The 72,089-nt window shown below is 35.8% G+C and overlaps 3 protein-coding genes across 3 annotated transcripts; 2 read left to right on the top strand and 1 right to left on the bottom strand.

The window, feature by feature from the left end:
- Positions 1 to 21,891: 21,891 nt before the first annotated feature.
- Positions 21,892 to 56,705, bottom strand: LOC131980118 (FYVE and coiled-coil domain-containing protein 1-like). Its single transcript, XM_059344295.1, has 18 exons — positions 56,622 to 56,705; positions 53,316 to 53,407; positions 51,587 to 51,693; positions 47,887 to 48,012; positions 44,874 to 44,980; positions 42,326 to 42,469; positions 39,910 to 40,006; positions 36,293 to 38,713; positions 35,137 to 35,229; positions 34,090 to 34,208; positions 33,667 to 33,834; positions 32,741 to 32,881; positions 29,863 to 30,071; positions 28,450 to 28,591; positions 26,318 to 26,422; positions 24,559 to 24,769; positions 23,351 to 23,460; positions 21,892 to 22,533 (listed from the first exon to the last, which is right to left on the bottom strand). The coding sequence occupies exons 2-18, from the start codon at positions 53,374 to 53,376 to the stop codon at positions 22,458 to 22,460; spliced, it is 4,437 nt and encodes a 1,478-aa protein (XP_059200278.1). The 5' UTR covers positions 53,377 to 53,407; positions 56,622 to 56,705; the 3' UTR covers positions 21,892 to 22,457.
- Positions 56,706 to 58,842: 2,137 nt separating this feature from the next.
- On the top strand, positions 58,843 to 61,305 carry LOC131981017 (chemokine XC receptor 1-like). The gene has a single exon (XM_059345310.1). It carries the CDS (start codon positions 58,843 to 58,845, stop codon positions 59,875 to 59,877), a length of 1,035 nt encoding a protein of 344 aa, XP_059201293.1. The 3' UTR covers positions 59,878 to 61,305.
- A 1,559-nt stretch (positions 61,306 to 62,864) lies between these two features.
- On the top strand, positions 62,865 to 65,009 carry LOC131981015 (chemokine XC receptor 1-like). The gene has a single exon (XM_059345309.1). It carries the CDS (start codon positions 62,865 to 62,867, stop codon positions 63,894 to 63,896), a length of 1,032 nt encoding a protein of 343 aa, XP_059201292.1. The 3' UTR covers positions 63,897 to 65,009.
- Positions 65,010 to 72,089: the final 7,080 nt, after the last annotated feature.

The following is a 72,089-nucleotide window of genomic DNA, read 5'->3' as shown; positions in this document are numbered from 1 at the left end:
CCGGGCAGCATCTCTAAATTAAATCTCTAACTCCATAGCGATGCGGCTGAGTGATGCACCTGTTCACGGTAATTACAGATGCAGCCTGGGAGTGTGCTTGTAATGAGTTGGGAGAGTCAAGGTTGAATCACTTTAAAGGCACATCCCACCACTTTGCCAGTAATGTTTTTTGTCTGTCTACGTGGAAATTGGAGTCACCTACTGGGAAATGAAGCCTGGAACAAAGCTACTGGATGCTTTGAAAAGCTAGATGAATGACAACAATCGTAAAGCTGCAGAATGATCCTGCAGACTGGTGGCGTGGCTTTATAGTCCACTTTGGTCCAGACTCAAATATTTCAGCAACTTTTAAACATTAAAATATGTTAGACAATCCTGGTCTCCATAGGATGAAGCCTTAACATTTAATTTAGCTCCACCAGCAAAACGACCAAAACATTTACTAGAATCTGGTTCCCATATTATGTTTCCTTGCAACATTGGAGATCCTATACCCGGCTGGTGCTAGTCGAGGTTCGCAGTTGGTTTAACTTGCGAAACAGCTCTGAACTGTTTGCTTTTCCACAGACTCTAGAGTCTCGTCATTGCGTCACTGCTAACGTCTGTCTTCGCCCTCTCTGCAAATATAATAACAATGGCAGACTACATCTTCTCTACAACACATCTGTGCTGCTCATTTTAATCACTATGGACGTCAAATGCATTGTTAATAACACTGAAAGTAAGATGTTAATGTTGGACTTTGTTGTAAGCTAGCACTAGCTCGCGCTAGCCCACTAGTGTTAGCCCGCTAGCCTGTATCGATCACATTGCAGTTACACAAATCAAATAAGTTGGTCTTGGTCTTGCTGGCCTGCTAACGCTAGCACGCTATCGATCGTCGGCTAAGGTTAGCACGCTATTGATTGCCCGATAACGTTGGCACGATAGCTCGCCTGTATAGATCACATTGCAGTTAAACAAATCAAGTAAATGAATGATACACATTTTATTTCTCTCTCAACGGCTGAGTTGGTCTTGTTGGTCAGATAGCCCCGCCCCCAGCCCCTGACGTAGCGGTTCTCGGTTCAAGACCAAGAAAGAGTAGGTGCCGCTGTGGAACCCAATTGCAAACGGTTCTTTGGTTTCCACCGGCCTGGCACCAGCCGGGAACTGCCTCCGGTCAAAAAAGGGTATCTTTGGCTGTGAGTGAAACATCTTGTGACAACTGATGGAGCATTAACAAATAGCTGCGAAACTGTTGTGTTTAGTTCCATTAATATTAGCATGCTAACAAGCTACTAAGAAGCTGAACATGAAATATATAAGTGGACCTTTTGGCATGCTGATGTGGCATGGAGACTGTGTTTCCGCTGCATGGTTTGGCACGGCTCTACTCTTTTTTTTTTTAAGATTTCCATTAGCAAAAGTTGTAGATTGTACCTGGTACTTTTCTGGAACCACCTCGGTTAGATTTTAGTCAGCTGAGCTAGATATTAGAAGATGGAGTTTAAAAAAAACTTTGTTTGGAGTATCATCACTAGTACAACAGCAGACATCCAACACAAACCTGCATTTTTTAAACAAGCCTTCAAAAGCAGCCCCCCCCCCCCCCCCAAAATATGCCGTACAATATACAAAATGCAGAAACCCTTCTGTTTGGTTGCCGATGAAAGGATTCAGCAAGTGCTAGTTGAAGATGATCTTGCAACAGTTTTTACATGATGGCACTTGCTGAGAAAGCCGCAGGTATATTCAGTGGAAATCTAAAGGTACCAAAAGTGAGTCATACAGAGCCTTACACTGTAACAGATTGCTGTAAGAAAACAGCCAAATTGTGACAGTAACATACTGTTTTCCATTAAAAAGGTATCATACTGTAGAAAACAATGCATTCTGGGCAAAATATGGAGGTAGCTTGCCGTTTCCCATAAAATATATGATATGTATATGATATTTTCTAAGTCTATTCTTGTCCACATTTTAATGGCTGTATTTTACTTAACTAACTCATTCAGTATATGGTATATTAAAATTACTGAGGTTACAGTGAAGACAGCGCTTAATTCATAGTGATTGGCTTTCAGACAGTAATATGCTCTAATTACAAAAAATGACTGCATTGTATACTGCAACAATATTGCAACTAGCTTCAGCACTATACTGTGTTTTAGTCTACTGTAAAAATCAACGAAATGCAGGATTTTACTGTAATTCAGTATGTGGTTTTATCACAGTAATATACTGTAAAGTAGATAACAGTAAGGGAACTTTAAAATGAACAGTAGAATACTGGCAACCCTGCTGCCAGTATTCTACTGTTAATTTACAAGATAATTGTTTACAGTGCATGCAGCGATAACACAGCTTCATTGTTGGTTACTATTGGGGCCACAGCTACTACTGTAAGAGGAAATTTGTACATTTAAAATGTGCTTTATTAGATCGAAGAATCAACATAAAGAACAAAAGACCCTGCCTGCAATTCATGAGAGCTTATGTACAGAAAAAAACAGGCATACTGTACTGTGTCTATATTATGCAGAAAGGTTAGGGCAAAACAGTTCAGACTCAGCACTGTTTCTTTGGCAACAGGAGAGATGGATAAGTGGTCTTGAAATAAGAAAAGTGGAGGGAAAATGGGGGACAAAGGTACAAGCTCATCTGTGATAGAGCACTTATGAGATATGAGAAGCCACTTGAAATGAAAGGCAAAATTTTTTTCATAAACAGACTTTATGTGAATTGATAGTCTGTGTGTATTTGTGCCATATTGTAAATAGGAAATATAAAAGCAAACCACCATAACAAAATATGTCAGAAACAAGAAAGGATGAAGTAGGTCATTGAGTCCCTGTGAAACCAAAGTAATTCCAAGAACAACATCGGATCAGTTTGAAACAAAATAAATTGTATAGTACTCACCTTCTTCAGACTTCAGAAGTTTTTCTTTCCCAGAAAGATTTTCCGCTGACTTTTATTCAGCCTCTGTCGAGGTCTTGTTGCACTGATTCTTCTTTTATTTTTTTGGGACCAGTTAGCTGAGGGATGAGATCTTTATACAAGTTTTTTTATTTTTGGGTGAACGTTTCCAATAATGCTTCTTTTATGTTGCAGTTTTGGCAACGATATGTCGTAAAAAAAAAGGTAAAAGGACACATACAACATACAACATTGTCATTTGTCCAATTTTAGGATCAGTAACTTCCTCACTTATTAAAAGACGGAAATTAAATAGCTTAGGTATGATTAATAACATTACTTGTTCCACCTGATACAATGTTTGAGATCACATTTTGTCTAAATAGAAGGGCACTCAAAGGGTGCAGACAAACTAATAAAAATGAAAAATAATTAATTTATCCGCCCCGTCACTTGGATCTGTCCTACCTTGGCCAATGTTTAACCTTTCCACCAAGTTTCATGATAATCGGGCCAGCAGTTTTCCCAAAATCCTGCTGACAAACACACATTTTACTTACAAACTGAAAACATTATTGTCATAAAATTGTTGTAAACAGTAAAAACATTCTTGCCTATTGTATATATAAAAAACACAACATGATCTCACAGAAATCCGTGAAATAGCCACGGATTTCGCTTAACTCAAAATCCGTGGAATAGCCACGGAATCGCTCAAATTTCCGTGAAACTGACACGGATTTCGCTACAATGCAAGTTAATGACAGTCATATCCCGTGGCTATTCCAACATACAAAGTGATTATGTACATTCACTGAGTGAATATTTAGAAAATAAAACATATATTTCTCGCTAGAAATGTGATCAAAATCCATTTTTATGCAGAAACTAAGTAAAAATATTGATTTTTCACTAAAAATGAGAGAACTGTCCGCCATGTTTTTTGTTCTGACCGCCGGGACCTTGAAAGTCACGTGACTTGGAACAAACCAATAGCCATGGGATATGACTGTCATTAACTTGTAACGAAATCCGTGTCAGTTTCACGGAAATTTGAGCGATTCCGTGGCTATTCCACGGATTTTGAGTTAAGCGAAATCCGTGGCTATTTCACGGATTTCTGTGAGACCAGGTTGAAAAAACATTAGGTTATTAATTGGCCTTAACGGCACATGCAGGAAAAACATAATTCGATCAGGCAATCAGACACACATAATAAATTAGAATAGCATGAAATCTGGTGACAAACGGAGGACGTGTGCTGTGATACCAGCTGAACTAAATGTTCCTACCAGAGCACAATTCTAAAAAAAGTCCTATTTGTGTCTGTAATTGTGTCCTGAAAGAAGGACTTGTTTCTGCATTTGGCAGCAGAGACGTGAAATTCAGAACGAAGGCTTTGACAGATTATCAGCTGCAGTAACAAGAATCTACACAGTGTTCTTGTTGTAAGTCGTGATCTAAGGGACACGTGACGTGCCTGGACAGTTTTTATTGTTGTAGCTCCGCAGCGAGTCTTGCCATGAAGGGGTCTCAATTTAATTTAAATGTCACTTGTTGTGTTTTGACAATCTCCCAGTATTTAAATGAATGCCATTACACCATAAAGCCTCTCTGCAACTCTGAAGTCCTCTCCGCCGCATCCCGCGCTCTCACATCTCCTCAGACAATTTTCTCCAACCCCTTTGAGCTGGCTCTCTGTGTAAGTATGTGCTTAGGCAAGATGGCCTTCTGCACTAATTGAAGTCAATGACACAAGCTGCAGGGGCGCGTGAACAAACTGCGTCTCCATGGAAACACATGCTGGCGAGTGTGTCCACGGAGGAGCCTGCAGCGCTACATTGGAATTGCTGTGTACACCAATCTGAATCAGAGGAGGAGGGGGAGGAAACCAGCCAGACTCTTATTGTCTCAGTCCTGCTTCACCTCAGTGTACGTGGCACAACACACCATGGCATCTCAATATGTGAGGGATCCATGTCAAATAAGGCACGTGTAGGAGGAAGAGGGAAACTCTGAATAGAAAAGCCAGAAAACTAGCAGAGTGGCAGATTTTGTAGCATGTTAGCAGCAAAAACTGGGATGATGGGTTTATGAAGAGAAAACATGTTCCTTAAACTGAATCTGTGAGCTCATGTTTTTTTGCTCTTGCAGGTTGGAACTGGTCCCTCTTCCAGCTAATCAAGATTGTTTTTAGGGCGTCTGTCAGATGACTGACAGTAAGGCAAGGCAAGGCAAGGCACGGCAAGTTTATTTGTATAGCACAATTCAACACAAGGTAATTCAAAGTGCTTTACATACACATTAAAAACAGCAAGACACAATTGAAAGCAGTAAAAACAGTCAATTAAAACAGGGAAATAGAAATAAAAATAGAAATAGGATAAAATAAGATACAGCAGGATAGAAAAAGAGATAAAATAATAAAAAGCACAAGTCAAACATTGTGTAGTTAAAAAGTAAGGGCAGTAGAGTAGAGCAGATAAGTGTTAAAGTTAAGAGTACGCTGCAGTAAACAATAGTGTTTTTAGTCCTGATTTAAAGGAGCTGACCTCAGATCTACAGGTAGTTTGTTCCACAGGTGAGGAGCAGAATAACTGAAAGCTGACTCACCCCGCTTAGTTCTTGTTTTTGGAACACGCAACAAGCCAGCTCCAGATGACCTAAGGGGTCTGGATGCTTCATAGAGAGGGAGCAGATCAAGCATGTAATTTGGTCCGAGACCATTCAGAGCTTTGTAGACCAGCAGCAAGATTTTAAAATCTATCCTCTGACTCACAGGAAGCCAGTGTAGTGATTTAAGGACCGGTGGAGGTTTACTGCTATATTGACGTTCTGAGAGTTGTGCACAGAACCTTTAAACTCTTCTTTTTTTTTGTTGTTGGTCGCTGTCCTTTGTCTATTGGACAGAAGAAAGAGTTGCCACTTTTTCGAGGCAAGTTGCAGACTTTGATGTTTGGCCGGAGGAAGTTTTTACAACTTTTATGTGGTATTGACCTGCTGTGTGATTTACTCCATGAGCCACTGTTCTGTGGCTCATGGAGTAAATCGCAAGATTTTCTTGTTTTTGTGTGTAGCCACAAGCGACTGTGTTATGTGATCGTCTGACCATACAGTATATCGATGAGGTCCTTTATTCCATCATCTGTCCACCAGACATTTGTAAATCCTGCTACTACCTTGTCTGGTGTTGATTCTCAAATGTACGCACAAATTCAACCCAGAATGTGTTTTGGTTCACTTCCTTCCTTTGGTTTGGATTGCTGGATTCTGAACTCTGGTACACTTGGAAGCGAACCAAGACCCCCGTTTATGAGAGTTCGGTTCTTTGGTCCGCACCAGCAGAAACCAGACTGAATATCCAACAAACTGCCTCAGAGTTTGTTTCAAGCAAATCAAACAGCTTAGGTGTGAGTGCCCCCTTAAAGTTCATGCTGAGGTTTTTTTTTGTTTTTGGTGTTATGTATTGCGTTTTTTATATCCCTTTACCTTCTTACAGTACATTTAGTCTGGGGTTGGTTTGACCCATCCACCTCTCCTCCCTTTGACCCAGAGCAGACCTTTGCGCTAGTTGTATCACATAATTTACCCGTGTAATACTGCAGATAATTAGTTTACCTGAAAGTCAATGGAAAGCCTGATGTGTTTCATTAACACAATTAAGGGTGCCTCGTGAGTCGGTATCACACGCTTTTGTTTTTATTCAAGCAAATATAATGTTTTGCAACTAAGAAGCCTGTAAAAAATACAAACATGGTGGCTGAGAAATGTTACAAAAAAATACATCTTTGGGTGAGTAAAAGTTATTCTTTCCAGACAGAAATGCAACCAAAGGAGTTTTTTGTTAGTTCCAATGAAAATTTTATATACAGCATTTAAATAAACAAATTAATTAACAGCAACAATGAGATCATAAAGGTTTGCTGAATTTCAGCATGGACACACGGAAATAGATTTTTGAAATCCACACATTAAATTATACGACCGTTCATTGATGAACCTGCTGCATCAACGTCTGAATCGTCTCCTACTTTCCTTATTCCTAACTTGACAGCCACTAATGAGAAACAAGTTGAACTCCAACAGACTCAAACTTTTACTAACACAGTTATCACTTTGTGCCCACTTGAGGTCGCCAAGTGCCAAGTCATTTAGAATATCTGATACCATGCCAATGTCATGAAGGAGACTGTTTTTTAGAGTTTTTAAGCTGAAAAAAAGTGTGTCAAAGCAGTTAAATATTCACATGTTTCTTGTTCTCTCAGAATAACGTCACTGCAGATAGTGAGCGTCCATGTTTCCAGCTTCCCACACACACACACACACACACACACACAGGTGCTGCGGCCTCTGCACTGCACTTCATCCCAAAAATAAGTATGCACTGCACTGTTTGTACAAATGCATTTGTCCAAACAGTGCAAATGCATTTGTCTGTTTCTGATTCTGTATGAGAATTCATGATTTCTTTCCCCCCCATGCACATGTAAGGTTTGGACACCATCTCGTCTTATGTTACTTTAAAAATAACATCTCTGATCTTTTGAGATGTTGTGGGCGGAGGTTGCTCTAACAGAGTTGCCATGGAAACAGTGGCCATCAAGCTACCATTTCACTATCTACCTCCAGATAGAAGAAAAGGCTGTAATGAACAACTATGCCCTCCCTCTCCTCTCCTCTCCTCTCCTCTCCTTCCCCCTCTGCTCTTTTCCATCTATGTGTGATTTAAGATGGTGGGGATCTGTAGGTGGATCAATGCATGGTTGAAAAAAAAAATGCATAAATATAACTCAGCTGCATATACAGTACGTCACTCACACAAATACAAAAAATCTTTCCTGCCACATGTCATCACACTGTACAATAACAGAAAATAGTCTGGTTCATTACATACTGTCTATGCACTTTATGTGTTTTTTATGCACACTGTTCATTGCACCTTATTTGTTTCATAGCACCAACATTTTTATACAGTATATTAATATTTATTCTGCACTGGAATACTGGATTTCTACTCCTTCTTTAGACACTTTATTTTTTATTGTATTTTATTGTATTCTTATATTTTATTGCTTGAATCTATCTATCTATCTATCTATCTATCTATCTATCTATCTAAATAAATACTGTATATAACATACATTATGTGGATTACTCTTCCTGTATGATCATGAATCTGCTTCAGTTAATGATCACATCCTCGGCCTTCTGTAACTCTTCCACATTCATCGTAACACCTCAGACGAAGCCGCCTGAGAGGCTGCAGGGTCGTAACTGCAGAAACAAAACTCCAGACACGATGGATCATAAAAAGCCAGCGGGTGGATAAAAACATCACTACTTCACCTGATACATGCGGCAAAGGAATACAAATTTAGATGTAGCTAGTAGAAGCTGGTCACACTGCTCTGAAAATACTGCAGTAATGATATTTCAGTCGGTGATCGCTGCAGGAGAAATGTAGAGAGATGAGGTCACCGTCAGTGACTCACATCTCTCATCAGTGGTGGAAATTACATGCTCAAGTACTGAACAACAGCTTTAAAATACTGATACTTGGGTGTTTTCATTTTATATTGCTTTATATTTTCATTCCATTATATTTTAGAGACAAATATTGCAACTTTTACTACATATATTTCATATTAAAAAATGATAAAATCATGATAATCTTATTAAATACACTGTGTAGCTTAAGATTCAACCAGTGGTTTCCAGGTATTGATGTACAGGAGTTGTACTTCATTGTTGAGCTGTCTGTAACTTCACTTATAGATTTATATACCAGTCTAATAGTGGCGTTTTTAGCTGCAGCAGGCAACTGGGTTCAATGAAAAATCTCTAAAAACACTTTACTCTCCCTGATCAGCACCAAACAGCAGACTGACATAGTTAGCAACTACACTGCAAAAAAAGCCAACTTGTATTTTTTGGCCTAAAACAGTGATTTAAATTGGTAAAACTTGGAAATATAAATTATTGACATTTAGGGCAATAATGTAAGTTAGCACAACAAAGGAAGCCAGTTGTCTGCTCAAAAACAAGTTGGTGAGTTGTTGTTACTTATATCTTTAAGTTGGGGTTCACAACAAGGGACAATAGTTCTGATAACTCTTATTTCTTTGTTGTGAAATTCTGTCATTAGCGAAAGCTAGCGGCTAACTGATGCTAGCGGCTAACTGATGCTATCGGCTAACTGATGCTAGCGGCTAACTGATGCTAGCGGCACTGCTTGTTACAGCTACAAGAGTAGCTATTAGCGTATCAATGCTAACTCAAAATGTGGTCGCAACATTAGCTGACATTTCATAGCGGCGTTACAATAGTGCCAATTCAGCACATTGCAGAAGTTAGCAGAAGTAAGGATTAAAAGTTATTACAATGTAAAAGTTCAAAAATCTGAATTCAGAGTTGAGCAAACTCAAAAACAAAACTTAAAATATTTAGTTTAATTGTCCAACTTCAAATTTTATCGAAGTTTGTTGCCTTGAAACTTTGAGTTCACCCAACTTTTCTTTTTTTGGAGTGTAGCTGGTGGAAATAGTGGAGCATTTATGAGCTAAAGAAATTTTGGTTGAGGTCAATGAGAAGGAGTACTGTACTTGCATTCATCAGGTGGCAGAAACAGTAAGAGATGTATAGATGTATAAATATGCAGTAATATGACTTAAAGATCAATGTCAAAGTTATGTTTACATCTTGTTCCTGTTGCCCTGAAGTGGCCATAAGAATCAGTTATTTAGTTATATCACTTTTTTTTCACCCCAAAATCAAAAAAAATATTGTGCCTTTATTATTTTCATAGCTGTTTTTTAAAAAAATGCTCTGCTGTTTTGTTGTTTTTTCGACTTTGATAAAGAATTATTTGTTGTTGTTGATTGTTTCGGTTTGAATTGCTGAAGTAGAAATCATGACCCACAGACCTTGTTTTGAGCAGTTTCATAGGAACTATTTTCTTTCTCGTATACATGAAACTGCTCACAACAAGCTCTGTATCATAAATTCCCATTATATTTGAGAAAAGGAAACATATTGACAGCAAGGGATATTCTAGGGAATAGTGTCCCCTTGTAACCCTTTTCCCCTTTATTTTAACTCTTGCTGGCTGATGTCTTTTACCCCTTTTGTTTCTTTTACCTTTGTAAATCCTGTATTTTATTGCACTTTATGCACTTTTATGTGAAGCACTTTGGTGCGGCTCAGCCGTCTGTAAATGTGCTATAGAAATAAAATTGACTTGACTTGTGAACATCCAGCAACTCACACAAAAAAATTATGTTATGAGTTTATTAAATAGCACAACGGATAAAAGGAAAAATAGGTATTGTTGATTTAACAATGAAATGTCTCTTTAAGTACAGTAAATTATCTGAATAGATCATACATAGATAGATTAGATAGATAGATAGATAGATAGATAGATAGATAGATAGATAGATAGATAGATAGATAGATTAGAATAGAACAAGAACAAGGACACTTAAGAAGTTAAAAAGAAGAACATCAGTTGGTAGGACGGTTGGCAGATGATGGTAATAATTAAACTGGTGATATGATGGCAACAATGCTGTAGTGACTAGACGGTATATAATAATAATAATAATAATAATAATAATAATAATAATAATAATAGTACAGTATATAATATATATAATATAATATGTAATAATAGATAACAATATAAAAATAAAATTAAAAATATAAATAAAGTAATAATAAGTACAATAATATGATATATAATAATAATAGTAATAATAATAATAATAATAATAATAATAATAAATAAATAAGGCTATATATTACAGTATATAGTAATAATAGTAATGGCAGTAACAGTATATATCTGAGCTTTAGATTGTCTGAATAAAAGACTTTAAAAGACAAAAAACAAGATAAAAGAAGAGGAAGAGAAGATGGGAATCCGGAGAAAATGGATGGAGTAAAAAGTAAAAAAAATAAAATAAAATAAAGGAAGTGGAGTCCAGTGGAGAAAACAAGAAGTGGCGCTGTGTGGGGAGAGTCTGTGACGGGCCTGCAGCTTGTTGTGATGGAGGGTCCCCTCAAAGCGTCAGGGTGAAACTATGTTTGGCAGGAGCAAACGCTCTAAAAGGGGCCAACACGACCTGCCATTACTGCTACAGGAGGGAGAGCAGAGCCTGAGAAGAGAGATCGTAGAGTGGAAACACACACACACACACACACACACGTCTTTGTGTAGTTGTGAGGACCACCACTTCCCCTAGCCCAACACACACATTTCAGGGTTTACCATCTCTGTTAGGACCTTCCCTGAAATTCATACAGATGATTAATTAAGGCCTTTAGAGGCTATCCTAGCATTTTCTTTGTGAGGACTGAAAAAAAAAAATGTCCTCACAACTACAAATGTCCTCACAATGTTGGTATTCTGCCATGGGTTGGTTCTCACAACTATATGAAAACAAACACACACATACACATACATACATGTCTTTAATAGTTGTGAGGACCACCACTTCCCCTAGCCCAACACACACATTTCAGGGTTTACCATCTCTGTTAGGACCTTCCCTGAAATTCATACAGATGATTAATTAAGGCCTTTAGAGGCTATCCTAGCATTTTCTTTGTGAGGACTGAAAAAAAAATGTCCTCACAACTACAAATGTCCTCACAATGTTGGTATTCTGCCATGGGTTGGTCCTCACAACTATATAAAAACAAACACACACATACACATACATACATGTCTTTGTGTAGTTGTGAGGACCACCACTTCCCCTAGCCCAACACACACATTTCAGGGTTTACCATCTCTGTTAGGACCTTCCCTGAAATTCATACAGATGATTAATTAAGGCCTTTAGAGGCTATCCTAGCATTTTCTTTGTGAGGACTGGAAAAAATGTCCTCACAATGTTGGTATTCTGCCAAGGGTTGGTCCTCACAACTATATAAAAACAAACACACACATACACATACATACATGTCTTTAATAGTTGTGAGGACCACCACTTCCCCTAGCCCAACACACACATTTCACGGTTTACCATCTCTGTTAGGACCTTGTTAGAGGCTATCCTAGCATTTTCTTTGTGAGGACTGAAAAAAAAAAATGTCCTCACAACTACAAGTGTCCTCACAATGTTGGTATTCTGCCATGGGTTGGTCCTCACAACTATATGAAGACAAACACACACACACACACACACACAGCGAGAGGACAGATGGAGGTGCACACCCGCCTGCCTGCGCCTGTGTGTATACTGACACACACATTCATGCATACATTGGAGGGACACAGTGGCAAGTTGATATCAGTGCTGCTGTGCCCTCTGCACACAGAGAGGCTGCCAGCTCACTCTGACCATCTTTATTCAGTTATGATAATGCAGTGTCACGCAGGTACAGATTATGTTAAGGTGTCTGAGGGGAAAGCTTAAAGAGGATGAGAGCTCTCAAACTGGGAGTGTTACTGTGGAGAACGTGCAACTGCTGTGATTTAGAGATATTTAGATATTAACGTTATTTGTAAGAATCACATAGAAGTGCAAGAAATTATGTTATCTTGTTTGGTTTTCTTCTGCCTATAATAAAGGGGACGAGACAATTTAGCTGCAATGGGCTCCATGTTTTTCTCTCTCACTCAAATAATGTTTCGTTTATGTCCATTGCTGCAGCTTTTTCTCTTTACTAATTGTATATGATAACTGATATATAGTATCAGTCAAATGTTTGGCCACAACTTCTCATTAAATGTTTTTTTTATTATTATTATATTTTCTACATTGTAGATTAATATTAAAGACATCAAAACTACGATAGGACACATGAATAATTATGCAGAAAATTAAAAAAATTTACACAAAACAGAATATGTCTTATTTGGTTTGTTTGATACTTTTTGTTTACTACATAATCCAATGTGTTCTTTCATAGTTAGTATTTAGTCTTTAGTATTAATCTACAACATGGAAAATAATAAAAATAAAGAAAAACCATTGAATGAGAAGGTGTGTCCAAACTTTTGACTGATACTGTTTATATACGTCTTTTGTGACTAAAATTTACCTTGTCCACTATGATTTTATTGGAGGATATAAACTGACATAAGTAGCATATCCTTTAAGTCAGATATCCACACTGTAACAGTCGCTTTTCTGTATTTTTCGTTTCATTAATATTGTCAGTTTTACTGCCAGGAAAGCCGCTGTGTGGCACAGCGTTATTGTACTCTGCCTTTGCGTTTCATTTTAGATTCTCCAGGAAAACATAGAGTTTAGCTGGGCAGTAACGTCTCTGCACATTCACCATTAACAACAGGTGATCAGTTGCAAAGCCAGAACACATGCATGAGTCGACTAACCTCACCAGAGCCACTGCAGTAGCCTCAACAGTAATGAATTTCATTGAAGTGGCATGAGATCACTTTTAGCTACAGCTGGGTAAGGCCAGATTAATTAACTGCCCCAAAAGTGTAGGGTCCCAAAAAGCTTCAGGCTTAATGGGAGTCAAATTTAGGAATATGCTAAACTAAAGCAGGGTGAACAGGGTCCCTGTATCAAAAGCTAGCTCTCAAGTCATTTTCAATTTTCCTTAATATTCCTAAATTATTCAAATAATGAAAATTAAACACCGCCTTACTTACTTACTACTTGCACCTTACTCCATAAATATTCTCAGGGAATTTATTTTAGCATTGTCTACCGTTTATTTCATTATCGCTGCATTTATCATTACTACCTGTATTTATATCTACACTACTTGTATTTATTTTGTAGAGTGTTGATTTTATGTTGATTTTATGATTTTTTGTTTTTATTGTATTCATGCATATTTTATTTTGTGCGGGCAGTACATTCTACATTTTATTTTATTTATTTTTATCCCATTTTTAATTTATTTTATCTTACTGTTCTATTGTTTACTACATCTCTTTGTATTGTGTTATGAATTATTATTTGTGCAGCACTTTGGAAACCTTGTGTTTGCTAAAATTGTGCTATATAAATAAAGTGGATTGGATTGGCTTGGATATGTTTTTCTTTCTTTAAATAGTGCACTACATGTTTGTACCTGGTCTTATATCTTGTTCTATGTTCATCTTTTTGTATTTCCCCGCATTCCTCTATGTACTGTACTGCACTGTATACAGAAGGATGACAATACATTCTTGTTTATCTCTTTATATTTTCTTATTCGATAAAAAATAAAGAACACACAAAAAAGGGGAAGTATTACTCCATAAACCTCAAGGCGTAATGCTTCCGTAAAAGTACAACATTTATCAAACAATCACATGAGTCAACTAAATACAAGCTTCAATTACACAAACTCCACTCAGCTCTTTAGTAAATAAAAGCATTGTTGCATCAAAAGAAAACATGGATACAAACCGATAATTACAGTGCGTTCATTAATTAATTTATTAATTGATTTATACATATTGATTTCCTCCCGGAGCAGCAGGCAGCAAGGCCTGTGTACTGTTACATCGCTGTCAGATTCAAGAATCACTGGTAACACTTTACAATAACCATCATTTATAAATGGTAAACAGATAGTTTATTAATGTTTAATCATCATTTATAAACTGTATATAGGCCATTTAGAATGGTGAACACATCATTTATTAATGTTTAACTAACTAAATCATTTATAAATGACAAATAGATGGTATATTAATGTAAGTTTATAGCTACTTTACCATTAAAATTATAATTAATAGTTTATTAATAGTTTTAGTTGCACTCATTTTAACATTTTTAACACCATATTAAGTATGTTAATGATTTTGAAATGATTCATATATCTTTGAGAAATTGGTTGAAAACATTTAAAGATTAAATATGTATATAGCACTTTGTAAATGGTTATTAATTGGTTTATAAACCATCGATAAATATCACTTAGTTGGTTATTGTAAAGTGTTACCGAATCGCTTTGTATAAATTACATTTTCCCCAACAGCTGATTTTTGCTCAGAATGTTTGCTCGACTGGCAGCTGGGGTTGCAAAACAGCTAAGCTGCACTAAAATATATTTCTAAAAACATTTGTGACAGAATCTTGATTAATATTTGATCAGTGCAGCCTTAGTTTGACAGTTTGACTGCATCGACATGACTGACATCCAGACGACTCAGCTCTGATTGGTTATTTATGTGCAGGCGCAGTTGATTCTTCTAAATTAGAAGCACGAGGAAGATCCAGAGGAACATCATTTCCTTCATAGATTATCCGTTCCATGTCCAGTCCTGTCATGTTCTGCTCAAATTGACCCATTTCAAACTGGCATACACTCTGTAACTGGACACTAATTCACTTGCTTTTATCACATTGTCTTGTTTTTACCATGTTGTGTTGTTTTTAAAGATGTTTATGATTTTAGACTTTGAAAGGTGACCTTGGGTGACATGAAAGGCACCTATAAATTAAATGTATTATTATTATTATTATTATTTCAAAGTTTAAAAAGAAAAAAAACATAGTTAAAGTATTTTTTTTGGGATGATTCTTCTTCGGTCAAAATAAATCGGTCATTTCACATATTTGCATGTTTATATTACATAGATACTGTTCAGAAGAGCTGACTCGTGTTAATTTATCAACATCACTCCATAAAGATTTAACAATGCAAAATAAAATTTTCAAAAACTCAATATCATGTAAAACTACTGTATTTTCGATGTAGGTCTTTCCAATGTTAATAAAAAAAAGTTTTAACATGCATTTTTGGTGAAAAATGAGTAAACTATCCTCATTGAACCTGATCTGTGAGAGGTGAAGAACACCATTGCACTGAATATTGATTGAAATGGTTAGTAATGGAGTTATTAAGGAAATATAAACAATGTTTATTGGGGTTTTTTTTTGGTTTCTGACAATTTTGGATAATTAAACATGGCCCGGGTCAAATTGACCCATGAACATAACAGGGGAGTTAATACTCAAACAGGGAACATAAACTCCTTCTGAATTTGATGGATTCTGGAAAAAAAAAAAATATATATAATATATACGTTACCAATTTTAGCTTTAAGTGTTAAAACTGTTCAATTAGTGGGTATGTGAAACAAAACCTGCTTTCATTTTCAACAGATTTTAACAGAGAACACAAAACAGTACAGGTTTACAAATATGTGGCTTTACTGAGCACTATTGGTTGTATGTGTGTTTACCATATTCATAAATGCAAAACTAACAAAAGATTAATCGTTGTTTGAATAAATGACTTTAACAATCAGTGGTGATTTGCTTTTTATGAAACGATTCAATCATTCACTTCATTTGTCCCCAAAGGGCCGCGGTGAAACACAAACAGGATTAAAAACACAATGCACACACAATGAACACATCTTAATAATGCCAATTAGTATGAGAATATCATGAATACAAATATACAACATTTAGGTATAGAAAAGGTATATTTGCTCATGTTCCCTTTACTGTTGTTGAGATCAGTGATGGGAAAAGTATTCAGATATCTTATTAAAGCAAAATACTAATAAAATTACTCCACTATAAGTAAAAGTCCTGCAGTACAAAAGTATCAGCATCAAAATGTTCGGTAACACTTTACAATAACCATCTAAGTAATGTTTATAGATGGTTTATAAACCAATAATTGACCATTTACAAAGTGCTATACATATTTAATCTTTAAATGGTTTCAACCAATTTCTTAAAGGTATATGAATCATTTCAAAATCATTAACATACTAAATATGGTGTTAAAAATGTAATAATGAGTGAAACTAAAACTATTAATTATAATTTAATTGTTTGTTAATGGTAAATGAATTATAAATATACATTAATATACCATCTATTAGCCATTTATACATAATTTAGTTAGTTAAACAGTAATAAATTATGTATTTACCATTCTAAATGGCCTATAAACTGTTTATAAATTATGATTAAACATTAATCTGTTTACCATTTATAAATGATGGTTATTGTAAAGTGTTACCAAATGTTGTTAAAGTATCAAAAGTAAAATAAATTATTATGCGGAATGAACCCATTTAGATTGTTTTATTGATTCTAAATATTATTTTATTATTATTATTATTATTAGAATATTTGTACTGATGCATTTATGTAAGCAGTGTTTTAGTTTTGTAACTTATTTTAACTACTTTATATAATGTTATGAGGTTTCATTAAAAAAAAAATAATAATTTGAAATTGATCATGTTTTTTGTGTTAAAGTGACCTGAAAAGCAACTAAAGCTGTTGGCTAAATGTAGTAGTAGTGGAATAAAAACTACAATATTTGTAGTGTAGTAGAAGTATAAAGCTACGTGAAAGTAAGTGAAAATACTCAAGTAAAGTAGCTCAAAATTATACTTACAGTACTTGAGGTAATTGTACTTGGTTACATTCCACCACTGGTTGAGATACGGCAGAGTATAAAGAGTTTTTGTATTTGTTAGTTTGCTGGTTTATGGAAGTAAAAAGGGAACCTACTTTTCTTGAAAATATGTCTTTTAGTGGCTGTAATTATTTCATTCCATCTCCTTCAACCACTGTCAGACATTTTTATCAGCTTGAGGGGTTAAACTGTGAAGAGCACATCGCTTCACGCAAGAGCACTTTAAAAAAGCCGATTTATGACACATTTCAGGTGAGGCAGACAAATGCAACACTCTTTGATTCTCTGTGGAAAAACATTGTGAAATGTCTAACATCCTTTGTTTGAACAGCGGGACACTTTGACAAGCTGCGAGGCGCCGATAATAAAACTGTTTCCCTTTTTTTTTTTCTATTAGAAAAAGGAAGTGCAACACTGACAAGTTGTATCGCAAAAAAAGGTTTTCAGAAGTGCCATAAATTTGTGTGTAACTGTCAGAGACACAATATCCAGAAGTGAGGAGGCGAGAGGTTAACGCGTGTTATCCATCATATTATATTACATTATAATGTGTGAGTGGGTGCACATGTGAATAAGAGAATCATGTGAAATGATACGACTCAAGGTGGAGAGTGCCGTATAAGAAATGTGCATTTTATTTATGCGTGTGCAAGAATGCATTTCCCCCTGCATACTTATGTGTGTGAACATCCCCATCTGTGAATTGATTACATGTATGTGTGTTGCATTAGCATTCAGCACAAACACACACACATTCACACACGTGCACAGCCACAGTGTGAATGACAGAGTCAGTGAAGGCAGCAGGCAGGAGGAGAGAAAGGAGGAGGAGGAGGAGGAGGAGGAGGAGGAGGAGGAGGAGGAGGAGGAGGAGGATGTGACATGATTTACAATGAGATCATTAACCTTGAGAAGCAGAATGGCCTTTGTGACATAAACACTATCTCTCACACAAACACCTTGCAGGAACAATAGCTTGTGCCCGTGTGTGTGAGAAAAACACAATAAGGTGAGCAGGCGTGAAAGTAAGCGTGCACACACATTCACACATGTGGTCCTTAAAAAATAATGAGTCATCAGCTTTAACCGTTTTAAAATACAGTTTGGAGTGTTGCAAGCAAGGTTATTATAGTTAACGAAAACTAACGAAATAACGACAACTAGAATTGAAAAAACATTTTCGTTAACTGAAATAAAAATAAAAACTAGAGTTTTTAAAAAAACGATAACTAGCTGAAACTGTATTGTGTGGTTACAAAACTAACTAAAACTAACTAAAATGAAAATGTCCTTAGTTTTCGTTTTTGTCAACTTTTTTCATTCATAATTCAGTGTTTCTATTTGAACATGCAACACATGGTGAATATGTTTACTGAGACTGGGATGTCTACACTCCAACCAAAATTCAAAACAGTTAATAACCTTATTGGGGCTGAGATGGATAAACCAAAGGAAATAAAGGCAAAATTTATTATGACCACTTTGAATCTCACACCCAACACATAGCCCATTACAAAAAAAGTAAAACTAACACTAAAACTAATAAAAAGTAAACTAAAACTAAGCGTTTTCAAAAAATAAAAACTAAACTAAAACTAGAAAACTCACTCTAAAAACGAACTAAAACTAATGAAAAATCCAAAACTATTATAACCTTGGTTGCAAGGTTGCAAGGTTATAATAGTAACTTACTGGCGAAACTGCTGCCAGTAATTTACTGTAATTTTACAGTAAAAAGTTTTACAGCGTATATGTATCAGCCTGTTGATAGTGAGGACAAACACACTAAAACATTTTGCAGATGCAGTAAAATTCACCAGCATTCATCGAGTTATCACACAATCCTTATTTATTTGTCCAAGATCTTTAAATCCATTCTATTATAAATCTTTAGTATGTAAATGATATCTCAATAAAACATTTGTCAACAATCATTTACAGGTTAAGTCAGAGAGTGAACGCTTCCCTCTGACAGATCCAGCAGTAAACGTCTACAATCACACACTCGCTACGTACAAATGAGAAGAAAAAAGACATTCATCAACTGGCACAAAGGCTCATGGGATACACACCGACATAAAGCCCTTTCAAAAGTGCGTTATACAGCAGTCATATTGCAATGCCTTTAAATACAAACTCCCATTCAACAACAATAAAATAGACAAATATGTTTCTCCAGTGTATTTGGCAATATATCAATAATCTTCTTCTTTTTTCAGATATGTGTATAAAAAGTGTCATATTTTTCCTCCTGTCATGTTCAAAATATACTTGACAAAATGGTTTTAAAATAGTGGAAGACATTTTGATATTTGTAAATTATCTGTTGAAAAGCAAAGCAATGTTTCAGTATCTTAAAGTCAGTATGATCAATAACCAGAGTGAAGACACAATTGAGAGACGAAAAGGTAAATTTCAGCATTAATGCCTTTAAATAAAAGGTCCATTAGACAAATATAAAAGTGATTTTTGGACTTTATCTGAAGGCGGTATGCTTAGATTGTAACATTTTTTTGTTTGACACACTGCAGAATTTATTTAGAACATCACACTGCAACAGTAAACAACTGTATTGAAGAACAAACATCTCTTTCTTTCTTTCTAGAAAAGCTCTATAAATAAAAAGTTTCCTTATAATAATTATGTTCCTTCATCTAAAGGCTTTATATATGTCATGAGAAAATGACATTTCAGCTCCTATCTTCACTAACTTAATGCAAAATAAAGTAATCAAGTAAAAACTAAAGGTTTAAAGCACTGAAACTTACATTTTAATATGTGCTCCATCTTTTAACCCACGGGGGTTCAGTCAGTCAGTCAGGGGAATATGTGCACATTCTTAGCGTTGGCATGCATAGAAATCTTCAATCGCAACCATTAGAAATTCAGAATAAAAGCCTGTTTCTTGAAGACAAATAAAACCGAATGAGGTTGTCCTGCGGCTTCTGCAGAAATCCTGCTTCTTGGTGTTCTGTTTCATCACAACAAACCCACTTCTTGTAACTTCTGACAGCTGAAAAGGCAACAATCTTAAAGATACTGTACTGTCTTTAAAATGAGCATATAACAGTGCATGCTATAGAGTTTCTCTATGCATGATTCTGCAACAGCATGATGCCATCACACCAGTTTAAAGACTCAGTTACATTTAATGCTAACAGTATAATAAAGTGTGTAAAACTAATTCAAAGTGACCTTTTTTTTTTTTAAACAAAAGTAATATTTTCAACATCAGTCTGTCTACTCCTTGTTTCTTGTCATTCCTCATTTATGGACATATTTACACTGACTACATTTACATGCACAAAACAAATCATTTTTACCCTTATTCTGAAATATACAATTTTCCTACTAAACTGTTTACCTGGCTAACGAAAATGAATACTCCAGTGTTTACGTGCAGCCATGCATGCTTGGATTAATGTAGCATTTTGTTAATCAAGTCAGAACATCAATATGTGGAACGGCTGGAGCTGCTTGTCCTATTTTAGTTTTTTTGCATCATTTTTTTTTAAAAGGTTTTCTGTCTGTGAACACAATCTCACTCTTTTTTTCCATCCCATACCTTCTTAAAAAGGTCCCCGTTGTGATGCTGTTGGCTAGTATTAGCTAGTTTGTTTGTGTACAGCATCTTCAGAATCACTGTATGAATATCTAAAGCAGGGGTGTCAAACTCTGGCCCGCGGGCCAAATTTGGCCCGCAGTGTAATTTTATTTGGGCCGCGAGGCAATACTAAATTATTATCTTATTATTGTACTATAAAAGCTGACCCGCCGGTATTATTCGGCGCATTTACCGCTAATACTACAAATCCCACAATGCCCTGCTGTTGTTTTGGCGCGTCAATCAGGACAGGACCCAGAAACGCTCCTCTGTGACAGTCGTCATGGCAACCTCAAGCTAGAGCTGTCTCCGAGCTACCCCTTCCCAAAAATGGAGAAAAGAAAGGCAGAATTTATTAACCTGTTGAAAAAGTTTATTTTGATATTTAAATCAGAAGGATGCAAATAGAAAAGAGGCATACGATTTTTATTTAATTTTTATTTAATAAATTAATGACATTGATGTGTTTTTTATTTGAAATTTGATTTTGCATGTCTGCACTATTTAGTTATATATTGTATGGTTATAAGCGTTGCTGGTTCCATATTTAATGTTAAAGCAAAACATGTTTGGTATATATTAAAAGGTTTATTTGTTCAATGTTGGCCTGCGATTTTATTCAAGTTTTAAATTTTGGCCCATTGTGTATTTGAGTTTGACACCCCTGATCTAAAGGATTCTCCTAAAACCCAGATAATACTGGCATATCCCACATCTTAATCGTAAAGCGTTACATTTGGAACAGGGCCTAATTCAGAATATGCTGTTTACATGAACTGTATCAATGTGGAATATTGCCATGTGCAGAATAAATTTAGAATATTAGTTTGCATGTAAATGTAGTCGGTGTTGAACAATATGATAATTTGATTTATAGTGTGCCCTCCCTGTAATGTCTCTTGGTGTTTTAGGCCACTGTGAATACAGTAATGTCGCAGGACATGATTTATGGCAATATTGTGTTTTCATATTGTTGTTTTTCGCATCAATGTGATGATTCGTCACGTGTTTATTTCACAGACAGTCCCAAACAGTCCCTTCTGACTGCTTTTCATTTGATCCATAAACATTTTCTCACTTCGTTTTCTGGGAAATGTACGAAACAATGATGCGTAATCCAACATGAGATTACACATAATAGACACAATAGATTAGTTTAACTGTAACTTCCATTGTTTTGTCACTATGTAGAGAGCAGGTTAATGCCATTTTAAAAGTCAGTAGCATTACTTCATGAGGTGAGGCAAATAACAGGAACAAAATAAGTTTTTCACATTCAAATAACCCTTCAGTCATGTCAGAGTTAAATTTGATACCTTAATGCTCTATTTAAACAACGTCAGGCTTTTATTAAAGGTAGTGCATGCCCACATTCAATAGTGTAACATTGTTTTCTCTTTTCATCAGAATTCATCTGATGTGTAACATCTCACCATCAAGTTGCCGGCTGAGAGAGACATTTTTTTTCAAAATGCCGTGACCTTTCCTCGAGGTTGGTGAACATCAGTTTCTTTGAAATTATGCGCATGAGTTTAAACACCCTGAAAGTTGCAAAAGACAGTTTCACACCTGTTTGTCCTCCTTCCTGTGGCGCTCAGAGGAGGTCAGTTCCATCGTAGACCACAGGCTTGTCTAGACTCAGATGATACAGCACTTTCTTTGAGATGAACCTGGTAAACAAGAAAGAAAAAGGGGAACGTTGGCTTTATGTTTTCTCCTTCCTCTTTAGTTTAGAGGTTCATCTCAGATGTATTATTCATCTGCAAAAAGACTTTATAACTCATCTACCTCTGCCAGAACCAACATTACTGAAATGCACTAAATCTATGCACTAAATCTACGCACGACACTTTGCTATGTTATTAATATTATTACTATTATTATTATTATATATACTGTTGCTGCCATTACTATTATTACTATATACTGTAATATACTACTATTATTATTATACCGGCCTTACTTATTATTATTATTACTATTATTGTTATATATTATATGTCATATTATTTTACTTATAATTATTACTTTATTTATATTTTTCATTTTCATTTTATTTCTATATTGTTTATTATCTATTATTACATATTATATTATATATATTATATACTGCACTATTATTATTATTATTATATACCGTCTAGTCACTATAGCATTGTTGCCATCATATCATCAGTATAATTACCATCATCTTGTCAACCTACCAACTGATCTTCTTTTTTAACTTCTTAAGTGTCCTTGTTCTATTCTGTGTTTTTTTTTTTTTGTTTTTATTTATGCTACGTCAGTATTTTATTCTATTGTATTTTATCGTACTTGAATACCAGACTGCTGTGACAACCGAATTTCCCTTCGGGATGAATAAAGTAATCAATCAATCAATCAATCAATCAATCTATCAATCTATCAATCTATCAATCTATCTATCTATCTATCTATCTATGCAGAAACAGTGCTCACTAAGAATAACAGCCCAGACTGACTGACCTGGAGAAAGAGTTGTCAAAGATGAGCGTGTATTCTCCAGCGTTTCTGACTTTCAGTTCGCCCTGGATCGTCTCTTTGTGAGAGTTACAGCGAGTCAGTGGGATCAGGACCTGTGGAGAGCAAAGGGTAGACATCTTGTTTGACATTTATAGCTACAGCGGAGCAATAGATTTCTGCATATATTAGATCCAGGTCTGAAAGAGATTGACACACGTTTTATCAAACCTATCAGAATCTGCTTATCGGACATTTGTTAGGTGGGGGCTGCTGGGCTTTCACCACATATTTAGTCATCCATTAACCCTGTCCTGACTTATACACTGCAAAAAAAGAAAAGTTGGGTGAACTCAAAATTTCAAGGCAATAAACTTCGATAAAATTTTAAGTTGGACAATTAAACTAAATATTTAAAGTTTTGTTTTTGAGTTTGCTCAACTCAGATTTTTGTCAACTCAACTGTAAGTTGTACTAACTTATAATTTTACATTGTAATAACTTTTAATCCTTACTTCTGCTAACTTCTGCAATGTGCTGAATTGGCACGATTGTAACGCCGCTATGAAATGTCAGCTAATGTTGCGACCACAAGTTTGAGTTAGCATTGATACACTAATGGCTACTCTTGTAGCTGTAACAAGCAGCGCCACTAGGAATCAGTTAGCCGCTAGCATCAGTTAGCTGCTAGCTTTCGCTAATGACCGAATTTCACCGCTTTCCTGCATTTCACAACAAAGAAATAAGAATTAGCAGAACTATTGTCCCTTGTTTTGAACCAATAATTTATATTTCCAAGTTTTACCAACATAAATCACTGTTTTAGGCCAAAAAATACAAGTTGGCTTTTTTGCAGTGTACTTGCTGTGAGGGAAATTTATGTTTTCTCCTCACCGGGGGGCTGCAAAAGTGAAAACAACACAGTGGAAATAATATGAATTGTTCAATAAATATCAACTAAATAAATCGGAAAATTTCCTCCATGTACAAGGCACTTTTTTGCCTGAAGATGAGCTCATTGTTGAGATGGAGCGCTCGTCATCCTCAGGTTATCAAACAAGACCTTACCTTAAAATAATGGAGGGTGGATAAATATTAGACTGCATTTCACAGTTGTTTGGTTGACTTTGGTGAAGCGTATCCACACTCTGACCTGGTTTAAAGAGGTTGCATTGTGTCTGCATGTTCCCTTTATTCATCTCCTGGTGTCCTACCTTGGCCTGCTCCAGCGGAGTGTCTGTGCTCTCCCTGTAGACCACGCTGAAGGAGATGCTCTTGGGCTCAGAGGTGAAGGTCCAGGAGACGGTGGGACCGGGACCGCTCATGCTGATGGGGATGGTGCTGTAGCAGCTGGACTTGATGAAGAGCTCTCTGGAGCTGTCCCCAAACGCTGAGATGTCATCCACCGTGAAGAGGACAGAAAGCCTACGGCACGGGGAGTAAAGGGAGTGAAACAGCATATAGAAAACATCACAATACTGTCATAAAGTGTCTGTATATTTGTACTAAAAACACCTATGATAAGGACCAATTCAAAGTATCACTGCATTACAAGTAAAGGCGTGAGAATATGGAATAACTGCAGCGATGAAATGAAATCATGCACAACAATTGTTAAGTTAAAAAGGCTTATTATGAAAAATAATATGCTAAAAAAGTACAGCTCGCAAGCTGGATGAGGACGTTCTTGTAACTGCCTTCAGTGTTTTGATTTGTTTGTTGTTGTTTTTTTGTTTGTTTGTTTTCTTTGCGGGAGTAATAGAAATTCTCAGATCTAAGTTGTTTGATATACTATGGTTGACTAATAAGAAAATAAGTAAATAAATAATGATAATAATAATAATAATAATACATATTCATTTAACATTAAGTGGCTATATAGAGAGATACAATTTCTTATTTTTGAAGTGTTGAGTATCAGGGGAGAGGCCTAGATAAGTATTTTATACTTCAGCCTACTCCATTTTTTTTCGAACCAAAATGATATAAGGAAATGCATATTGAATATTAAGTTAACTGGTTCTTATTTCTATCTTATTACTTAAACGGGGCAGATGCATGTATATGTATAGGGCTTTATATACTGTATGTGTGTAAATGTTTATATGTTTATGTACATCTGTTTAATGGTGTCTATGTGAGTATGTGTATGAATATGTATATGCATCTAGCCTACGCTTTTGTAGTTTATGTTGTTTATTTTTTTCGGTTCGAAAAGAAGAATTAATAAAATGAAATGAAAAAAAATGAAATATTATGTGCCAGAGATATTGTCTTTTTTAATTAATGCATTATTCTTTCTTGTCAAAACCTGGGGCCTAAATAACCTACAATGCAACTTGACCGCTAACAGTGATTAAGGTGTGTTATGCCTCCAGAGATACAGAATTCTCACTTCTTTCGCAGAGGCTCAACAAAAAAGTTCTTCACAAAAAAAAAAGATTACAAAACTTGTTTCCTTTTTCAAGCCACAGACGGCTTTAAACAACTTTTCCCACACATGTAGTAGTACTCTTAAACACCTTTAAACAAACTAACAGATTTTTTTTTTTTTTTTCATCTAGCTATGTAATTTAAGTAAAGTATAGTTACTTATAGGTTTAAGAGGGAGGGTCGCGTATAAGCCCTTTGGGCTTTTTTTATAACGATTGTTTGTTTTTTTAGGTGCAAACAACAATAAATAAATAAAATAAATAAGATTAAGAGTTGCAGTATATATTATTTTCGTGGCTAGGATTTAACTCCAAATTTCATTAGAAGTGAAACAGAGGTCGCACAACATGTACCAAGAAACAATAAAGGAAGTGGTCGATGCCACACATGAATTAGTTTCACGTTTCACTTCCCATTTTGGTATTGTGACAAGAAAAATACACATGAAACTTCCTCTGAAAGTTCCAACTGTAACCTTGTGACCACATCTACGAGCTCAGTTACACTGGAAAAGCTGCTTTCACTGGAAAACAAACTCACGTGAGTTCTCCAGACTTCAGCAGGCAGATCTCTGCGTCCTGAACTGTCGCACCGAGGTCATCTGTTTCTTCTGATGTCAGGTCTCCTGCACTGGCACTGTTGTTTCTAGGAGCAGTGGCAGATGTTTTACATTTACGTACATTTCTTTCAATTGATAGAGAATTACTTTCATGTACACTACCGGTCAAAAGTTGTAGAACACCCCAATTTTTCCAGTTTTTTATTGAAAATCAAGCAGTTCAAGTCAAATGAACAGCTTGAAAGGGTACAAAGGTAAGTGGTGAACTGCCAGAGGTAAATAAAAAAAGGTAAGCTTAACCAAAACTGGAAAATAATGTACATTTCAGAATTATACAAGTAGGCCTTTTTCAGGGAACAAGAAATGGGTTAACAACTTAACTCTATGGAGTCTTGGGCTATTTTGTCCATTTTTGAATTCTTTTCATGTCTTTGTAAGTCATTTTGTGTCTTTTTTTGGTCATTTTGTGTCTTTTTTTAGTCATTTTGTGTCTTTTGGTGTCTTTTTTGTCATTTTGTGTCTTTTTTTAGTCCTTTAGTCCAACATAAAATGTGATTTTGAATCTTTTTTTTACTTTCAAAACACTATCATGCTCAATAAAGAATTTTAAATGTTGCAAATGTGCATTAATTTCAGAGTACACTGAGACATTAAACTTAAAGAGTTAGCTCTTAAAGTTATGTACTTACTTGATTCCTGTGGTCTATGTCTAGTACCATCAGGTTGAATGCACTTATTGTAAGTCGCTTTGGACAAAAGCGTCTGCTAAATGACATGTAATGTAATGTAATGTAAACTGCATCATTTTCAATTAAATTCTGGAAAAGTTGGTGTGTTCTAAAACTTTTGACCAGTAGTGTACGTGCCAAAAGAGCTCTACTACAATTCCCAAAAAGTTAGGAAGTTGTCTTAAACGTTAAAAAAAACACAGAATGTGATCATTTGCCATTCCATATACGACAATATATGTTTCATGTTAAAACTGATTAGCTTTTTGTTTTGGTAAATATACACCGAATTCTACATTTGATGCATTTCATTTCCATTTATGTGTTTACACAGCGTCACAACTTTTTTTTGGAATTATTGGGGTTGTTAAAGTCTTACAGAATAAAATAAAATGTTCACAAAAATCCCCAAAAATCCAGAAATACGATATGATCCATATATTCAATTATAAAATGCACAAAGACAATATATTTTATGTTAAAACTGATTAACTTTTGTTTCGTAAATATACACTGAATTCTACATTTGTTACATTTTGTCTCCATTTATGCAGCGTCTCAACTTTTTTGAAATTGGAGTTGACCACTGTAACTAAAAGTTAACAACAAGTTGTCTGCAGAATTAAAAAATAAATCACAAACATCTTACAGAAGAAATAGAAATTAGTCTTCAACATGGCTCACACAGTACATATACAATAAAAACACATGCACGGCATGAAAATAATAAAATATACACATAGTACAGCATAAGACATGTATCATATTAATAAGTTATTATTTTAATTGGCAGTGAAAGAACACCTGAAGCTGAAACTAATTATGAGTTAAATAAATTTACAATGTTGAGCACTTTAAAACATTATTAAAAACCTATTTATTCTCCTTGGCGTTCAGTCCCAGCTAGGCTTTCTTTTTACCTTTTTACCCTTTTATTTGTCTTTTTTATCTCTAACTCTGTTTTGGATTGAGTTTTTATTACTATTTTATTTTATTGTTTTACTGTTTTTAGTATTTTATTCTTTTTATTCTTTTTATTTATACCCAGTTGTGTATGATTTATTCTATTTTAATAACTGTACAGCACCTTGGTCAACTGAGGTTGTTTTTTTAATGTGCTCTATAAATAAACTTTGACTTGACTTGACTTGACAATATTTTTTTAGATCATGCTCCAGAATTTCTTTTCACTGCTGCAGACCAGTTTTTCTGAGTCAGAAAAATTCTGACTACTATGTCATTCAAAGTTAAATTTAAAACAGACCGAACAAACTATTTTGAAGGCGACATGATCTGTTTCTGTGGTTAATATTAATATCTCCGGTCCTGGTTTAGTGACACAGTTGGAGTCAGTTTGAGTGAGTGAGTCGTTGTGAGATACTTACAGCTGTGCTGCCCCCTGCTGGCCGTGTCCAGGAGAGCAGGCGGTGGCAAAAGAGAGGGAGTCACTGTCATAGACCCCGCTCACCTCCTCTTCTGTGATGATGTCAAAAACACCATCATCTGCTTTGTCACCTTCCTCTGCTCCTAGAAAGTAAACGAGAAAGTAAAAAAGTGTTTTTTTATGCACACTGTTCATTGCACCTTATTTGTTTCATAGCACCAACATTTTTATACTGTATATTCATATTTATTCTGCACTGGAATTCTATTCTACTCCTTAATACATACTCCTTCTTTAGACACTTTATTTTTTCTTGTATTTTTATATTTTATTGCTTGAAGTATGCCTAGGTTGTTCTTTTTATTTAATTGTGTTGTTATTGTCTCTGTGTGTAATGCTGCTGCTACACTGTAATTTCCCAGCTTGGGATAAATAAAGTCTATCTATCTATCTATCTATCTATCTATCTATCTATCTATCTATCTATCTATCTATCTATCCATCTATCCATCTATCTATCTATCCATCTATCATCTATCCATAATCCATCTATCCATAATCCATCTATCTATCTATCTATCTATCTATCTATCTATCTATCTATCTATCTATCTATCTATCTATCTATCTATCTATCTATCTATCTATCTATCTATCTATCTATCCATAATCCATCTATCTATCTATCTATCTATCTATCTATCTATCTATCTATCTATCTATCTATCTATCCATAATCCATCTATCTATCTATCTATCTATCTATCTATCTATCCATCTATCTATCTATCCATCTATCATCTATCCATAATCCATCTATCTATCTATCTATCTATCTATCTATCTATCTATCTATCTATCTATCTATCCATAATCTATCTATCTATCTATCTATCTATCTATCTATCTATCTATCTATCTATCTCTCCAACTCTCTATCTATCTCTCTCTCTCTATCTATCTATCTCTCCAACTCTCTATCTATCTATCTATCTATCTATCTATCTATCTATCTATCTATCTATCTATCTATCTATCTATCTATCTCTCTAGCCATCTATCTATCTATCTATCTATCTATCTATCTATCTATCTATCCATAATCCATCTATCTATCTATCTATCTATCTATCTATCTATCTATCTATCTATCTATCTATCTATCTATCTCTCTAGCCATCTATCTATCTATCTATCTATCTATCTATCTATCTATCTATCTATCTATCTATCTATCTATCTATCTATCTATCTATCTATCTAAACATTACATACATGTTAGTTTATGCATTTTATACTCTATTTTTAATGTACTGTGCAAGCAAACCACCATACAGACTGCAAATACCCTTAGAACTGACACATTACTTCAGAGTGTGTGTGTGTGTGTGTGTGTGTGTGTGTGTTCTTTTACCTGACAAATGTGTCACAGCTCTCCCAGCCTGCAGCAAACGACTGAAAGGCGTCCCTGGCGTGCTGTGAGTCACTTCCTCCTGCGGGTGGCGCTCCACCACCGCGCTGTGCTGGTTGTAGCAGTCGCTGCAGCAGCGCTCTCTGTGGCCGCCCTGCTGGGTGCTCACTGTGTTACTGCAGCAGTAGTAGCAGAAGGGACGCCCACACAGTCTGGGAATAGACATATTATGATGGATATGGATGGATTGATTGATTGATGATTTTTCATTTTGTCATTTAAAAGAGACATTGACATAGAATCTCACTTCTTAAAATATTGGGAGAATTACAGTGATCTTAGAGAGATTTTCCAGTGAAAAAGATAAGAAATGAATCCTGATGAGTTTTCAATCTCCCCGATGAAAGAAACAAGCTCTGGAGTCAATGTTTCTAAAGGTGTTACAGCTGCACATCTCACTTTTGTTGAATGCTTTTATGTTCTTGTGTTTGAGTCAATTGTTGATATCTGCACATTATTGTGCATTATATATATATATATATATATATGTACAGTACAGGCCAAAAGTTTGGACACACCTTCTCATTCAATGCGTTTTTCTTTATTTTCATGACTATTTACATTGTAGATTCTCACTGAAGGCATCAAAACTATCGATGAACACATATGGAATTATGTACTTAACAAAAAAGTGTGAAATAACTGAAAACATGTCTTGTATTTTAGATTCCTCAAAGTAACCACCCTTTGCTTACTAGAATATAAGACATGTTTTCAGTTATTTCACACTTTTTTGTTAAGTACATAATTCCACATGTGTTCATTAATAGTTTTGATGAATCTACAATGTAAATAGTCATGAAAATAAAGGAAACGCATTGAATGAGAAGGTGTGTCCAAACTTTTGGCCTGTACTTTATATATAAAGAAGACTAATGAAATATGTAAAACATACACATGCATTAGAAAATAAAAAATTATTATAAATTACTATTAGCTATTTTTGTCAAGAAACTGCCACTGATAATTGTGCATATAAGATGTTTTTAAAATTTGATTTATTTATGAGAAAGTCACAACAACCAAATCTTTAGTTTTTAGCTCTGATCTTTAAATACTCATCTGTCCTTGTAAAGTAAGTAAGTAAATAAGTAAGACAAAAGTAACATTTTTTAGTAAAATCCCTGGTAAATCCTCATGGCAATAGAAGTCCAATGAAGAGACTAAAAACTAATGTGCCGTAATGTTGCATCAACATCTTGTTTTCATTGAAAGTGTTGCTCTCCTCATGTTCATTGCTTCTGAATCCAAAAGTACAAATACTCTGGATCAATGACTGGATCCAGCTGTGCATTAAGTTAAAGTTCAGGCAGCGATTACACTGCTTCTCTAATGAGCCGTTTAACTCTCAGAGGTTCCTCAACATGCTCATTGTGTTTATCCTCACATGCAAAATATCTGAGCCCAACATGAATGTTTTATACGTCTCAGTTATCTGGAATTGGCAACAGATGAGTAATGAAATTCAATAAGAAAAATGTGAATCCTTAATGTTTAGTGCAACTTATGAGATGTTATAAGAAAAGTTAAGAAGTGCTATGAATGCAGTTTCTTTCCTCAAATGCGCTGACACTGCATGGACCGAGAATGACTTCAATAAAGGCACCAAACTTCTTGAATATGGAGCAGCAAACTACGGTGGCCTGGAAGTGCAAAACACTTTTACAAAATGTGAAACACTTTTACAAAGCTTGAGACAAATTTGCATTTGAGAAAACGGTTTTACATATCATTAAAAAAAATACACTCTTTAGAGTTTTTAAGAACGAGCGACCACACGAAAAGCAAAACCGAGTCATTTGGCTCATATGTTGGCCACAAAACGGGCAAAACATCCCTCGAGCGCCGTCCGTCCTCCATCAATATATCTCCATGCCACAGAACCTTGAGGTGTCGCTCCCGGTGATTGGCCCGTCCAGGTTCAGCCCTGGAGCCGGTACATTCCTTTTCCGGTTGAAAATTGATTTGTAAAAGTGTTTCGGGACTTGTAAATTTGTTTTTTGAAATGTAAATTTGTTTTTTGAAATGTAAAAGTGTTTTGTCATTTGTAAAAGTGTTTCGGGACTTGTAAAAGTGTTTTGCCATTTGTAAAAGTGTTTTGCCATTTGTAAAAGAGTTTCACATTTTGTAAAAGTGTTTTGTCATTTGTAAAAGTGTTTCACCACTTGTACATTTGTTTTTTGAAATGTAAATTTGTTTTTTGAAATGTAAATTTGTTTTTTGAAATGTAAATTTGTTTTTCCATTTGTAAAAGTGTTTCGCCACTTGTAAAAGTGTTTTGTCATTTGTAAAAGTGTTTCACCACTTGTACATTTGTTTTTTGAAATGTAAATTTGTTTTTTGAAATGTAAAAGTGTTTTGTCATTTGTAAAAGTGTTTTGCACTTCCAGGCCACCGTATTAAACTGACATTTGTTGTGAAGTTTGATGAGTGCCACTCATGAGTTGGCTTTGGAAGCTATTGGACTTCACTTCAGCTGGTTAGTCTAAATGTGAAGTGAAAATACAGAAATAAAATGTCACTGACTAAGTTCCTGTGGCATTTGACTGCTAGACCGAAACAATCACAAAAAGGAAATGTTATTTTGGTGGCAGCGATGCACTGGCTGATGAAATGATTGACTTATGAGTGAGATGTTTTGAGACAGTAACAGCCTTTTGCAGAACAAGTCAGATGTGTTTAAATGAATGTTGTCTTTGCTCTAAATGTGTTATTTTAACAATCAAGAAAACTGCTTTAGCTAGGTTTAAAGTAGTAGCATTGCCAGTAGTTTTACAGTGCTAGTGGTTGTTTTTCCTTATCATACAGAGACTCATCTGACCTGCAGTTGTACTTGCGGAGCCACCAGCTGAACTGACTGTGACAGCCCAGACAGTAGTTGACATCCCTCTCTGTCTCCTCATCCCGCAGTTTCTGCTCAAACTCCAGGGCGTCGGTCTTCTGCCACAGTGCATCTTTCTCCCTGCAGAGAGCATCATTAGGCATATTTATAAATGCACTTAAATCACAAGATATACTGTTGATTACAGTCTGGATGCTTTGTTTGTAACCAGTGGTGGAAGAAGTATTCAGATCCTTTACTTAAGTAAAAATACGAATACCACACTGTGAAATTACTCCACTACAAGTAAAAGTCCTGCATTCAAAACTTACTGAAGTAAAAGTACAAAAGTATCAGGATCAAAATGTACTTAAAGTGTCAAAAGTAAAAGTACTCGATATGCAGAATGGACCCACTCAGATTGTTTTATATTGTACTAAACATATTAGATTATTTGTATTGATGCATTTATGTAAGAAGTGCTTTAATTTTGTAAAAAAAAAAAAAATAGGGCTAGTTTTCACTACAAAATATCCAGTTATGAGGTTTAATTAAAAAAATGTCAAATCACATTAAATGTATCATGTTTTATGTTAAATCTCGACTTGAAAAGTAACTAAAGCTGTCAGCTTAATGTAGTGGAGTAGAAAGTACAATATTTGCCTCTAAATTTAGTGGAGTAGAAGTATAAAGTTACATAAAATGGAAATACTCAAGTAGAGTACAAGAACCTCAAAATTATACTTAAGTACAGTACTTGAGTAAATGTACTTAGTTACATTTCACCACTGTTTGCAACCATTCAAAACCCAAAAAGTATGAGGCAACAAATCAAGGCATCATGTCACAATTCTGTATTGCAAAATATAAAACCTTGTAAAACATGTCCTGCAGAAGAAGATCAGATTAAATATGTATTTTTTTACCTGATGAGTTCTACAAGCCTTTCTTCCAAATTGATTTTGGTTCGGTAGAGATCATCGAGTTCAGCAGCCGTCTTCAGGTCAAAGCTCTGTTTGTCCTGTGTGACTTTCCGTAGATTTTCACTCATCTCCTGACAGGTCCGCTGAGCCGCTGCTAGCCCGTCCTCGGACCTGCATAAATATAAACATACAGGCTTATTTTTGTGTGATATGTCCCGAAAACAGAACCGTGATGATTCTCAGGTGGCCGGTTGTGTCCTTGCAGTTGTTATTTTTAGGCTTGAAGAAGAACAAGAACTCCAAATTCCTCGATAAGGCGTGCTAAATGAAAAATAAACATTCTGATCTAAACACACAAGATTAAAAACATTTTTCACAGAGCTATAATTCAGTCCAGAATGTGTGATTATGAATACAGTATCTCACCTTGATAAATTCCCTTTCAGATGGATTATCTCGTCTTCTTTCTGCCGGATGAGATTTTCAGAATCGGCCATCTGGATGTTTTTCTCCTCAATCTGTTGGCAATATCTCTGATTCTCAGCCTGCAATCAGTAAAGCAAAGCAAGACATTATTTCTGGTTCTTTGTGAATTATGCCTGTGACCATAATGTTATGATTACTTCAACTGCCGATATACACAACTGGAATTTGCGTTTTCATTTATCAATCCGAGAGACACAAATACAAATTGAGCGGTATATATATGCATATTTTCAGAGCGGCATATTGCAGAGTTGTCTGCTGCACAGGCCGTGTTTATCAGTTAGTCTGAGTTTCATTTCCTGAACTAAAACCACTACAACCACCATTTAAACACCTATCACACTGGCCTTTTTATTTTTAATTTTCAGGGTTAATGCATGCGGCAAATGTGTGATTTCCCCCCCCAATGTTTTGTTTTGGAAGGTTAACCTCAGCTCCTATAATAAACTGTGTAAGCGGTCAAACCCCAAAAATAAAAACTGTCCTTATCGAAGCTCAATAAAAGCACAATTTATTGATCCCACTGCCATTACAACATAAAATCATGCTATCTGTAATTTTCAATATTGAACCCTTGCTTCAATATTGCACGTTTTCCATCTTCCACCACTGCTGTGTTTGATACAATGCATCAAAATCAATCTTTTTTTTTCCCAGACTGTGAAAAAAACCCTGGCATTTAATATACTTTATATAATTCAATTTTGTATTTTTTGTAAAACACATCAGTGGCATTATGGCAAAATGTCATTTAAAGGGTTTATTCTGAAAATAAATGAACATTTTATGATCAGAACTGATGCTGGTTAAAAAAACAAACTAAAATGATAAAATGATAGGCATTTTGTCCTCTAATGACATCAGAAGCATGGATAAAAGAGTTATAAAAGAGACTGCTTCACTAATGAGACAGGGGCTATAATAACCTGCTTATGATGGTGTATCAAATGTTTTAGCAGTTCTTCTGGTATCACTGTATTCTCTCACCTCAAGCTGTTTTAATCTTTTCTCAGAGTCAACCATTTTCTCCCGCTCTGTCGTCAGCTGTAATTTCACTTCCTGTAGCTCTGAATTCACAGTCTGGATGGGAATACAAACCACAAATTCATAAAGTGATGATGTTGCATTATGCAACATCATCACTTAAAAATAACACCAGACATTACAACACATTTGCTCATGAATTTCTACAGAAAATGACAAAAATAAATCGTGCTGATTATTCATTATTATCATTTATTTTTTTCTGATTTTCAAGTTGCCTATCAATTTAGTCATAAGTATGTCTTTGTAAGAGTATTGTGATAGAGTTTAAATGCTTTTGCAAGGATGTGATTTTGATTTTATTTATATTATGTTGTTTATTTTTATTTTTTAAAACAATTTCTTTCTTTTTATGTTTTGATGAAAAGACTTGACATGTTTACAAGATGTAGAGCAACATGTATGTGCTGTTTTGTTTTTCTTCAAATAAAAAGTTTAATAACGAGAAAAGTGCTTGAATGTTATCTTTAAATAGCATGAAAATGCTTCAGATTTCTGGAGGCTACTATATGTTACTTTTAGTTCAATTTTAACTTAGGGTGGGATTATTTTAAATATGCTCTGTAACTCTCCCTCCCGTCATGTAAATATAAAAAACCAATTAGAAACCTAAATGCATGGCAGAGAAATTCTCCAGGAGAAATCAGGTTTCACTAATCCCCAAGCCTGATGATGAAAATCCAGGTGCCTTATTTACATTTATTTATAAAACTGGCTTACAGGAGATAGCCTACTGTAACTTTAGTGAATGTAAACACATTGAAGCATGCTACATTATACATACTCCTTCTTTAGACACTTTATTTTTACATTACATTTTATTGTATTTTTATATTTTATTGCTTGAAGTATGCCTAGGTTGTTCTTTTTATTTAATTATTCAATTGTGTTGTTATTGTCTCTGTGTGTAATGCTGCTGCTACACTGTTATTTCCCAGCTTGGGATAAATAAAGTCTGTCTGTCTATCTATCGTTCTATCTATCTATCGTTCTATCTATCTATCTATCTATCTATCTATCTATCTATCTATCTATCTATCTATCTATCTATCTATCTATCTCTCTATCTATTACTTTAGCGGAGCTGCTTGTGGCGTACCTGGAGCTGGCTGTCGTGGCTCATGTCTTGGCTGCTGAGCTGGAGGCGGAGTGAGCGGACCTCCTCCTGCACAGCTTCAGCCTCCTGTTGGGCCTTGCTCAGCTCCTCCTGGAGCTCCTGCTTGGTTGCCAACAAGCCTTCATCGTTTTGGAGCTGACCGAGAAGTTGCTGGTTCTCCTCTCTCAGCTGCTCCAAGCAGGTCTTCAGCCTCTCTGCCTCCTGGGCCCCCTCCTCGTCCAGCTCCTGCAGCCTTGTAGACAGGCCCTCCCAGCGCAGACGAGCCTCCTCGTTCTCAGCGGTTAGCATGCACACATGCACACCCAGCTCAGCTGTTTCTGTGTTGGCTCTGTGGAGCGCCTCCTTGATTTCACTGTTCTCCAGACATAAGGCGTCATAACGCAGTTTCAGCATATTGAGGTCCTCTCTGGAGGCCGTCACCTCTGCAGCCAGACCTGCTCGGGCCTGAGCCTCGCCGTCACGCTCGCGGACGAGAGCCTCTTCTCGCTCCCGGGACCGGAGAATCTCATCCACATGCCGGCGGTTTAGCTCCTCCACCTGGCCTTTGAGTTGCTCTGCTAAGACACGGAGGTCCTCTCTGGACGACTCCGTCACCTCCTGCAGGGCCTGAACCTTCATCCTCTCCTCAGTTCCTGCCAGAAGTTGAGCCCTGAGATCCACCACCTCCTCCTGGAGCCGGTGCACCTCCCTTAAGTTGAGCTCCAGTTGAGCCTCAGCTATCACCAGCCTGAACGGGGCCTCTTTGGTTTCCCCAGAGGATGTCTGATGCTCATCGTGAAGCTTCTGCATCTTTTCATTGCTCTCTGCAGCTCCTTTTTCATCGTGCAGCTCCGCACTCCTGATCTCCAGCTCCTCTGCTCTGGCTTGCAGACGCTCACATTCAACAGTCTGCTCTCTCAGTTTAGACTCGGTTTCTTGGAGTTTTTCAACTAACTCTGCTTGGCTTCTTTGGGACATTGTGAGGTTCTTGTCCAACTTTGCAGCTTTGGCAGCGATTGAGTCCAATTCTGTTTGAGTTGAGGCTAACTGTTTCTTCAACGAAGACTGGACCTCGAGAATCTCCTTGTTCTCCTGCTCTAGCTTCTTTAATTGAGCGTCAGCTACTTCCTTCTGGACGAGCACCTTCTGGGCAATCTCCTCCAACTGCAGGTTTTCGTCTAAAAGCTTCTTCTCCCGATCTTCCACGCACATTTTAGCAGCCTCCACTCGGCTCTTTAAGTGCTTCTCAGAAGCCCTGACTGAAGCCAGCTGGTCTAACAAGGCTGCTCTGCTCTCACTCAGCTTTTTAATGCTCCCTTCACTGTCTTTAACTGTTTGGAGTAGCTTAGTGTTTATTTCCATGAGACTGCTGCATTGTGTTTTGTAGTCCTCAAGGTTCTCAGAGGAAACGACTTCATTATCAGCAAGCCTCGAGCTCAGACTTTCTTTTTCAACATTTAGCTTCTCTAGCTGCTCCTCTAAATGCTTGATTCTCTCTGAACTCACCGTGAGCTCTTTCTCTCTGCTTTTTAGAATGATTCTTACATCCAGGAGCTGACTCTCCAGCTCCTCATTCTGGATGCTACTAATGCTACATCTCTGCTCCACCTCCTCCCTCTCCTCCTGCAGTCTTCTCCTCAGATCCTCCGCCTGCCGTTCTCTGCCATCCAGTGATGCCTGCAGATCCTGAAGCTGGGCTCTATAGTTCCCCGTCTCCTTCTCTTTCAAACTCAGAGCCCCCTGGATTCGACCAACTGCACTTTGGAGCTCCTCCAACCGCTTCAGCGCCTCCTCATGTTCGTCGTGTGCTCCGGCTTTTACCTGAGCCAGCTTCTCCTCGCTGCTCCTCAACTCCTCCTCCCTGAGTTTGAGCTCCTGGGACAGACGCTCAGAGTGCCTGGCCCTGTCCTCAGACTCTCTTTTCGTCTCCAACCTCTCCTCCTCTGCTTTCTTCAGTTTATCCAGGAGTTCCTGGATCTTCCAGGCTGAGTCGCAGTAGCTGGCTGCTTGCTGTCCCTTTTCTTTAAGAGCCTCATCCAACTTGGAGAGAAGCTCCATATTTTTGTTCTCAGCAGCTGTGATTCTGTCTTGAAGTTCTCCGTTTATTGTCTGATGGTGATTTTCTCTCTCCTGGTTGCCTGTTGCTTGGTTACTCTGAGCTGCAGCTGTAGATACGGCAGAAGACTTCTGAACAGCCGATAGCTGGCCTTCAAGGTCTTTAACCACACCTTTAAGCTCAGCAGCCTCTTTCCCCAACTCCTGAACTCGGACCAGAAGCTCCTGCTGTCTGAGTTCGGACTGGTCGAGCTCGATGCGGAGGTTCTCTGCGATGCTGCAAGGAGAGGGCTCCCCCAGTTCACCCAGTTCACCCAGGTCACCAAGGAGACTGTGACTCAGGTCTGGGATTGGGAGGAACTCCTGTGCCTGGTCAGTGAGTGGAACAAGAGAGTGCTTTCAAGTTCAAATAGTCACATTTACTCAAACATTTGTGCAAGATTGTCTATGTAGAGCAGGGGTGTCAAACTCTCAAATTTGGCCTGCAGTGTAATTTTATTTGGCCCGCAAGGCAATACCAAATTATTATCTTATTACTGTACTATAAAAGCTGACCCGCCGGTATTATTCGGCTCATTTACCGCAAATACTACAAATCCCACAATGCCCTGCTGTTGTTTTGGTGCGTCAATCAGGACAGGACCCAGAAACGCTCCTCGGTGACAGTCGTCATAGCAACCTCAAGCTAGAGCTGTCTCCCAGCTACCCCTTCCCAAAAATGGCGAAAAGAAAGGCAGAATTTATTAACCTGTTGAAAAAGTTTATTTTGATATTTAAATCAGAAGGATGCAAATAGAAAAGAGGCATACGATTTTTATTTAATTTCTATTTAATACATTTAGGACATTGATGTGTTTTTTATTTGAAATTTGATTTGCATGTCTGCACTATTTAGTTATATATTGTATGTTTATAAGCGTTGCTGGTTCCATATTCAATGTTAAAGCAAAACATGTTTTGTATATATTAAAAGGTTTATTTGTTCAAGACACAAAATGACCAAAAAAAGAAAACAAAATGACCACAAAATGATCAAAAAAGACACAAAATGACCAAAAAAAAGACACAAAATGACCAAAAAAAGACACAAAATGACCAAAAAAGACACAAAATGACCAAAAAAAGGAAACAAAATGACCAAAAAAAGACACAAAATGACCAAAAAAGACACAAAATGACCAAAAAAAGACACAAAATTACCAAAAAAAGACACAAAATGACTAAAAAAAGACACAGAATGACCAAAAAACCCACAAATTGACCACAAAATTATCAAAAAAAGACATAAAATGTCCTAAAAAGACACAAAATGAACAAAAAAAGACTTGATGTGTTTTGTATTTGAAATTTGATTTTGCATGTCTGCACTATTTAGTTATATATTGTATGTTTATAAGCGTTGCTGGTTCCATATTTAATGTTAAAGCAAAACATGTTTTGTATATATTAAAAGGTTTATTTGTTCAATGTTGGCCCGCGATTTTATTCAAGTTTTAAATTTTGGCCCATTGCGTATTTGAGTTTGACACCCCTGATGTAGAGTAAGTATGCGAGTGTGTGAGTACCTGTGAGTGTGAGTAGCTGCTAACAAGGCTGTTGATGCTGGAGCATCGACTGGGAGGCTTCCACAGGTACGCTGGTGAGGCACTGCCTAATGTTCGCCTTGGACATAACGAAAAGACAAATATTACCCTCAGAAAAACCTGATAACCAGGAAAGGTAACATGTAACACGTCTTCTAACTGAGAAAAACCACAACTTAAAAAGGAGGAACATAACACCTACATATTAAGGTTGCTCCATCGTTACACTTTATTGCAACCCCGCTAACCCCCTAATTTCTTCATATTTTTCAAGGACATTTCCGAGAAAGGACAAGGTGATGTTGCAGTACTTACAGGAACAGTACAAATACTAATTTACAATTTTTGGGGCGAAAGAATTCTATACAACTACAGTCAGAGAGCATGATGTGAGGTTAAAAAGGAACTTTCTTTAACCCATTGACGCCTGAGACGCCTGTAAAACCTCTGGGCGATTTTAAAATAAGCCCCTAAAACCTGAAGTTTTTCTTTGAAATTCAACAGAAGTATCAACGCTTCTACTAAATAATAGATTTTTCAGCCTCTGTAGCAGATAGAAATTAAATTCAAAAAGTATTTCAGAGCTTATACAAATACTACAAAACGACGTATCCGCTTTCCAGGCTTCAATGGGTTAAAGGCCTCCTTAAAACCTGATTAAAAATCATTTAAAAGACAAAAAAAGATTAATTTAGAGAGACCTTTATTTGTTAAATATGCTCGCCTGTAAATTTACAATTGCATGGCCACACATTTTATATTCCTGCATGTTCAGCTGACTTCTTGTTCAAGGGTAATTACTTTGTTAAAAGCATGTTGTACTGCCAGTATATTGAAATTAATTAAACCTTTATTAATAAAACATTCTTAATTATTCCTATAATCACTGACAGATCACAGAGTCCCTTTTTCTGAAATGTCTTAAAAATCTTGAAACCTCAAATTCTGCATTTAGACTTCACCGGAAATTGGGTCAGTGGTCTTTGTTCTGAGTAGGCTTTTTTTTTCTGGAAGGACAGTTAGAGCAATATGTGGTCATTATGTTGTGATATGTGAAGATGTTTTTCTTCTCACAGTGATGAAACTGTGAGGGTTTAGGGTTTGGGTGGAATGGGAAATGAAAAGCAGAACCACACAAAAATACAATGCATACCATATCCACCACATCTCACCATCTAATGTAATCTGATATAGTCTCCAAAATAAATAATGTGTGTCAATGATATCATCTTTATTCTTGTTTATACTGTCTGTGGCCCTACAGACAGTTTGAAGGTGCTGCTGCACAGAACTACACTACCGGTCAAAAGTTTTAGAACACAACAACTTTTCCAGAATTTAATTGAAAATTATGCAGTTGTGTCTCAGTGTTCTCTGAAATTAATGCACATTTGCAACATTTCAAATTCTTGATTGAGCATGATAGTGTTTTGAAAGGAAAAAAAAGATTCAAAATCACATTTTATATTGGACTAAAGGACTAAAAAAAGACACAAAATGACCAAAAAAAGACACAAAATAACAAAAAAAGACACAAAATTACCAAAAAAGACACAAAATGCCAAAAAAAGACACAAAATTACCAAAAAAAGACACAAAATGCCAAAAAAAAGACATGAAAGGAATTCAAAAATGGACAAAATAGCCCAAGACTCCATAGAGTTAAGTTGTTAACCCATTTCTTGTTCCCTGAAAAAGGCCTACTTGTATAATTCTGAAATGTACATTATTTTCCAGTTTTGGTTAAGCTTACCTTTTTTTATTTACCTCTGGCAGTTCACCACTTACCTTTGGACCCTTTCAAGCTGTTCATTTGACTTGAACTGCTTGAATTTCAATAAAAAACTGGAAAAATTGGGGTGTTCTAAAACTTTTGACCGGTAGTGTATATTGTACGATTTAACCATTAATCACGATCATGTGACGCAAAACAACTGCACAAATGAGGCTTTTAAAATTGCATCCGCTGCCTATAGAGTGACTGCAAATTGATGACAAGGAAGTGAATTTTTTTGGCAAAGGTGCTGACACGAGAAACAGCGATCAACGCTTACACATTGTCAGCACCCACTGACATTTACACACACTCAGGCAAAAAAAAAAAGAGCTGTGAATGTGAAGAGTGATCAGATAATTAAGTGTTAGTTCAAGTTGTGAAATACCCAGTATCGCTTCACCACTATTCTACATTAGCCGCCCTAAACTGAGGTGTTATTTCAAATTACTTTAGGTCTGTCATTTCCAACACAGAGGCCGAAGAATTATAAGCTTTAATTTGTTTCGTTTGTCTGTTTTCTATCAAAACAACATCAAGAATCAAGGTTGTGTTTTTCTTCAACAAATAGAAGGAAACAAGTGACTGTCAGAGTGTAAACAGATAATTGGATGAATTAATTACCTGGCAAATGATGGCCAATCGGCATCGAGGTCGTAACCTCTGGCCGCCACGTCAAACTGGATCTGGTTGAGTTCATAAAGATGGTTGATTATGTCAGCAGTAAGGTGAGACTTGAGGAAAGGACTCCGGGCATAATACCAGTCACTGCATGGGAGGAATACGAAGAAAAAAACATGAAACACAACACCAAGGACAAGGATACACACACACACACACGTTGCATTTCAATTTGCCATAAAACAACGTTTCTACGGTTAGTTAAGCAATGTGGCTTCTAAAATATCTGTTTTGTTGTATTTAACGGCACCTTGTGGTAATGCAGGTGTTTTTGGATCTCACTTTCACTTGTTTCTTTTCTTTGGTCGTTCGTTCATAGCAACAATTTACTTGCTAGCAGAGACCGGGGGAAAAATGCCGCTTTTCACACAGGAAGATAACCAGATGAGAATGGGTGTTCACTTTATAACGTGAAGAAGATCAGTTACAGAATTTGAAGTTAGATGAGAAAGACATCAACTCATGCAGCTATAGCTTCATAATACGCTTACTTGCTTTCTTTCTTGCCTATACTTACAAGAGATAAGAGATACTTACAATACAAAAAATTCAACACAAATTGCACTTGAAAGAATATAATAAGGTGTTTCAAATGTCTGCTGCTTGTGTGTGGTTGTGCCTATAACTGAGCTGACACACAAGTCCACACACACACACAATACAGTCTATGACACACATACATGCAAAACAATCTGAAACAGTTTTTGATTGATTGTCTGTTAACTTCATCTCCTGTTTCCAAACACGCTTGAAAAAGAAATCTAAAACCTGAAGACTCTCCTGGCTACATAAAGGTTAAGTGAGGCTGAGGAAATGAGACATGACTTTAGGTGTTGATGGTTAGACTATGAAGCTGTTGTGTTTTCTGTGAAAACAGAAATAAGATACAAATCAGGAAGTCACACTTCCTTAGAACAAGACACTATCACATCGTAGAATATGTCTCCACGCCTTAAAGGGAACAAAAGTCACAACATACATGTTTATACCAGTGTTTCATCTATGTTGTTTGCTCTGACCCCCTTTTACAGCTGGTTTGCTTGTTTTTCCCATTATATCCTTCCTCTAAAACACTTTGTTGAGTTAAGTTTTCATTAAAACAAAATCATGACTGTTGTCTTAACTGTATGCCGCATCAAAAAGAGCACAAAAGGCCAAACAAATGGCTGTGCAAGCAATATACAACAAAAGAAGTTGGGACACTGTAAAACATCAATAAAAACAAAAATGCATCAAACTCAGAAAGAGTGAATATATATATTTAAACCCAAAGGTTTCCCAGTTAAATATTACATGTCTTTTATTTGTACTGTACTGTATTGAATTGAATATTGCATTATGTTTTTATTACGTTTTCCCAGCTTCCCCAAATTTATGGAATAGAGGTTGTGGCATTTAAGAGACTTTTTGTCATGGCAAAATTAGGAATGTTGTGTTTACTTATATGTTTACTGCATGCCACATTAATGCATAATGCATTATGATGCAATATAGCATTTAAAAGCCTGTTTGTTTGTTTTTCTTAACCCATAAGAACCCAGACCTATTTTTTCTTAAAGGAAATTTATGGGGGATATACCACAGACCAAGTGGACCACATAGAACACATTTCTGATGCTTTTAAAAAAAACTACCCCTAAATGTCAAAGATCTGTGATATGACATATATGTTACATTGGGCGTTTATGGAAGTTATGTTTATGATATTTCTTATTTTAAAATAAATAAACTAGACCTTTTCTGCTTACAGAAACAAAAATGTGCCTTTTTCTTTGCATCTCCACAACATTTCTCAAAATTGTGACAGGATAGGATTATTTTTTGTTTATATTTGGTCAAATGTACTTAGATTAGAATTAGAATAGTTAAATTGGTTTAAATTTAGCCTTGTAACAAAAAATAAGCTTTTGGAAATTACTTCTTTTTTTTACATTTCTGTTTCCAGTCACACACATATTTTTGGAGAAGTCACTTCTTGTAACAGTCAAACAGTCTTGCTGAGGGACTTCATGAGTTAAAGTGAAGCATAAAGCTGAATATGTGAGATTATAGAACATTTAAAGTGTTCTTATGGGTTAAACTGAGTCCGGTGCAGTTCTAACTCCACAAAAACTGCACCATTACAAAACAAACTTCAACAATGAGGGCATCATCAACCTGTTTTAAGCGAATAGTCTCAAAAACACACAAAAACACACAAATCGTCAGCATGTTATCAAGTTGTCCTCACTTCACCTGTGCAACTGACTTCACCAGTTTGCTCTCAGGTTTCTGTTTTCTTAACATGTGACTTAACCACAGAAAACTTCCTCGTTCATGAAGTCACGTCGGCAAAGTCACCTTTGCAGAATGATAAGGGAAAACACTGGAATGCATATTTGCATATTTGCATATTTTTTTGGCTTTTCAGCCTGGCTTGGATTCCAGTTCCCACGTCAGCAAAACACTATAATCATGAAAGTACGTGTTGTGTAAGTGTGTGTCCTCTGACCTTGTGACCTTCTGGTTTATAAGACACTGCTGCAGTGTGTCAGCAAGACGCTGGTGAACGAGTGAGTAGCGAATAAAGGCCCTTCCTTTCCCCAGCGACGTCTTCAACTGAGGACACACAAAAATACAGTTTAGGATAGATACACACACACAGACATTACATCACTGCAACATGGACTCACCTCAGTGGTCAGTTAATCATTATATAGTATTCAAAGTCAAAGTCAAAGTCAAATTTATTTATATAGCGCATTTACAGACGGCTGAGCCGCACCAAAGTGCTTCACATAAAAGTGCAAAAAGTGCAATAAAATACAGAATTGACAAAGGTAAAAAAGAGACTAAACTAAACAAAACAAAACAAAACAAACAAAAAATTGTGCTATTGTTATTAGCACACAGGTCAGACTTTTTAACATAAAGTGGCTCCTACTTTTTGATACATCTCTACTTGAATGTGACATTAAAAGACATTTCAAATAAGGTTGCAACTAATGTATCCATGTCCATCATTTTCTTTTAGTCTACAAAAAGTAAAAAAAAAGAGCAAAAACCGTTTTCCCAGTGTAAGATGACAGCTTTAAATGTCTTATTTTTCCTAACAAACCATCCAAAGTCCACACATATTTAGCTGACATTGACACACAAAAAAATCATTTTTGCTTGAGAAATATTTGCTCAAACGCAATCAAAATACTTGTTTAGTTTTCTGTTAAATGATTAACCAATTAATGGACAAATTTCTGCTCATGCCCAATATAAAGTTGTGTTTTATTAAAATGCAGAGAACATTTAAAGATGTGGAAAAGAGCAAAAACTGTTTTCCCAGTGTAAGATGACAGCTTTAAATGTCTTATTTTTCCTAACAAACTGTCCAAAGTCCACACATATTTAGCTGACATTGACACACAAAAAAATCTTTTTTGCTTGAGAAAAATTTGCTCAAACACAATCAAAATACTTGTTTAGTTTTCTGTTAAATGATTAACCAATTAATGGACAAATTTCTGCTCATGCACAATATAAAGTTGTGTTTTATTAAAATGCAGAGAACATTTAAAGATGTGGGTCATCACTGCTCAGACACTAAATGTACAGTATCTGTCAGTACATCCAGACTCTCCAATACATTAGCAGATGGAGGGATTTAAGTAAGACAGACCCACAGATCTAGCAGAAGGACACCAGCTGGAGACTGATTTACGTCAGAGACTGACTGACAAGAAACAAGGAAAGTAAAAGAAGAGTAAAAGTAATATCTTAAGGGTACCACAGATTTCCTACAAATAATAAGCAGTCAGTCAGTTGGCAATGACTAAATTATGTGACTTTTAAAGAAAGAAAAAAAACCCTGAGTGTTGTAAATCTCTGAGGAAACTTTAAACGACAGATATGTTTTGCTAATGAACGAGTGTCAATTAGCATAAAATGAGACATGTGGTCTGACTATGCTTGTAAAGCAGGACTTCTTCAGTAATTAGCTCTCTCACACTAGAATACAGCTTACGTACTGTATATAACAGGGTTTTTAGACTGCACGGCAGCCAAACAATCATTCAACATAGATAACTGAATGGTTGATCAAAAGAAAGTCAAATAGCAACTATGTTTTTCTCCCATTTCAAGCAAATATGTTGAGTATTTGCTGGTTTCAGATTCTTTAATGTGGAGATTTATTTTCTTTCTCATATAGTCAGTATGATGGAATGTTAGGTAAAAAAGTTAAAGTTAGATTGTATCAATGATATGTTGATTGTAATTCAATGATTGTAAATATTGCTTTCTTTTATTGTTATTAGTTTTTCATTTCTTTTAAAATGAATAACAGAATTATAATAATTTATTGTAAATATTGCTTTCCTTATCTTGTTATCTTTTTTTCTGATGCTTGCTTTGGCAATATATACATTGTTACGTCATGCCAATAAAGCCAATTGAATTGAATTGAATTGAAAATTGAATGATGGATTTGGGTTTTGGACTGTTAATGGGACAAAACGAGACATCTGAAGATGTCATCTTGGGCTTTGAGAAATTGTGACAAGCATATGAATCAATTAATTGAGAAAATAATGAGCAGATGAACAGATAATGAAAACAATTATGTAATGCAGGTCTAGACTGCACCACAATGACATTATAAATCCACTTCCAAAATAGAATATTGGATTGTATTTCATATATATGGAAGTAATACACATTTTAAAATGTGGCAGTAACATATTCAGTAATTCAGAAACCACAAAAGGACACTGAAGGAAAAATCATTACAATCTTGACACATCATATTTATATTTTGAAAGAATCACTGAAAGACTCACATCAGATTATTAGTTATTAATTTACATGTTAGAGAGTAAAGCTTAATCAACTAGTTCATGAAACCATTTGGGAATCCGCAGAAAACAAATTTGCAAATATTTCAATAATGGATTTATCGTTTTAAAGCAAAAAAAAGAAGAAAATGCTATATGATAGAAATTGAATACCTTTACATTTTGTATTGCTGGTCAGACCAAAGGATTACTAATCAGTACCTTCATTTATTATTAAAACAATTGTAAGTCACATTCCTAATAGAGAGAACAACATGGTCTCTATATGCCAATATCTACAGGACAAAAACTACAGAAAAGATGTAATTTGTAAATAAATCTGTACTTGATGAACCATTTTGAAGACAAAACTACTTCAATATAAAGACTCACAGAAGGTTACATGAGCTACAAATTAAACAGAGCACAAACTAGGACTAATTAATTTACAGTTAACTCAAATGAAGCTCACCGCTGTGAATTCCCAGGACAGAAGGTGAGGAAGAAACTGGTGTAAGGCAGCGAGTGAATTAGCAGCACAGAGACTTACTGTACCTGACTCACCGGAGGATTAGTTACATGGTTATACAGTCACCGTGTATTTGTGTGTCTGCATGTGTTGCACGACACGGCAGGGCCGAGGCATTGAGGCTGACAGTGTGTGTGTGTGTGTGTGTGTGTGTTGCAGAGGAGGATTACCTCGGGGATGGACTTAACAAACCGGATGCCATCGTTAGCTCCCTTGATCTTAATCAGGCAGTCGCAGAAGTAATCCCAGTAGTCTTTTCTCTGACCAAGAAAGGTTGTCTTCTCTTTCTGGTCAAACTGAGAGACAAACAAACCTCATTGTTGCATCATCACCGAGGTAAAAAAAACACTAAGTGTTGGCTTAAAGCAAACCAGAGCTGTACCCATTCTTAAAGTCTTATAGTCTTAAGTAGTTGTTTTTGTTTTTTTTCCTTTCTTTTTCTCTGTTATTTCTTTCTTTTCTCCTTATTGTTGTATAGATTTATGATGATTTTAAACTCTAAGCTATATTTATACAGGGGTTTTGTTTTGTTTTTCTCAGGGTAAATGTATATTGTAATTGTTTGTAATTTTATTCTATTTTGTAGATGGTGTAATTGTATATTGGATTTTTATAGTATTGTGATTTTGTATGTAGTTGTAAAAGCCCAACTAGGGACAGGAGTTGAAAATTAGCTGAAGCTATATCTCTGTATGCAGCACATCAGATGCATGCACTGTATCTATGCTAACTGCATTGTCCCTATCAAATAAAATAAATTAAATTAAATTAAATTAAATATTACTACAATTTAAAAGATATTTAAAATTAACAATAAACACAAAAATGCTCAAAACTTTTTTTGATAACAGTACTTCATGTAAACATACAGTACAGGCCAAAAGTTTGGACACACACCTTCTCATTCAGTGCGTTTTTCTTTATTTTCATGACTATTTACATTGTAGATTCTCACTGAAGGCATCAAAACTATGAATGAACACATGTGGAATTATGTACTTAACAAAAAAAGTGTGAAATAACTGAAAACATGTCTTGTATTTTAGATTCCTCAAAGTAACCACCCTTTGCTTACTAGAATATAAGACATGTTTTCAGTTATTTCACACTTTTTTGTTAAGTGCATAATTCCACATGTGTTCATTAATAGTTTTGATGAATTTACAATGTCAATAGTCATGAAAATAAAGGAAACGCATTGAATGAGAAGGTGTGTCCAAACTTTTGGCCTGTACTGTAAATTAAAAATAGACTAAATACAAGTCTGTGGCGTGAGAATCCTCCAAACAGTCACAAGAGTAATTTAATGGGTCACAAGATAAATAATCAGACAGGGAGGTGGAGGATACATTGATGGAATTACTTTTTTTCTCATGAAATACTCATTGTTTCACCTTTTATGGTCTATAAAACTGGTTTAGAGAAAGAAATTTAGTCTTTGGTGGTAATAAATCACAACTTATTCGTCCGACTTATTATTATTTACTTATTATTAGAGTTTAAATGGGGGACATCAAGCTCGGGGTGGATGGGTAGAACAAACGCCAAACTTTCACCCACACTCAAAAAAATAATTTGTTCCCAGAACGAAAAAAAATTATGGAAATAATTTCCACCTAAATAAAATGCTTTAATTTAGCGAGAGTTTTGTTGAGTGAACAAAATGTAAATATGTTGGGTCAACATGATGTATTTGCGTTACTGTTAATTAATTACCAGGGGTCAGTCTAACTAGATTTCTAAGGGTATTTGTAACATACTAACATCATTTTCTTGGGCCATTTAAACATTTGTGCTATTATTAAGAGTTACTTTTTTAATAGGGTAGTTACAACTACTTTTTAAAATAGTGAAGTACATGAATTAATTGTGCTGAGCCAACAAATCAAAGTTAGGTTGAAGTGGTTTAGCCTAAAAGATTACCTTTATCATATGAAAATGAACATAATAGTAATTATTCAGGAAATAAATCATTTATATTGAGTATTATATTCAGCAATTTAATTAGGTTGTTTTAACATAAAGTATCCTAGTACATTTTAAAGTGTTGCATTTTATGCTAAAACTACATGTTTTAAAACTGTTCAACCACAAAACATCATTTTATTTAGTAGAAGCTACGTGTTAGACTAAGGAGAAGGTAACAGACACCCAGTTTGCTTTTTTTGAGTGCAGGAGAACGGGGTTTGTGTCCCGTGTGAAAACACGAAAGCACTTTTTACGAAGCTTATGTTTTTTACGTAACTTTCGTAACTTCCAGCATTTATGTACATCTATTTACTGTTTAAACTGTCATTTCTAAACGCCTTACCAGGACGTTTTTGCACTAAATGTAGATCAGTGTTTTGTTGCCTAAATTCACCGGAACTGCAGCCTTTTTTATAACCACGAACCGTACATGTATAATGACATTTGTGCTATTTTTAGAACACTCCGCAGTAGCTTAAGCTGCAGAACGCTAATTTTGACGAAGGCTCATATGTGTCATCATGGGTGGCATTGACAAACGGTCTACTCTGTCATTTAGGTTGGAGATCTTATTGCTTTTAATTTTAAGCATTCACAACTTTAAAAAGTTGGGAATTACTAATCTAGAGCAAGCAGCAACCTCTAAGGCTGAAGAATGTAGCCAATGTCAAAAATCGCCACAACCTGCAGTTTCCTGAATGTCAACTTGAGGCTGGCTCAGTCCCCAGAGAGCCCTCTGTTAAAATCTCTAACTTTACAGTAGAAATTAACATATTTACAGCCTGGCACAGAAAACAGGTTTGGTCTCTAAAGCCAATTTAACCCTTTTTGGCAAAAGTACAGGGGAAACATATTTATATACACTACCGGTCAAAAGTTTTAGAACAACCCAATTTTTTCAGTTTTTTATTGAAATTCAAGCAGTTCAAGTCAAATGAACAGCTTGAAAGGGTACGAAGGTAAGTGGTGAACTGCCAGAGGTAAATAAAAAAAGGTAAGCTTAACCAAAACTGAAAGATAATGTACATTTCAGAATTATACAAGTAGGCCTTTTTCAGGGAACAAGAAATGGGTTAACAACTTAACTCTATGGAGTCTGGGGCTATTTTGTCCATTTTTTTAATTCTTTTCATGTCTTTGTAAGTCATTTTGTGTCTTTTTTGGTCATTTTGTTTCTTTTTTTAGTCATTTTGTGTCTTTTTTTGGTCATTTTGTGTCTTTTTTTGGTCATTTTGTGTCTTTTTTTTCCAACATAAAATGTGATTTTGAATCTTTTTTTTACTTTCAAAACACTATCATGCTCAATAAAGAATTTTAAATGTTGCAAATGTGCATTCATTTCAGAGTACACTGAGACATTAAACTGCATCATTTTCAATTAAATTCTGGAAAAGTTGGTGTGTTCTAAAACTTTTGACCAGTAGTGTAGCTCACCATAACCTAACTCAAACCTAATTTCTAACTTCAGAGTCTATGTGCTTCTTACATTCAAAGGGTTAAACCAGCTAAAATAGCTACAGCATAGCCATACGTTACAACTTAAACTTGCCTTTAGAAGTTGTAAATTAATATATAAAAATAGCAGATGTCATGGCTCATCATTTTGACAAGTGAGGTAACTTTGAAGGGATGAGGAGGAGTGAATTATACCAGCTGATAAAGGTTAGTTATCACTTTATCATCATCCTAGTTTAAGTACCTTTTTCAACTTCTGAGCCTTTGTAGCCAAGCCGTACTTTAGTCATGAGAAAAGTTGATGCTACACAGTATCAATACACAGTTCTCCTATTGTGTTCTAACCTTTTATCTCACAACCCCTTTATGGATTTTTCTTGGCAGCCCTTCAAAGGTTCTGGATCATCCTGACTATCAACAAAATGTAAATAGTATATGAGAGTGTACCTGTAGCAGGTATTCTAGTTTATAGAAGAACTTGTGCAGGTTGGCGCTGTCATCAGTTACAGGTTCAGCACAGTCCTTGTGTTCTTTACTCAGCTCTAATACAGCATCTAAACAAGACAATAAGCACTGTTAACACATACAGCTGCATCTAAATGAATTACAATATCATGGAAAACTCAACAACAACAACAAGTCAACATTTCAATATTAAACATACACACTACAATTCGTCTTTTGTAATATTCCTTTTTTTGAGACACTGAATTTTAGGTCTTCAATAAATGTAAGCCATACTCATTATAATTAGCAGAAATTAAATAACTTAAGACATGAAATGTTTCATTCTGTGTGTAATGTATCTATAAAATGTGTTATTTCCACTTTTTGAATTAAATTACTGAAATAAATAAACTTTTCTATGATATTCTAATTTATTGAGATGCACCTGTACACACATAAATGTCAAATTATGTTCTTGTGTTCACATTAGGGCTGGGTGATAAGGCTATATATATATATATATATATATATATCACAATTACAGAAAAATTTATATTGTATATATTTTTCCACAAAGTAGAAAAACTAGAATTCACACTGTGATACAGCAAAATTTCATCATTTGGATGACGCCTTACGCTCTGATGCTCATGGGAGAGAAGCTGGAGCTTATAGTAGCATATAGTCTGTTTGCTGACATGAGTATACAAAAATAGGCTTTACCATATGGTTATTTCATAAAGACTATTTATTTATTAGGCTTAGGGTTAACCGTAAATACCAGAAAACATTCTATATAGTGATATATATCAAAATTCTGATATGAAATAGCATATATCAGGATAGAAGATTTTGACCATATTGTCCAGCCCTAGTTCATGTGGAAGACAAAAAAAAGTAGAATCTGCAGGGTTTTTGCTTGAACAATATAATATATATATATATATATATATATATATATATACATATATATATAATATACAGGCACCAAACATTTCTAGATAATATTCAAGTTACTGTCCACAGATTCTACTCTTTTTTTCCCCTTAACCCTTTGATGCACAACATGGGTCTAAAGTGACCCGACAGTTTTTATGTTCTATATCTTTGCAATAATTAATCATTCAGTATTCCATGTTTTCCTCAATTAGTTTGTTTTTGATCATCATACATCCTAATTTTTATGTTTTCCTTTATTCATTTTTGAATAAAATCCCTTTTTCTGTCACTACCCTTCTAATACACAACATGGGTGAAAAATGAGCCATATCCATATTTTAGCTCAGTAGCTTGTTAAGCTAACTTCTTGGCTAAGTATTTAGCTAAGTAGCTTGCTAAGCTAACTACTTAGCTAACTTCTTGGCTAAGTAGTTAGCTTAGCAAGCTATTTAGCCAAGTAGTTAGCAATGTAATAATACAAAAACTTTTTTTCTTCATTTATGAGAAGCAAAATAAAAATAATGATCTGTTGTTATCAAAAACAAAATATGTAAAAAAAAAATTACAATATTCAATCATAAAATAAGTTAAAAATAACATGGGGAATGAATGCGGGTCATTTTTGACCCATGCTGTGCATCAAAGGGTTAATATATTCTGTTTGAACACACATATTATGCCTACTTCAAAAAGTACACATTAATAACATGCTGCAAGGAGCACATGGAATAACATACTGTAATAGACTCTACTACATGGTGTTAAATGAAGGTGTGAACAGCTTAATTACCATGCAGGTCTCTGATTATCCTCTGCAGTTGATTATCTCCAACTGATGAGGAGGAGGCCATCGTTGGTCAAGGGCAGTGTTGTCAGGCAATTCTGCATGTAGGAAAAAAAATACACAGATTGTGGTAACTTTTGGATGTTTCAGAAATGTATTAATGACATAAAAAACTGTTCCGGTGGAGGAACGCAACTAACTACACTACTGGTCAAAAGTTTTAGAACACACCAACTTTTCCAGAATTTAATTGAAAATTATGCAGTTTAATGTCTCAGTGTACTCTGAAATTAATGCACATTTGCAACATTTAAAATTCTTTATTGAGCATAATAGTGTTTTGAAAGTAAAAAAAAAGATTCAAAATCACATTTTATGTTGGACTAAAGGACTAAAAAAAGACACAAAATGACAAAAAAAAGACACCAAAAGACACAAAATGACTAAAAAAAGACACAAAATGACCAAAAAAAGACACAAAATGACTTACAAAGACATGAAAAGAATTCATGAATTAAAAAAAAGAATTAAGTTGTTAACCCATTTCTTGTTCCCTGAAAAAGGCCTTCTTGTATAATTCTGAAATGTACATTATTTTTCAGTTTTGGTTAAGCTTACCTTTTTTTATTTACCTCTGGCAGTTCACCACTTACCTTTGGACCCTTTCAAGCTGTTCATTTGACTTGAACTGCTTGAATTTCAATAAAAAACTGGAACAATTGGGGTGTTCTAAAACTTTTGACCGGTAGTGTATATTTACTAAAGTTCAAGGTGCTTGTCCTTTACTTGAGTATTTTCATGTTATGCTATGATACATCTATGCTATGCTTGTGTTTTAGGGAAATTCTCCAACTTCTTCAGCTTTTGGATCAGCCAGAAAATGCATAATCCCAAAGCTGAAAACAGGGCTGTTTTTGTGGAGCTCAGGACTAATTGACATTTTAGAGATGTGTGGCTCTAACAAGAAGGCTACACAACAAACTAAAAATCTCATAGAATATCATGCATTACTGTAGATTAAACTCCCCAAAATGTTGTAAAAAAGTTAGAATTAGCACAGCCTTAAACATCCACAGCAGTTAATAAGCATAGTAATATTAATCGAAATACTGATATAGAGTCACGGAAAAAAATATTAGACCACCCTTTTCTCTTCAATTTCTTGTTCATTTTAGTGCCTGGTACAACTAAAGGTACATTTGTTTGGACAAATATAATATAATACATAATGATAACAACAACAATAGCTCATAGGAGTTTAATTTAAGAGCTGATATCTAGACATTTACCATGCTTTTATTGATAATAACCAAAATCATTATCAAGAAAACCGTGGAAAATGGCTCTTAATCAGCTCTTAAATTAAACTCTTATGAGCTATTTTTGTTTTTTTATCATGATATTTGTCAAAAAAAAGGTACCTTTAGTTGTACCAGGCATTAAAATGAACAAGAAATTAGAAAAACAAGGGTCTAATATTTTTTTTCCATGACTGTATACAATAATAGTAATAGTCACATGTATTAAATTAAGTAAAATATTTAATGCAGGACTTTTACTGGTAGTAGAGTATTTTCACATTGGGATATCAGTACTTTTACTGAAGTAAAGGATCCCATTGCTTCTTCCACCACTGTACTGTTTATCATACCCTAAATCAGTAGTTCTCAACCTTTTTGAGTCGCGACCCCCAATTTAACATGCATGTTGTCCGCGACCCCCGCTCACTGAACACAATCTCACACGCACAGTTCAGATCACCCAAAAAACAAACAAAATGACCACAAAAAGACAGAAAATGACTAAAAAGACACAAAATGACCAAAAAAAGGAAACAAAATGACCAAGAAAAGACACAGAATGACCAAAAGACACAAGATGACAAAAGAAGACACAAAATGACTAAGAAAATACACAAAAAGACCAAAAAAGGAAACAAAATGACCAAAAAAGACACAAATTGACCACAAAATGATCAAAAAAGACACAAAATGACCAAAACACACAAAATGACCAAAAAAATACACAAAATGACACAGAAAAGAAACACAATGACCAAAAAAGACACAAAATGACAAAAGACGACACAAAATGACTAAGAAAAGACACAAAATGACTAAGAAAAGACACAAAATGACTAAGAAAAGATACAAAATGACCAAAAAAGGAAACAAAATGATCAAAAAAGACACAAAATTACCAAAAAAAGACATGAAATGACCAAAAAGACTAAAACACATGAACACTTTAACACAGTGGAGACAGAGCTGACTTCCAAAATGATTTGGGGACCCCCAGAAATCATCTTGCGACCCCAATTGGGGTCCCGACCCCAAGGTTGAGAATAGCTGCCCTAAATTGTCAAGAATGTGAGCTTATCAGTTAATTACAGCATAAAAAGATGCCACAGCTGCTCCCACTGGGAGGTAAACATAAACATAGCACTGCTCTAAGTCTCTTTCATGAATACAATGTTGCATTCTTCCAAAAAAGGTCTGAACCAAATGACACATTTTAAATAGTAAAGAGGGCTCCATGAATTAATTGAGATGTAGAAAGCTCAGAAACGCAGTAAAGTTAGTAAAACATTTGTCTTCAGTCAGAGCAGGTACACCGCTGACGTCATGACGACAGGTGAAAGCTTATCAGTTTGTAGCGACAGTGTCCATATAGATAGATAGATAGATAGATAGATAGATAGATAGATAGATAGATAGATAGATAGATAGATAGATAGATAGATAGACTTTATTTATCCCAAGCTGGGAAATTACAGTGTAGCAGCAGCATTACACACAGAGACAATAACAACACAATTAAATAAAAAGAACAACCTAGGCATACTTCAAGCAATAAAATATAAAAATACAATAAAATACAATAAAAATAAAGTGTCTAAAGAAGGAGTATGTATTAAGGAGTAGAATAGAATTCCAGTGCAGAATAAATATGAATATACAGTATAAAAATGTTGGTGCTATGAAACAAATAAGGTGCAATGAACAGTGTGCATAAAAAACACATTAAGTGCATATCAGCCCGCAGCGACACCTTAATCCAAATGTTATCTGCCGACGTCATTTTAAACCAACAAATGTATCTAAAATTACATCCAAGCGGCTTAAAATTTGATACAAACAGCGACGTAAACATCCGTGTGTCAAAGCTGGCGAGCTCTGTCCCTCATGCACCTGTTCTCAGCTCATTTCCTGGTCGTATTTAATGTAATTTTCTGCTACAAACCACAGCAGTCTGGCTTTAAATAATACCAAACACTTAAATATTAAATAAACAGTAAGATTATTAACGTACTTGGAGTGTAAATTGTCCGGAGTGTCCAGTTTGTAGGTGATACAGCAGGAAAACTTGCTACCCGTTGGGGGCGGGCGCTGTGGATGATTGACAGGGGAAACGGAACTAGTTTGGTTGAGAGCTCAAATAAACAGAAGAGAGCTAAGAACTAAATAATTTATGAAATATAGTAGGAGAATATATTATTATCATTATTATGTATTCCATTATGTAAAATTTATATATAGTGTAATCAAAACATATCTTGATTAATTATTTTTATTTTATTTATTTTTTATTAACAATGCTTTAGATTTCAATTAAATAATAAATACTTAAAAAGTAACCAGTTGAAAACAAAACTAAATTGAAACAACAAAAAACAGTTTCTAAAGATTTATGATTCTTCAGGAGCCCTAAACCAGAGCTGATGAAGAAGAAAAAAAACTGACATTGCTGTTAGTGCAGCTGTGTTATCAAATAATCTGATATTAAAATAAGATTTAAAAAAAATTAAACTGACTTATACCTCTCAGCAACTTTGAGAAATAAATGAAGTGTAAAGAAACATCCATTAAGTTATTAAAAGGGTAACATGGGCTGCTGTTGCACACAGAACAGAACAGTAATTATAATCTGCAGTATCAACTAAACAACAAGATATGATATGTAAGCATAAAAAAAAAAAAAAAACAACAACATGCAAACATGAATTATGATCTTTTTTCCCTTTTGGTGCAGTGGTATGATGAATTAACATCATATTGGCAAAATTAAAAAAAATAAGCTGATTTTTTGGATCAATGATCTGTTGTATTTTGCCTGTTTTATATCATTAGTAATTGAATATATTTTAGTGTTGGACCGTCGGTGATGAAACAAAGAACTTAGGACATCATCCTTGACTTGACTTGAAAGTTCAAAGACAAAAACTGAGAGATTAGAGGAGTTTACTTGTTCTGAAAGACATGTCACTTTTGAAACGCAATGGCCACCTGAACAAGTATTAACGATTAAAGGGAAACAAGCCTTATCACATGTGCAGCTGAAACCAAGTTGCCCCACAGTCGTCATTGGTAGAGTGATCTGAAAACGATGTTGGTTTTCTGTTCACCTTTATGGTCGATACTTAAGGAACGATTCCCAGTTCAGTGACATTTGCTTCAAGGACTCTTGTGCGTGCAGTTACAGTAAGTTTACACATTATTTGTTCATCCTTCATGATTCAGGCCTAGCTATTACTGAAGTTATAGTTTTATTATTTTGTCAATATTTTTTCTATTAAAATATTGGCTTTTTAAAATTTCCTCCAGCATCTATAATAATGAAGAAATACTTTAATATAATAATAAATACTTAATTTTCCAATTTCTCATTATTTTAATTGCGTATAGCTTTGAATCAGTGGTAGCCATTATTTGGCTAGCTTAAGAGACAAATGACTACTTTATTTTACTACTAATGGCAAAGCAAATCCAGACTATTGGAAACCTTGTTAAAGGAAAGAGACTGTTGATGATGAAGTCCTGAAAACAAATTTTGTCAATCAGCTGTTTTATGTTGTGTAACTGTATTGGCATCCTATATGAAACTATCATTTTCAGTTAAAGTTGCAACAATTTTAGGCAATGTCACTGAGCTACAAGAGGCTACAAAAACAGCTGAGTGCATCACCATGGCTTGAAATCTGTGCTGATTTTTCCTTTGTTAAACATATTTTAGTCATCAAGTGCAAATATTTTAATGAAATTTTAATGTTTTATTTCTAAACTGTAATTTTGAGTGTTGTCATGATTATCATCATGATTATTAAAAAAGTATGAAGACATTTAAAAAAAAAAAAATGGGACCTCTATTTTCAAAATGTTCCACTGCACTGTGCTGGAGGAAGAAACCTTAAGGATGGAGATTTCAAAGTCTAACCAAATTAATTGAAAATATGCTTTTTGTAATTTTGTAAATTTGTACATAAAATTAATTAAATTAATACATAAAATATAAGATAACCACATGTCTCAGGATGTAGCTATGTATCAACAAAATAATATAAACATTTGTTGCCATTATAATCTGTCTCGGTTCTGTCTTGAGAATGAGATCCTGTGTTTCAATGAGATTACCTGAATGAATAAAGGTTTAAAAAATAGAAACAACTGCATCATTACGTGTTTTTTTCATTTCCCTCTCTAAGAAAAGCCTCTTTCTTTTTTTCTTTAGACTTTTGTCTTCTTGCTGAAGGAATATGGCAACAACTAGCTCATACTACGATGACTACGAAACCACATACAGTTACAACGACGATTATGAAGATGAAGTGTGCAACAAAGCAAACGTCATACAGTTTGGAGCGCTGTCCACTACAGTGTTCTTCTCCATCGTGGTCATCCTGAGTCTGTTTGGCAACGTCCTGGTCATCGTGATTCTGGCAAAGTACGAGAATCTCAAATCACTCACCAACGCTTTCATCCTGAACCTGGCTGTGTCAGATCTCTTCTTCACTGCCGGTCTGCCCTTCTGGGCCTACTCCCACGTGCATGGATGGGATTTAGGGGAACCTGCATGCAAAATAGTCAACTTTGTCTTCTACGCTGGCTTCTACAGCAGCGGCATCCTCCTGATCCTGATGACTCTGCACCGTTATGTGGCTGTGATGAATCCTCTGTCTGACATTGTGTCCGCCACAGGCACCTCCACCATCGTGGCGTGTGTGATCATTTGGGCGGTGAGCATTTTGGTCGCCAGTCCAGCCTTCATCTTCACCAAAGTGGACAAAGATCAATGTGTAACTGCAAATTCTTACTGGACCATATGGGGAATCTACCAGCAAAATGTTCTCTTCATAGTGAGTTCAGTGGTGTTCATATTTTGCTATTCTCAGATCATGTGCAGGTTGCTGCGTCCCACTCCCCAAAGAAGAAAGAGCAAAACCATAAAGCTAATTTTTACCCTCATGGTAGTTTTCTTTGTGGGCTGGGGACCTTATAATGCAGTCATATTTATGAAGTCATGGTCTTACATGCCCCAACCAGCTGCTGACTCCAAGACTCTGTCCTTGATGTGTAAGGCCTCACAACCGCTGGATTACGCCTATTACATTAGCCGACTCTTTGCCTTTTCACACTGCTGCCTCAACCCTGTGTTTTATGTGTTTGTGGGGGTGAAATTCAAGACCCACTTAAAAAAAATGCTAAAAGGCCAAAGCAACAGCGGCATCCGTAACAGGTTGAGCCGACTCACTATCACTTCGCTAACAAGTGGCGAAGAGTTCTCGATGTAACTGATAAAAGAAGACGGAAGTGAAACAAGAACTTCCTCATTCAAATCCAGAGGAGAGAAAGCCTAATTCAAAGTCCCATTGACATTTGCAATTAAACAAATAAATACAAATTAAAGTAATTCTAGTCATACAATTTATTTTGCTAGCATGGGCTAGCATGCTAATGATAGACCATGATACTTAATAATGGTTAATCACCAATGAAACAAGATACAAACAAACTTTATCTATTCACTTTTAAATCAACTGAATTGACAGCAGAAGTTTAAACATTCATTATTCTGACGGATTTATTAGATTTCCAACAAAAGCTTATATGCAACATGGTTCTTATAATATTCTATGATGATTCATATAATATTCAGAATTTCTTGTTTAGATTTAGGCACCAAAACTTAAGTTTGGGCAACAAAAGCACTTGTTAAAAGTCAGGAAAACAGAGCAGGGTTAGGCTTAAAAATAACTACTTCCATGCAGAACTACTGGAAGCTGCATGGAATAGCTGCATTTCCATCAACAAATTTGCATTAGAAAAGCTTGATGGAACAACAAAATTCTTTAAAACTTTCGCAAATGTGCATAAAAGTTTTTACGTTCGCTTGAGGTGCTTTTTGTCTTTTTCAAAAAATAGTTAATGCGCTTAACGGGAGATGGAAACGCTTTTTCCTAATAATTTCTGACATAGCCATTATTTACTGTAACTCACCTGACTAATCAGCTGTTTCTGCTCTGCCAAAAGAAGAAGAAGAAGAAGTTGTTTCTGCTGTGGTTTGTTTATTCGCTCTAAACCAGTTGATGGAAACGTCAATAATTCATATTTTTCTTTAATGAGACATTGTGCTTAAAATTCACTTCGTAGGTCAAAGCTCTGGTTTCGAAACCAATCATGAAAACAGCCTGCAACATTGAATGTAGTTTAGATAAAGTTGCCAGCAATGGTGATTTTTGCAACCATTTTGTTGACACTTCCTTTTCCTTGATGTTCTTCTCATCAATTAAAACGTTTTAAAGTTGTGAAACTACAATTACTTCCTTAATAGATAACAGAAAACCGTGGGGCTACTTTTTTAGGAACATGAAATACTGAATATCTAATCAGTTAATCATGTCGCAATACATACATTTGAATATAGTCAAGAGGTTCAGCCACTGTTCAGACATCAAAATGAGGAAGAAATGTGATAAACGTGACTTTCTCAAATACTCAAACCGACCTGCTTCACCTCAAGATTCACTCCACGATGACACTGCACATCTCTTTCTTTCGAATGCAGAGAAAAGCGCAAACAACAAAATCATCCAGTGACCAGCAGCTCTGTAGGCAAAAAAATGTAGACTGGTCTCACCAACCATCAGTCATGCTGATATTTAGATGTTGAGGTCAGAATTTGGCATAAACAACATAAAATGGGCCGTCCTGCCATTTATCTATGGTTCAGAATGCTGCAGCAGATCTGTTGGCAGATGAATAGTTTGGGGAGAATTTTCTTGGCACACTTTGGGCCCCTTAGCACCAATTGAGCCTCTTTAAAACACCAGCAGCAGATCCAGCAGCATCACAGAGCAAAGATGTAACCTCTGAGGCCAATGTGGCAAAAACTGCAATTCCACAACCGGCCACTTGGTGCTGACTCTAAAAGCGAGTCAATCACCATAGACCCCCATGTTAAAAAAAGTAAAAAGTACAGCCTGGTACGAAAGCTGTTTTGGTCTCTAAAGCTTATTTTCCCCCTTCATGAAAACTGCGACTATAAGAAACACCTGATGTACCTACTACTCCTATAAGAAATACAAGGCTTTTATTTGTGAAATGTGTATGTAATGTACAGCATTTGATTAATTTACACATTTTAGTTTCAAATCAAACTGTTACTGTTATAAAAAAAACAATTAGGCTTGTACCTTTGTGTTAATATGCATGTTATTTTAAATGCTTGTTGATAAGTTGATGATTCTTTGCATTACAGATCATATGTTCAATTTGATACACTGCATTGTTTATTTTTTTTGTGTCAAGGACTGAGCCGTAGGCACTGAGACGGCCTGTTTCAAATATTTGGATCAGTCATTTCATATTTTGCTTTTGATCATTTGTAATTTTTTAAAGTGTGATGTTATTGACATATGTTACAATAAAATAGAAATGAATGTTTTGGTGTATCTCTGTTTTAAAATAACCCTCATAACCTTCAAATAACTTATGAGAACTGACACACCATTTCACTGAATTCCAAGAATATGTATGTCCAAATTTGAATACAGCTCTGACTCACTGTGAAACAACAAAAGAGGAAGCAGGAGTTTGCATTTGTTTATTACCACAGTCTGCACAGTGCATTTCAGCACAAGACGGGACAGCTCTTGCTTCGGGTAAGCTGCTTATCATTTATATATTATATATTATTATTATTGCTCTCCATATTTTTAGGGTGACCTACTTTATATCTAATTGTTCTCCACATTGAAATATTTAATTTGAATTAAATTAATTTGAATTAATTTGAAGATGTATTAAAATATCTGACATATAGCAGTTTAAATATGCATCAAATATGTTTTGATAAACACACAGAAATCTGACCAACAGTCACAGTCTCTTTCCAGGAAATTTCTGCTTGATTGAGATATGAACAGCTCTGATTTAGGAAATCCAAAGTGTGTTTTTATATCAAGTGTTTTTCATAAAAGGAAATTACAGGATGTTGAACCTTAGTTACACAGAAACAATGACCAACCTGCAGAATAAAAAGCAGACACAGGGCGTTGTCTCACTCAGTCTGGTCGACCTGGTCGTCAGTTGTTTTTCTTTAAAGATTTTCTACAACATAATGGCGAGCTAGATCCAGGCGCCGAAAAATCAAGTAGGAGATCTTTTCTCTCTTTCTATAAAAAGAGCTCTCTGTCGTGTTATTGCTGTGGGGCACCTTCCTCTGACAGAGTGCAAACCAGAAACCAGTTTTGTGCTCATGTTTCCTAGAAAACCTTCAATGGCGAACAACCCTCCAGTGAGCGGCATCGGCGGCGGCGAGGAGGACACCAGAGATGTGTATTATCTTTGTGACGAGCTTTTTAACTTTGACACCATCAGCGCTGCCTTCTTCATTTTGATCTTCATCATCAGCATCGCTGGCAACTGTCTCCTCTTGTGTGTTCTCGTCATCTACGAGGACCTAAAGAACGTCACAAATGTTTTCATCCTGAACCTGGCCTGCTCTGACCTGATCTTCACTGCCACACTTCCATTCTACGCCGTCTATAGGCTGCACCACTGGGTCTTCGGTGACTTTGCCTGCAAGTTTATAACTGCAGTGTACATCGTTGGTTTGTACAGCAGCATCATTCTACTGACTGCTATGACTGTGGATCGTTTCACTACGGTGGTGCTGCACAACAGGCCAAGCAACCCTGTCAGGAGGCAGAGGTGTGCAGTGGCTGCCTGTGTGGCGGCCTGGGGCATCAGCATTGCTGCGTCAGTGAGTGATGCTATCAACGTAAAAGTGGAAACAACGTCGGACGGTAACTACTGTGTGGGACCCTCTGATGTTGTCGATGATAAGCTGGGATATTATCTCCAAGTGTCACTGCTCTTCTTCCTCCCATTTGCCATCATTGTTTTCTGCTACTCCGCCATTCTCAAGACCGTTTTGCAGACAAAAACACAAAGGAAAAGGCACAGGACTGTAGTGGTGGTGTTGGGTGTTGTTGTTGCCTTCTTCATCTGCTGGGGACCTTTCAATATTTTGCTTTTCATCGAGTCTTTCTATGAACCCGAAGAATGTGCAGACGAACGCTTGGAGATTGCCTATGCTGTTTGTCGTATACTTGCTTTTTCTCACTGCTGCATGAACCCTCTGTTGTATACGCTGTCACAAAAACTGCGAAGCCATCTTTTTAAACTTTTACGCTGCGAGAAGATCAGGCAGAAGAACAAGGAGAGAGTCATTGGCCAGAGCACTTCTGTTTATCCGAACGTAGCTTTTATAGCACAAAACTCTGTTGTAGTGATGGAACCCAAGTAGACATTTACTCTGAAGTGAAACACCTTGTAATTAGGGCCTCGGGGCAATCGCACCGAGCACTGGTCCCATACAGCAATAGCTGTAGGGACCAGTGCTGCACTACTGTTATACTGTGGATTTCTTCTTATTCCTCTTGCGGACGCAATTTCGTCCCGCTACTAGTCCTACAACTTAAAGAGTTGCAGGACAAATTATATATCAAAACGTGCGGTTTGATCGGGATCGGTGTGCTATTACTTTTCTCTACGGAATACGAATTTTTCGCGACGTAAGTCGCGAAAAACTGCCCAAAATTTTGCATTGAAATGAATGGGACGGCCGACAGAAAATGAGCAAAAAAGAACATTAATTGAAGATTTTCAGACGTCTACTTCTCTGGCATAATTTCACCTAGAGACTCCATTTAAACTTTAAACAGTAGACACAAGTCTTGTGTATTGGTGTATTAATTTGCATTTCGATAGGTCATATAGTTTTTTATCAATCCCTGTTCAATGACCATGATCATTTTTGGAGAAATTCTGAGATTATAATGGGTGTGTATTGCACGGAATGTTCGTGTCAGAGTGTGTGATGTCATCGCTCAGAGTGTAGAGGGAGAGGTAAAACTGTCAAAAAATAAATTTTAAAACTGCGCTCCAGGCCGCAAATTCCACTCTACAGAAATAATTTATACATAGAAACGTAGGAAAATTTGTCTTCTCACTCACAATCCTCTGGTAAAGCTGTCAGAGTTATAGTTTGGGCGTAAGACGCAGAGCTGATCCACCAACACCACCAACAGCCTCATTGGCTCCCATATTAAAAACGCAGGAAGATTTCGGAAAAAGTGAGATTTTAAAGTTTTTTTAGATCGCTCTAACAAAGCTATTTTTTAATTTTTCTTCACAAAAAACATATGTAGACGTTCAGGAAGAACTCAGGACGCTCAAAGTGAAGTCGGATCAATGATAGGTATTATGGTTTTGCCAAAAATGCTTTCTGTTCGAGGCCAGAAATTCCAGTCCAACTCTGGACCTCTGTCCACCGGCTGCTGTCACAGGTGTCAGTTATTTCTGTTGATTGCTTTGATCTGATTGCCTTTGATCTTTGATGTGATTACAGTTACAGATACACACACACACACACATGCGCATAAGCGCTCACACTCCTCACACATACATACACCTGCTTCAAACACGCACACACGCACACACACACACACAGTAACTTTGTGATTTTAATTACACACACACACACACACACACACACACACACAAATGCGCGCACACTCCTCCACATACATGTTTCTCTCTCTCTCTCACACACACACACACACACACTTTGAGGTTAAAGGGCATAGTTTGAAATCTCTGAAGAGTCTCATCATAGTGTACACACACCGGCAAGAGCCCCCGTGGCCCTTTCAAAATTTCCCCAGAGGAAATTTTCTAGTGCTTTTATGTTATACATTTGTTATGTCATATTTCCTTAAAATTACGAGATGGTCTATTTTTATATATTTTATATTTTTATATTTTAAAATGTGCCAAGTAAATGACAATGTGTTTAATGGATGCACTTTCTTAGCCCTTATGAATTAATGTTGCTGTTATACATTTACAATAAAATTAAGCTGGAATCTAGTTTGGTGGTATTTTCTTCCGTTGTCAACCAAATGCAGTGACAAAGCAGGATGGGCTGTTTTTTTGTCTGTTTAAAAATACCACAAGTCATAGGGGAAGCGAAACCATGTGTCAGAATCGCATAAACTAAATAAGATTCAAGTGTTAAAAGTGGTTAGAAGAACAGCAAGCAGCTCTTTGAGTGCACCTGAGTGAATCCCCAGAGTAACATTTCTTTGGCATTTTATTTCTTTGAATTAAACTACAGCACATTTATCATGTATAAATTCATTTTGGAAAATTATGAAAGTTTGAAAATTTTGAATGAATTCATAAGAATATGGATTGGAATGTAATGAAGCTTGAGAACATTTATTAGAATCAGAATTTACATCAAAATATGAAATAAAAGCCTGAGAAAAGTGAACAATATTCAATATGTTGTATAGAGCTAAATACCGGTGTATTTTATTGATGTGTCCGCTGTGATAAAGCTTTTATTGACAAGCATCAAACAGGCATGATGTTATCAAAGTTGACAAATCATGTTGCTGATGTATGGGGTTCCACAGGGGTCGATTTTAGGGCCCCTGCTTTTTTCTTTGTATTTCTGCCTCTGGGCTCCATTTTGAGAATTCCTTTTCATTGCTACGCTGATGACAGTCAGATGTATGTGCCGCTGAAGAAAAAAGATGCTTTCTCCCTCACAAAGCTCCTGTCTTGTCTCAAACTTTTTGAATTTTAATGAGAAGAAGACAGAAGTGATGGTGTTTGGCCCTAGTGGCTCTTGTGTGACCCCTCCTTAAGACTTGGGCCCTCTGGCAGATTTTATAAGGTCGACTGTCACAAATTTAGGTTTTAAGATGGACAATGATTTTAAATTAGATCGTCAGATTGGTGCTGTTTATAGGTCCAGCTTTTTTCAAATCAGGCAGCTCGCTAAAGTGAAGCCCTTTCTTATGCACCAGCACTTTGAAACAGTAATCCACGCCTTTGTTACATCTCGGCTGGATTACTGTAACTCTTTGTACTTTGGAGTCAGCCAGTCCTACCGAAGTTAAAAATGGAAGCTCAGAGGGGACTTTCTCTGTTGCAGCCCCCAAGTTGTGAAATAAGTTGCCTTTGCACAGACAAGCCTCCTCACTGTCCATTTATAAAACTCCTCTTGAAACCTATTTTTATTCATTATTGGCTTTCAACCACGCATGAGACTCTGCTCTTGTTTTAGTGTTTTTATGGTTTGTTTTTATTTATTGTTTTTTTATTTGTTTTTTTTAAAAGCAATGAAACTATTTATTTTAGTGTTTATTTCCTGTTTTATTCATTTTATTGTTCTTGTTTGCTTGTTTGTGTACAGCACTTTGTTGCGGCTGTGATTGTTTTTAAAATGCTTTACAAATAAAGTTGAGCTGAGTTGAGATGTATTTTGTCTGATTATGACACTTTAAACATTGCAACAAAAGCAGAGATATAATCCTCCATTTTTTTTAAACACATTTTAGGTGGGAGAAATGCTGCCCAGTTTTTGTATTAACAAATATTGCTTATTATATTTATGTTATGCACTGGCCATATCACTTTTATGTAAGTTTTATTCCATACATTTGGTTTTCCACTCAATTTTGCTATGAATAAAGTCTGCAACAGTATGACATTTACAGAAAATCAATTTATTAACTTATAGACATTAATTTATATTTTCCTGCTTCTACAACTCACAATTTCTCAACTTTGCTACGCTGTTGCTAACGCTGCTACGTGTTGATCCTCACTCTCATGATGTAATATCATCATTTTTTAATTAGTATGATTAGTGCTCTTTAATTGCAGACAAATACTTGTATTGTAGAGTAATCTAAGAGTAATGCTTCATGTTTGATCATGTTATGATAAAATATTTTGTTCCCTGTGCTGAATTATGATCTATTTTACACAAGTTGCTTATTGTTCATTGTTCATTTATGTAAATACCTTTCATGTGTGTATTTGTGGCAAAAAATTAAAGATGAGGCCTTATAAAATGAAATTTGTGTATGTCAAACTGCTTTACATGCATGTTTCTGTCATGATATGTGCAAGTTCCTTGTGCAACTACCATAACTGCAAATAAAGCAAATTTTAATCTGGTTAATTTATTCCCCTTTTTCTTTTTAAACATCAGCCTGGCCAATATGTTAGTGAAGCATCTGACCTTGTCTATGTGACACAGAATAAACAAATGAGCTCTCAGCAGCAGGATCAATAAAATATAACAGACTGCATATTTGTGATTAAAATCCTCGCCAGTCAAGTCACTCATCAGTCCATGTGCTTTTGGTTGCTTTCCGTTTAAAATCACTTGTGCCAGAAATTCCAACAGTCATATTAATTTACCCATTTGTATTTCAGTAATTAAAATATTTCACAAATCTTCTTCTGTGGTCCAAATCTTTTAGCTCTATTATATGTAATGTGTTCCTCCAGAGCCCTGTCAGTGTACTTGAACATGGTTGAGTAGCGCGGCCCTGATGGCTCCACGGGGGTCCAGAGAAGAGTGTATGGGGACAGCTCAGTGGGCCACTGTAACAGCACTCATATCTGTCTCTGGGGGTAGATTAAGCTTAATTAACTAAACCATCCAGCACGCTTGGATGAATGGATACAAGTCAAGGGCAGAGCAGTCACGGGTGTGCTCACACATTCTCTGGCAGGCACCGGGAGAGGGTTTTGTGCCGGATATTATCCATGTGTGCATGTAATAGCAGCAATAAATTGGATACTGTAGTTCTAATAAAGTTGTGTGTACAAGTTAACATTAATAATGACATGTATTTAGTTTGTAATGTGTCTTTACGCAACCGCAACACCAATGACCTCTGAATGGAGAAGATGATGCAGAGTAGAGAACAGACATCCCACAATTTTGCATTTAATTCCTCATGTTAAATGTATAAGATTAGATTAGATTAGATTTTTATTTGTCATTGCACAGAAATACAACGAAATTCAATGCACTCAGGTACTGGACTCATAAAAAAAGCATAATAAATAGTAAATAACAAGATACATTCTTATCATCTCATCTCAATAAATAGTAAATAGAAAAGATACATTCTCATGCTCTCAGCACTTCGTATATTCATGTCATTCATTCACTGTACCATCAATTTAGTGCCATTGTATGCATTAAAACAATACTGTAATTATATAAATATATAAAGTGCAGAGCAAGCTTCTATAAGCTTATAGAAGGAAGTGATCAAGCCTCTGTCAGATCCAGTCCTACCTTGCTGTGTGTCAGCTGTGTGTGGGAAAAGGACTCAAAATGTGCCTTTGTTTGTCGTTTTTCTAATGTGCAAATAAAACCGTATGTAGGAGGTTTATTGTAGGAAATTAATAAGACCAAAAACCTCTGAAAAACTAACTAGAACAGTACAGAAGAAAACATACCCCACGGAGCTGAAATAGAAAAGACAATCTAAGGCATCCCATTTCATATCTTCAAGTCAGTACAATCTCTTTTCCCGGATCATTTTCTTAGCAAATGATGTTGTTGTTCCATCTTGTTTTTAGCCACAAGCTAAACAGCTGTTGTTGTTTTCTTATGTAGTCTCAGCTACTAGCCCTCCCTGGCCCCAACGCTCACTCCCTGCTCTTCTTTTCTCCGGGGCACCTCACCCTCCTTTTTCTCCACATCGATATCTCCCCTTTAATTCCAGTTATCTATAACGATAATTACTTCAACCATATGTGAATTTAATTGATGCCTTGCAAATGTGTAAATGTGTGTGTATTTTGGGCATATTGCTAATAAAGTCTTATTGCCTGTTAATCTGGACTGTCAGGGAAAATGCGTGCAAATCGATTAAGTGTGTCAGCCTTATCATTACAAACAACTGTTTTAGTGAACAAATAGAGATGACTTAATCCTCTTATGACACACACTGGCATGTATGACATTTAACTAATGCATCTCATCCTGATTGAATTTGTCATGGGAATAAAATGTTTTAAAAAAGGATTAGATTCACTGTTTGACACACACCTGAACAAACACGTGTTTGCTTTGCTCTATCATGAACCTAGGAGGAGGCATGTTTTGGTGCAAATAAAATGTAATTAAGAAGATAAAAATTATAAAAAACATCACCCACCTCTCATGCTGCAACTTGGCCTTTATTTTTCCACTGCAGTGCCAAGTTTCTCCACTAGAGGGGACATGGGTATTGGCATAATGCTGTGTTTCTTTATTACTGGGCCACATATTGATTACAATCTAGAATTAAGACAGAGATGTTCTCTCTTATACACAGACAAAAACACAATTAGTCCCTACAAAGGAGCTCAAGAGCAGCAGGTTTGTGTTTTGTTTTTTTTTTGACTCAGCAACTTTTTTAGCTGCGTGTTTTCTCAATCACCACAAAGAATAAATGTCTGTCTCTGCATATACCACACCATCATATCTCTATATTTTAGGGTCATCCTCCTCTACTTACCTGCTGTTGTCAGATAGAAAAACACAGTGATTAACTACCATGGAGACTTAATTAACAAATCAAACATCTGGATATTCAGAGTAGGCCTACTGCAAAGGCTTAGCTGCCTCTAGTAAGACTGGCCATTTGATGTATCAAACAGTGCGTCCTGATGTTTCTTGCAAAATTTTTCCCATCTGGCTTGTTTCTTGTATTTACTTCTCTTTTTTTCCAACAGCAACTATCGCTTTGAAACTTCCACGTTTAATGCCGCTCACTTACAAGTATTTTCATGTTTCTTTTTGTGCTACTTTGCGCCATTGCAGACAGTGACTAGAGAGGGATTGTCGACAAGGAAAAGGCCCCTTCCATGGCATGGGAATATACCTGAAATGTATTTAAGAAAATTAAGCATAGAGCCTCAAATAAGAGGAAACAGTTGTATTCCCAGAACATAAAATGTAATTTATTATGTCTCTCTCTCTCTCTCTCTCTCTCTCTCGCCCCTATATATATATATATACATATATATATATATATATTCATAGTTCATAGTTCACACTCAGTCACTTTAGTGCATTCCTCACATTATTATTTACATTTGCACAACAGTTAATGCATTTCTCAAAACAATAAGTACAAACTGCAAAATTTGATAACCTGCAAAAGCGTGTCACTTGCTCAAAATGGATCATAGCTCATTCCTCTACAGCAAGTATTCATGACAATGAAAGTCTCAGTGTCATCAAGATGAAAAGTCCCGACACCATGTTTATGAACAAGATAGTCAAATGTCATGTTTTCATTATGACAGTTTACTCTGGAAATGTTTTCCAATGCAAAAAAAGTCAGATCTTGGTGACACTACCTGAAAATGCTCCAGACAGAAAACTACAAAAAAAAACTACAGTAAAGTTACACATTACTGTATTTAGTGAGGTAACGGAGTACAACACACTAAATATTTATGTTTCATATTTTTACTGCATATGCTCTTTGCAATTGTAAGTTGTTCACAGCATTGTGCAGAAGAAAAAATACACCCTTATTTACAACAAACTCCCTTTGGGTAGAGTTGTGCACAACTGTTGGACCTGAACATACAACATATATAATACTGTAAATCATTCATGCACATCCAGACGTTCTGCTCTGTCTGGCACATAGTTTCATCTACATCACAGACAATATCATCTCTGGCAATGCAGCGAGGAAAGTATCTCCTCGAGTGGCGAATCCAGCCTCTGCAGGACTCTGCTGTGATGTCATCACATGTCATCTCCTTCCTCCCTGCAGCCTCACCCCTCTTCCATGAGGCTGACCTCCCATTTCTGTGTCACAGTATTGTAGAATTGGTACACACTATGTCCTGCTTGGTTCATATATGCTTGTAAAGTGACTTATCATTGGATGCAACTACTGTAATGTGTCACACAGCCCATCTCATCAGTGAAAGCTGAGGTTCACCTGAGAGAAATGTATTCAATTCTGGAGGCATTTTCAGTAAAACAAAGATTTTAAAAAATGTATAAAATTTGCTTGACAGATTTTGACAACTAGTTCAACATTTTTGTATGTGATGACTCAAGCGATGACATGAGGACTATTAGTTTTATATGGAATGACTACCCAGCATTCACAAGTATAGTTAATTTTGACTGACATGACATAAGCAAATGATAATGTTATAAAACAGCAGAGTTGTATGAAAGCACTTGATTCATGTCCAAAAGCATTTGTAATTTGTTGAAAGGAACTAACTAACTAACTAACTGTTGTGCAAATGTTAATATTGATGTGAGAAATGCACCAAAGCGACTGAGAAAAACTGTAACACGTCTCCTGACTTTTTCACAACAACCGTACGTACAGCAGGCTGCCGTAAAACTGACGAGCTCACTGCAGAAACTACAGTGACAACCGACTCGGCTCTTGAACAACAGATGACACGTGCAGAGATTTGGATCGACTCAAGACTTCATGAGGAAGTGCACGTTTTTTCAAACATGTGCACTTCCTTACGAAGCAGGTTTCATTAATACAAAAAAGTTTTAGTTTTTAATTAATGTTTACTGCAGTCGTTCTGCTGTTCTCTGCTACAATAGCTATATAGAGAGTTATATCTTTTGATAAAA

The sequence above is a fragment of the Centropristis striata genome, chromosome 11 (assembly GCF_030273125.1).
Source record: "Centropristis striata isolate RG_2023a ecotype Rhode Island chromosome 11, C.striata_1.0, whole genome shotgun sequence".
Taxonomy (NCBI): domain Eukaryota; kingdom Metazoa; phylum Chordata; class Actinopteri; order Perciformes; family Serranidae; genus Centropristis; species Centropristis striata.
This window is presented reverse-complemented; position numbering and strand designations above follow the sequence as displayed.

What these genes read in the sequence shown, in the direction of transcription:
- LOC131980118 (XM_059344295.1), bottom strand. Translation starts at nt 53,376, where the DNA reads ATGGCCTCCTCCTCATCAGTTGGAGATAATCAACTGCAGAGGATAATC. An exon ending in AGCTGTGACACATTTGTCAG is followed by an intron (nt 28,592 to 29,862) that starts GTAAAAGAACAC and finishes TTTACTTTCTAG; the next exon opens with GAGCAGAGGAAGGTGACAAA. An exon ending in CTCCGCTGGAGCAGGCCAAG is followed by an intron (nt 23,461 to 24,558) that starts GTAGGACACCAG and finishes TGCTCTCCACAG; the next exon opens with GTCCTGATCCCACTGACTCG.
- LOC131981017 (XM_059345310.1), top strand. Translation starts at nt 58,843, where the DNA reads ATGGCAACAACTAGCTCATACTACGATGACTACGAAACCACATACAGT.
- LOC131981015 (XM_059345309.1), top strand. Translation starts at nt 62,865, where the DNA reads ATGGCGAACAACCCTCCAGTGAGCGGCATCGGCGGCGGCGAGGAGGAC.